Source organism: Aquarana catesbeiana, linkage group LG10, assembly GCF_042186555.1.
Source record: "Aquarana catesbeiana isolate 2022-GZ linkage group LG10, ASM4218655v1, whole genome shotgun sequence".
NCBI lineage: Eukaryota > Metazoa > Chordata > Amphibia > Anura > Ranidae > Aquarana > Aquarana catesbeiana.
This window is the reverse complement of record NC_133333.1, coordinates 251,872,818-251,944,906: the sequence shown is the minus strand read 5'-3', so window position 1 is coordinate 251,944,906 and position 72,089 is coordinate 251,872,818. Positions and strand designations below refer to the sequence as shown.

The following is a 72,089-nucleotide window of genomic DNA, read 5'->3' as shown; positions in this document are numbered from 1 at the left end:
AGGGATGTGCATTGCAGGGAAACAAAATCCAGCACATCCCCCGCTGACAGGGCGGAGCTCTGTCTTGTTTACATAGGCAGAGCTCTGTTCCGTTGCTTTTCCTCAATGATCAGTGGGTGTCCGCGGACATCTATTGGACGGCACCCGCTGATCGGCTTCTGCTGTGACTAATCGCAGCAGAAGCAGCGCACGCCCTCCCCCTACCCGGAAGTGTCAGTACACGTACTTTTCTCAACAAAAGTGGACTTACTCTTTAACCCCTTAGTGCCGACCGGAAGCAGATTTGCGTTTGTGGCTTTAAGGGGTTCTATCGGGTGCAGACATCACCCCGGTACCGTTCGGCTCTTTAGTGATCACAACAGATGCGGCTAAAAGCCGCTCAGCTGTTAAAATAATGGAGCGGGGCGTCCCTTCCGCCGTTCTTCCCTGGCCAATTTTAAAGCGCACCCGACCCCGCGTGCTCGTGCAGCAAAAAACAACATATACGTAAGTCGCACCCGCAAATGTAAACGGTGTTCAAATCACACATGTGAGGTATCACCGCGAGCGTCAGAGTGAGAGCAATAATTCTAGCACTAGACCTCCTCTGTAACTATAACCTGGTAACCGTTACATTTTTTTAAAGCTTCACCTATGGAGATTTTTAGGTACCGTAGTTTGTCACCATTCCATGAGTGTGCGCAATTTCAAAGCATGACATGTTAGGTATCTATTTACTCGGCGTAACATCATCTTTCACAATACAAAAACAATTGAGCCAAATTTAATGTTTAGTTTTTTTTTTTTAATTCATGAAAGTGTCTTTTATTTCACAAAAATTTGTACAGCCAGTCCCCAAAACCTCTTCTCTAATGCCGCGCACACACGGTCGGACTTTCTGACAACAAATTTTGGATGTGAGCTTGTTGTCGGAAGTTCCGACCGTGTGTATGCTCCATTGAACATTTGCTGTCGGACTTTCTGCCAACAAATGTTTGAGAGCAGGTTCTCAAATCTTCCGCCAACAAAACTTGTTTTGTCGGAAATTCCGAGCGTGTGTACACAAGTCCGACGCACAAAATGTCCACGCATGTTTACCAATGTAAGGAAAATTCTCACTAATCACCAATGTAAGGAACATTCTTCTTACTGATCACCAATGTAAGGAGCATTCTTCTCACTGATCACCAATGTAAGGAACATTCTTCCCACTGATCACCAATGTAAGGAACATTCTTCTCACTGATCACCAATGTAAGGAACATTCTTCCCACTGATCACCAATGTAAGGGACATTCTTCTCACTGATCACCAATGTAAGGAACATTCTTCTCACTGATCACCAATGTAAGGAACATTCTTCCCACTGATCACCAATGTAAGGGACATTCTTCTCACTGATCACCAATGTAAGGAACATTCTTCCCACTGATCACCAATGTAAGGAACATTCTTCTCACTGATCACCAATGTAAGGAACATTCTTCTCACTGATCACCAATGTAAGGAACATTCTTCCCACTGATCACCAATGTAAGGGACATTCTTCTCACTGATCACCAATGTAAGGAACATTCTTCTCACTGATCACCAATGTAAGGAACATTCTTCTCACTGATCACCAATGTAAGGAACATTCTTCTTACTGATCACCAATGTAAGGAGCATTCTTCTCACTGATCACCAATGTAAGGAACATTCTTCCCACTGATCACCAATGTAAGGAACATTCTTCTCACTGATCACCAATGTAAGGAACATTCTTCCCACTGATCACCAATGTAAGGAACATTCTTCTCACTGATCACCAATGTAAGGAACATTCTTCTCACTGATCACCAATGTAAGGAGCATTCTTCTCACTGATCACCAATGTAAGGAACATTCTTCTTACTGATCACCAATGTAAGGAACATTCTTCTCACTGATCACCAATGTAAGGAACATTCTTCTCACTGATCACCAATGTAAGGAACATTCTTCTCACTGATCACCAATGTAAGGAACATTCTTCTCACTGACCACCAATGTAAGGAACATTCTTCTCACTGATCACCAATGTAAGGAACATTCTTCTCACTGATCACCAATGTAAGGAACATTCTTCTCACTGATCACCAATGTAAGGGACATTCTTCCCACTGATCACCAATGTAAGGGATATTCTTCTCACTGATCACCAATGTAAGGAACATTCTTCTCACTGATCACCAATGTAAGGAACATTCTTCTCACTGACCACCAATGTAAGGAACATTCTTCTCACTGATCACCAATGTAAGGAACATTCTTCTCACTGATCACCAATGTAAGGAACATTCTTCTCACTGATCACCAATGTAAGGGACATTCTTCCCACTGATCACCAATGTAAGGGATATTCTTCTCACTGATCACCAATGTAAGGAACATTCTTCTCACTGATCACCAATGTAAGGAACATTCTTCTCACTGATCACCAATGTAAGGAACATTCTTCTCACTGATCACCAATGTAAGGAACATTCTTCTCACTGATCACCAATGTAAGGGATATTCTTCCCACTGATCACCAATGTAAGGGATATTCTTCCCACTGATCACCAATGTAAGGAACATTCTTCTCACTGATCACCAATGTAAGGAACATTCTTCTCACCGATCACCAATGTAATGGATATTCTTCCCACTGATCACCAATGTAAGGAACATTCTTCTCACTGATCACCAATGTAAGGAACATTCTTCTCACTGATCACCAATGTAAGGGACATTCTTCTCACTGATCACCAATGTAAGGAACATTCTTCCCACTGATCACCAATGTAAGGAGCATTCTTCCCACTGATCACCAATGTAAGGAACATTCTTCTCACTGATCACCAATGTAAGGAACATTCTTCCCACTGATCACCAATGTAAGGAGCATTCTTCCCACTGATCACCAATGTAAGGAACATTCTTCCCACTGATCACCAATGTAAGGAACATTCTTCTCACTGATCACCAATGTAAGGAACATTCTTCCCACTGATCACCAATGTAAGGAGCATTCTTCCCACTGATCACCAATGTAAGGAACATTCTTCCCACTGATCACCAATGTAAGGAACATTCTTCTCACTGATCACCAATGTAAGGAACATTCTTTTCACTGATCACCAATGTAAGGAACATTCTTCCCACTGATCACCAATGTAAGGAACATTCTTCTCACTGATCACCAATGTAAGGAGCATTCTTCCCACTGATCACCAATGTAAGGAACATTCTTCCCACTGATCACCAATGTAAGGAGCATTCTTCTCACTGATCACCAATGTAAGGAGCATTCTTAGTGTAGAGATGACAGTGTTAGGGAAAAGCACTCAGTGTATACATTTCAGTGATATATATATATAGGGAATAACACTCACTTAGCCCGGGTTCACACTGAAATTCGCACGATTTCATACCCGCATGTCAGAGCAAGTTTGGCAGCAATTTCAGAGTTATCTGTGCGGGTTGCTGCACAGATGTCTATAGAAATCGCACCCAAAAGCCGCCAAATGATGTACTTTTGAGAATCAGCACGGCACCACAAATGCGGCATCGCACCGATTCGGGTAGTGCCATTGCTGCTGATTTGCCGCTGACATGTCAAATCGCATGCCAAATTGCTGCAATGTGAACCAGGGCTAAGTGCTATTCCCTATATATAACACTGATATCTATACACTGAGTGGCTTTCCATGGAGCAGATATCAGTGTGCACTAGTGAATAGCACCTGCCACCTGGTGAATAGGCAGAGCACAGGGCAGGAAGGAACGCTCAGCATGGCTCGTTCTTCTTATAACAACACAGACTCTACAGTGTTGGGCTCTCATTATCACACTGAACTGCTGCTGGGCGTCGTTGGGAAATTGTAAGATGACTCGGCTCCGCTCTGTGCGCTCTGCAGCCTCTTCACCGGCTCTCCTCCGCGGCTGTGACGTATGGCCCCGCCCCTCAGTTGTATTCCTCAGGGCGAGGTGGCCAGAACGTCTGTCTGTGAAATCATCCCCGCACGTCTAAAGGCTCTGATCATCCATCGCGGCCAGCTCGCTCCTCTGAGCCTCTCCAATAGCAGCATCAACCGGGATTTAATGATTCACAGCTTCCTCGGGGGTATAGTTTTCTTTATTCTGCATGATAAGCTGCGGGCACCTCCAGGGGCAGACTGAGCCGGCCCAGGTCCTCCCACCACGGGCCCTCAGGCAGTGCCTGAATGGTCAGTCCGTCCCTGGCCCCGCACCTCCCACGCTACGTCACTGGTTGACAGGCAGAGCTGGTTTTGGCGGGAGATCGCGGCTTGTTCCCGGCTAAGCTGTCCAGATATTCTCATCGCTGGCTGTGCCTGGGCGGGGCTTCCACCGCACTCCGCCCACATATCAGAGACAAGAAGAGCCCAGGTGAGTGGAGGCCGTGTACTGCCATGTACTGCTGTTTACTGCCGTGTACTCCCGTGTATTGCCGTGTACTGCTGTGTGGAACACATTCTCTGCCATGTTGCAATGACATGAGGGAAGAAGTTTATTCTTCTATCACTTCTGGGACACATCCTGGGAGGGGGACACATTCCCACAGACTGGGGAATTCCCAACATCTACCCAGAGCTTCATACATGGGGGGTCAGTGTGTGTGTATATATATATATATATATATATATATATATATATATATATATATATATATAATACATGGGGTGATGGGGGGTCAGTATATATATAATACATGGGGGAGGGGGCAGTGTGTAATATGGGGGGTCAGTGCAGTGCTGTATCTTTGCCTAGGCCAACAAGGCCCAGGCCTAGGGCAGCACTTTGCACGTAAAAAAGCCCTCCTGACTTCCGCCTCCCGCACATATTCAATCCCCAGCTGCCGGCGGCTTGCTGTAGCGCGGCACTTATGGACTATATGGAACGTACTTGGCTGGGTAGGGGGGAGGTACTGGTGCCCCACAGAGCTGCCGGTGACTGGCCCCGCCCTCCTGCACGCTTCTCTAAATACATCTGTCCCGCTCGGCTCTTCGTCCTGTGTCAGCGCCTGATGAATGAACGGCGGCGGGGTGATAACAGCAGTGACTGAAAGTGACTGAAGGGTGGCCCGGGGTGGCAGTGACAGAGAGCGACATCATCCATAGTCGAGCAGAGCGCCGAGCACCCCCCTCTATCCGAGGAGGACTAGCTGGAGATGGTGGAGAGGAGTTTCACTGACCTGGAGGAGAAGCCTGAGGACAGGTATGAATAAAGTGTTCCGTGCCACAAATGTATTAAACAAACTTTGCATTTTCACTGAATATGCACTGTTTAATGAGTTTGCATTGATTTCAGCATGTGCAAAGTGCTCCATGCATGCTAAAATCAATGCAAACTCATTAAACAGTGCATATTCAGTGAAAATGTATGTACTGCAAAGTGCTCAGTGTTATAATCCATACGCAATTAATATACAACTAATAAGCTGTGATGTTGATGAGGCGGCACGCTTAAGGCGGCACTAATAGAGCTGCACTGGTGGCGACTGATGAGGCACTCTTAAGCTGCACTGATGAGGCCTGCACTGGTGGCGACTGGCTAGCAGCTCAGGACTTGAAATTTTGAGGCCTGCATTGTACATTCACATCAGTCCCTGCCCTCAAGGAGCTTACAAGTAGGCACTTGGTACCCACTTTTAATGTACAGAGAGGAAAAGGTGGAGCCTAAAGAGGAAGGGGTGTGGTTTACAGATAGGGCAGGTCTTAAACAGAAAGGGGTTTGGCCTTAGCAGGAAGGGGTGGGTCATATTTAAATTAATGGGTGCACGAGTTTAGTCAGGCCTAGGGCAGCACAAAACCTAAATACACCACTGGGTCAGTGTATATATCAGTGGCGGCCCGTCCATAGGGGGCAGTTAAATTATTTAAACATGTTACTTTAAAAAAAAAAAAAAAAAAAAAAAAATTTAAAAAGGTCCTTATGTGCACTGTGTCCTGGCGCCGGGCGCAGTGCAATATGGGAAGCGCCACGTCTATACAAGCACGAGATTGCAGACGAGGCGCTTCATTTGCTGTCAAAAACTCGCTCTGTGGCGCAGTCGATCGCGCCACAGCTTCCGGCGCGATGGACTGGCCGGGCGGGTGCACACTGCATAGTACTTTCTCTTTTACCTAGGACATGGGCGGCGCCTTCTGTTCTAGTTCCGACGTCACTCAAAGGAAGTGACGTTGACACTCAGCTGCTCCGTCGAACGTTCCTGCGTGAGAGGATCATCACGAGGTAAGCAGAAGCTCTTGGTCGGCGGCAGCGCCCCTTTACTTTACTGATTGTAAACAATCAACTAAACAACTATTTAGCAGCACTGTGTAGTACTATAGCAGCAACTATCTCTTCCTGCAGACTGTGTGATCTCCCCCTAACTACTCCAAGTTTCCAACATACACTGACTGTGCATATTACTGACTGTAAACATAGCACTAATAAGCAGCAACGGTGTAGTAGTATAGCAGCAACTCTCCCTGCAAACATTCAGAGTGATCATTGCCTTTCTACCCAAGTCTCCAATATACACGAAGTCTATCACTGACTGTAAATATAGCGCTGTTCAGCAGCACTGTATAGTAGTAAAGCAGCAACTCCCTCTCCCTGCAAATATTCTGTGATCTCTCCCTATCTACTCCAGGTCACTCCAATACAAGCTGAAGAAAGGCTGCTGGAAACTATGACTGAATGTCATAGGGAGAGGAATAAGAATATCCCCATGATTGGGGATTCTAAGCCACATGACCACATCGCCGAGATTAAAAAGTGCATTATTGGCAATTGACTTCTATAGTGGTGAACAACCCCATTAGTTTGCTATTTTACTGAAATGCAAATTAATTGGGTTTGGGTAGAACTCATAGTAGATCTAAACTCCAAGCCAATGAGTGTAGTAAGCAATCTGTTTTCTTTCACAGCTGATGGCTGTAAGAGGAAACTGTTGAAAGGCTGCAGACATGCAGCCTTCATTTAAAAATGGTAATTGCTGTGATTGGCCACAACAAACCACAATTTAATTGGCCCTGTAGCCTGCTCTGTAATCCACTGTGTCAGTTGTGGCTCTAGGAGCTGCTCACGATTGATGAAGGAGGCCAAATTTATATACACCCACATAGACATTCGTCCCATGCAGCTGTTTTAATAAAGTGGTCAGAGGGGAAGTAAGGACAGATAGAGAGAGAGTGAATCTCCCAAACAGAGGTACAGACAACAGTAACACCTGACAGCTATTCTATTCTACTCTATTCTATCCAAAACTAAACAAAATAAAACAAAAAGTTTAGCCTTGTGCAGCCTGGTATATGATGTGCAGAGCTCTGTGTATAATGTACAGCCTGGTATATGATGTGCAGAGCTCTGTGTATAATGTACAGCCTGGTATATGATGTGCAGAGCCCTGTGTATAATGTACAGCCTGGTATATGATGTGCAGAGCTCTGTGTATAATGTACAGCCTGGTATATGATGTGCAGAGCTCTGTGTATAATGTACAGCCTGGTATATGATGTGCAGAGCCCTGTGTATAATGTACAGCCTGGTATATGATGTGCAGAGCTCTGTGTATAATGTACAGCCTGGTATATGATGTGCAGAGCTCTGTGTATAATGTACAGCCTGGTATATGATGTGCAGAGCTCTGTGTATAATGTACAGCCTGGTATATGATGTGCAGAGCTCTGTGTATAATGTACAGCCTGGTATATGATGTGCAGAGCTCTGTGTATAATGTACAGCCTGGTATATGATGTGCAGAGCTCTGTGTATAATGTACAGCCTGGTATATGATGTGCAGAGCTCTGTGTATAATGTACAGCCTGGTATATGATGTGCAGAGCCCTGTGTATAATGTACAGCCTGGTATATGATGTGCAGAGCTCTGTGTATAATGTACAGCCTGGTATATGATGTGCAGAGCTCTGTGTATAATGTACAGCCTGGTATATGATGTGCAGAGCTCTGTGTATAATGTGAGTCCTTCATTACTAACAGTGTAATTTTTCGGTCTGCGCCGATCTGTAAGGCTGCGCTATATACCATGATTTGTGATGCTGGGGCTATATACTCTGTCCTGTGATGCTGGGGCTGTATACTCCTGACACTATGAGTGGAAGCAAGTGGAATACAGGGGACGGAGTGGGTGGATTCTATAAGGGGTGTGGCTTATGAGAAGTGGGAGGGGCCAGACATGGAGGGGTTGGGTCTTGCACCCCCCATCCTAAAACTTCACCAGCCCCCACTGGTATATGTAATACATGGGGGAAGGAGGCAGTGTGTAATACATGGGGGGTCAGTGTATATATAATACATTGGGGGGATGTATACATAATACATGGAGGGGGCAGTGTGTAATACATGGGGTGATGGGGGGGTCAGTGTATATATAATACATGGGGGGAGGGGGCAGTGTGTAATACATGGGGTGATGGGGGGGTCAGTGTATATATAATACATGGGGGGAGGGGGCAGTGTGTAATACATGGGGTGATGGGGGGTCAGTGTATATATAATACATGGGGGGAGGGGCAGTGTGTAATACATGGGGTGATGGGGGGGTCAGTGTATATATAATACATGGGGGGAGGGGGCAGTGTGTAATACATGGGGTGATGGGGGGTCAGTGTATATATAATACATTGGGGGGGATGTATACATAATACATGGAGGGGCAGTGTGTAATACATGGGGTGATGGGGGGGTCAGTGTATATATAATACATGAGGGGAGGGGGCAGTGTGTAATACATGGGGGGTCAGTGTATACATAATACATTGGGGGGATGTATACATAATACATGGAGGGGCAGTGTGTAATACATGGGGTGATGGGGGGTCAGTGTATATATAATACATGGGGGGAGGGGGCAGTGACACAGATGCATTTTGTGCATTTTTTTAATTACATACATGTGCTTATGGGGTAAGGGGTTTAATACTGTACTAGTGGAAGGAAGTACTAAAAGTACACGAGTTGAGGGGTGCAAATTACTTGACTTGCCCCGGGTGCTGACAACCTGCACTACCCCACTGGTCATGTCACAACCAAAAACATAAATATATTTTTTGGGGATTTTATGTGATAGACCAACAACACAAAGTGGCACATAATTGTGAAGTGGAAGGAAAATGATGATTTTCCATGTTTTTTACAAATATGTGAAAAGTGTGGGGGGATTTGTATTTAGCCCCCCTTTACTCTGATACCCCTAATTAAAATCTAGCGGAACCAATTGTCTTCAAAAGTCACGTAATTAGTAAATAGAGCCCACCTGTGTGTAATTTAATCTCAGTATAAATACAGCTGTTCTGTGAAGCCCTCAGAGGTTTGTTAGAGAACCTTAGTGAACAAACAGCCAACCTTTACATGGGTTGGTGGGAGAGGAGCCGCATTTGTGGACATGATAGCCCCCGACGTACAGACGCCATACTTTTCTGTCACTACATAGACGATCTCCTATTTATCACTTCAGATGAGACGGTTCAATTGGACACATGGCTTGCCTATCTAAATGAGAATGATCTCAACCTGAAATTCACAGGAAATCTCCAGGAAGTTTCCGTAGAATTTTTAGATGTTCAGCTGTCAGGAATAAATAAAATGGTGGTTATCGTTTATTGATTGCTTTGTGCAAAAGTTATAGTGTCTACAAAATAGGGGATAGTTTTATAGCATTTTTATTAATATTTTTTTTTTTTTTTTTACTAGTAATGGTGGTGATCAGCGATTTTTATCATGACTTCGACATTATGGCGGACACATCGGACAATTTTGACACATTTTTGGGACCATTGTCATTTTTTTACAGTGATCAGTGCTATAAAATTGCACTGATTACTGTAAAAATGACACTGGCAGTGAAGGGGTTAACCACTAGGGGGCTAGGAAAGGGTTAAGTGTGCCCTAGGGAGTGATTCTAACTGTTAGGGGGCGTGGCCACGAGTGACACGACTGATCACCGCTCCCGATCACAGGGAGCTATGATCAGTGACACTAGGCAGAACGGGGAGATGCTTGTTTACATTGGCATCTCCTCTCCGTAAGACAATCGCGGGTATCCCATCGGACATCGAGTCCACGAGACCCACAAGCCTACTGACGGAGCTCACGGCGGGGCACACGCGATTGCGCTGCGGCAAATTCAAAGAGACGTACAGATACATCCATTTGCGCAGCCGTGACATTCTGCCAACGTAAATGTAGAGGCGGCGGACGGCAAGTGGTTAAGAAAGGTCAAGGTGTATGTTGGAGTGCTACGGGTAAAACTTTTGACGTCACATCATTTATCAACTGCAATACAAAGTTTCTAATTTATGTGATTAATTGCGATTTGTGACACATTCGATATGTGGGTCGCACCACGCGCCGGTTAAAAGATAAGTTATATGATCACTTGTATGATATTGAAAAAAACAAATCCACCAATGTAGAGAGACACTGGAATCTTGTACACCACGAGGATGTCACCAGCCTTTCCATACAAGGTGATGAAAGGATAGCGACTCCAAGGAGAGGAGGAGGCGGGTCCAGAACACTTTACAAACGTCATGTGATCTGAATATTTACTTTGTATACCAGGATCCCGATAGGGTTAGACTTTGAGTGGGATGTTTCCCACTATTATCACTGATTTCCTTATCTATTCTAAAACACCCGAATTTCTACCTCTGGTTTTCTTGGTGCGTTTTTAGCTTCATAGTTGTTCCTTTTTTTTTCACCTCTTTGGTGCTCATATCCATTTATCCTGTCACCACACATCCATATAGTCGTTTTTTCCATTCTATTTATCGGTGAGGTCACCACTGACACACCAATTTGTTTTTCACATTGACTAAGGGGCTTAGGATTTATTCCTCTCCCCCTTTCCTACATACGGATGTGTGCTGGCTTGATATTGATATACCATTTAGTAAATATGTTCACCTCGTGAACAGCTCTACGATGTACATTTCCGCTTGAACACATGAATGCATGTTTCAGCACATCTTTCACCTGTTCACATGGGGTTTACACGTGTCGATTTATCCCTTCGTTTCTAACTTTGTCTTACTTTCTTTTGGACAAAATGCGGAAAATGGAGATGCTGTTTTTCTTCCTCCCTTTTTCACCTTTTTCCCATCCTTTTGCTGTTTACGATACTTTCATATACAACAGGCTCCTTTACAATTTCCGTTCTCTGTGGGTTGTCCCCATGTAATATGCGTGCAACTTGCATGCCGTTTACATGCAACTTTAGATTATTTATATGCGATTTCCATGCAATTTTTTCTGAGGTAGTTGCTAATATATTTCTTAGTGAGTACACCATCAGGTTCTGCTCCATCTTCTTCCGTGCCCCTCTATAGTTGTCCCCTCTAATATTTATATATATATATATATATATATATATATATATATATATATATACTCATATTATAGTTTTTGAGGTGTAGTGACCCCGGTGCTTTTATGTGAAATTTTTTGAGCAAAAAAACGACACTTAGATAAATGGACACGGATGCACATTCCGATCTTGTACATATAATTGTGATTTTTGATTATAATATCTAATTTTTTAAATTTACGGTTTTAATAATGATATGTTTGTCCATGTATGAAAAAGGTAGATAATCCTACATGTATCAGCCATTTTCTAAATAGTCTATATCTAGAAGCCACATCCATTCCTATATATACATGAGCCATACTCATTTCCAGTAATAGTTTTACTATACATGTATTTCATATTTTTATATACGAAACAGAGACATCAGGATTTCTTACATCGATACTCTCTGCCCGGTGCATTATTTTTGTAGGTTTGTGGTCATTGGCACTTTCATATCTAGTTTTTGACATATATTTACATACACATAGGTCTATACTTACCTAGAGATATACATATCTATATAGATATCTGTTTATCATTATATTATTCCATTCCACATTTTACTTTTATTTTTCCATTCCACATTTTACATTTTACTTTCTTCATATTATTTTCACGTTAGTTCACTTTTTTTTAACACAGTGTATATCTTTATTTACACATTTTATATCATATACGTATATATATATTCCACACTTGTATATATTTAGTCTACACTGACATATTTTACTTTATCACACACGCACCTTGATTCAGCATCAAGTATTCTTTTTCCCCTTTTAACATTTAATGGATGCTCTACCAAATGTTTTTGGTGTTTTTCTAGTAGCATTTTCTTAACATTTTTATTATGTTTCTATGCACATCCATTTTTATTCGTTAGAATACTTATTTGTGCTCTCACATTCAACCACACATGTTAGCCATACACATTAATTAACTCACTTCACCCACCAATTAACTCTAATTAGAGTAATTTATTCACTGGTTTGGTCACATGTCCAATATAGATCAGTGTACATATTGCAGTTAATGTTTGTGGTTCTTTAGCTATGAATAAGCACTTTTGAAAGTGTGAAACGTGTCAGCTCCTGTATTCCGTTGTTTGCTGTGGATTTTTTTGGATTATTACCTTTTTTTAATAAAGGCATTGATTTTGAGTGTGGCTGTCCAGAATTTTTTCCTCACCCAATAGATCGCATAACCACATCTCCAAGGATGGAGAAGAACCGGAGTCACATGACTGAGAGGATACTAGACCTCACCCTGGAGATCATCTATATAATGACCGGAGAGGTGAGGAGGATTCTGGGAGGTCACATGACATCACTTTTATCTCTATTAATAAAACACAGACCTGACCAGAGAGGTGAGGAGGATTCTGGGAGGTCACATGACATCACTATTATCTCTATTAATAAAACAAACCTGACAGGAGAGGTGAGGAGGATTCTGGGAGGTCACATGACATGACTATTATCTCTATTAATAAAACACAAACCTGACAGGAGAGGTGAGGAGGATTCTGGGAGGTCACATGACATCACTCTTATCTCTATTAATAAAACACAGACCTGAGCGGTGAGGAGGATTCTGGGAGGTCACATGACATCACTCTTATCTCTATTAATAAAACACAGTCCTGACCGGACAGGTGAGGAGGATTCTGGGAGGTCACATGACATCACTCTTATCTCTATTAATAAAACACAGACCTGACCGGAGAAGTGAGGAGGATTCTGGGAGGTCACATGACATCACTCTTATCTCTATTAATAAAACACAGACCTGACCGGAGAAGTGAGGAGGATTCTGGGAGGTCACATGACATCACTCTTATCTCTATTAATAAAACACAGACCTGAACGGAGAGGTGAGGAGGATTCTGGGAGGTCACATGACATCACTCTTATCTTTATTAATAAAACACAGACCTGACCGGACAGGTGAGGAGGATTCTGGGAGGTCACATGACATCATTCTTATCTCTATTAACTACTTGACCACTGGGTACTTAAACCCCCTTCCTAACCAGACCAATTTTCAGCTTTCGGTGCTCTCACATTTTGAATGACAATTACTCAGTCATGCAACACTGTACCCATATGAAATGTTTGTCCTTTTTTTTCACACAAATAAAGCTTTCTTTTGGTGGTATTTAATCACCGCTGGGTTTTTAATTTTTTGCACCATGAATGAAAAATGACCGAAAAGTCTGTAAAAAAAAAAAAAAATTCTTTGTTTCTGTTAAAATTTAGCAAATTAGTAATTTTTCTTCAAAAATTTTGGCCAAAATTTATATTGCTACATATCTTTGGTAAAAATAATCGAAATTGGTGTATATTATTTGGTCGATGTGAAAGTTATAGAGTCCACAAGCTATGGTACCAATCATTGGAAATTGATCACACCTGAAGTACTGACGGCCTATCTCATTTCTTAAGACCCTAACAAGCCAGGAAAGTACAAATACCCCCCAAATGACCCCTTTTTGGAAACTAGACATTCCAAGGTGTTTAGAAAGAGGCACGGTGAGGTTTTTGAAGTTGTATTTTTTTGCCACAATTCTTTGCAAAAATCAAGATTTTTTTTCCACAAAATTGTCAAATTATCAGGTTATTTCTCAAACACAGCATATGCATACCACAAATTACACCCTAAAATACATTCTGCTTCTCCTCCTGAGTATGGCGATACCACGTGTGAGACTTTTACACAGCCTGGCCACATAGAGAGGTCCAACATGCAGGGAGCACCAGCAGGCGTTCTAGGAGCATACGTTTCAAGTTTAATTTGACTATCTACTACACTTTGAGGCACTGTAGTGGCATGGATGAGCCGTGGATGGGGATGGCTGAGCATGGTTGAGCCATGAATGTGGATGGCTGGGTATGGATGGGATGGCTGAGTATGGTTGGGATGGCTAAGTGTAGCTGGGGATGGATGAGTATTGCAGAGGTGGATGGATGAGTATTGCAGCGTATGGATGTGGCTGGAATGGGCACTGAGCAGCGCTGTGGGCACTACACATCCAGCCCACAGCGCTGCTGCTAACAATCTCTCCACTCTCACTGTACAGATTGGTACAGAGAGGGGAGAGAGGAACCGGACGTGACGCCGGTTTGTTGTTGTGATCGCTCCGTCATTTGACAGAGTAATCACATGGTAAACGGCCGCTGTTATCGGCCACTTACCGTGATCCGTGATGCGCCGGTTCTTCCGGACCCGGCGGTCACGGATATTTCTGGGTGCGCGCCCGAGCAAGATTCTGGTAGGACCCTCCTAGAATAAGCCGACCGCGCTGCAGCAATCTTTCGGCTATGGCCCGGTCGGCATGTGGTTAAAAAAAAAACAGACCTGACCAGACAGGTGAGGAGGATTCTGGGAGGTCACATGACATCACTCTTATCTCTATTAATAAAACACAGACCTGACCGGACAGGTGAGGAGGATTCTGGGAGGTCACATGACATCATTCTTATCTCTATTAATAAAACACAGACCTGACCGGACAGGTGAGGAGGATTCTGGGAGGTCACATGACATCACTTTTATCTCTATTAATAAAACACAGACCTGACTGGAGAGGTGAGGAGGATTCTGGGAATGTCACATGATTTTATTGTTTTGTTTTTTTTAATACAGAGATTTCCTCTTGTGACATCAGGAGATTTTTTGACAATCACAGTGCCTTCTTGTGACTCCCTAAAATCTGAGAGACACAACATGCAGAAGATTCTAGAAGTCACCAAGAAGATGATGGAACTGCTGACAGGAGAGGTGAGCGGTGCTGGGAATTCTGGGACATGATCCAGTAACAGACAAGGGATGTGTCTGGATGGTGACTGTATCATTGTGTGTGTCAGGTTCCTATAAGGTGTCAGGATGTCACTGTCTATTTCTCCATGGATGAGTGGGAGTATTTAGAAGGACACAAGGATCTCTACAAGGACGTCATGATCGACAATCAGCCGCCCCTCACATCACCGGGTAAGAGGAGACTTTATTGTAAAGGAGAGAGCAGTACGGAGGGTCCACCTAGATCCCCCATCATCTGATAAACACATAGAATGTATTCAGTCAGTGTGTGTGTGTTTCCTACAGATGGATCCAGTAATGCGAACCCCCCAGAGAGATGTCCCCGTCCTCTGTATTCCCGGGATTCCACACAAGAAGGTCACACCATCCTTCACCATGATCAGGTAGATGATTGATAATTATTGGATTGTGATTTATACACAAGTATGTTTGTTATAATTAACGTTTTATTATATCTTTCAGAGTGGAAACCTCGGTGATGATCAGCAGTCTATGGAGGAGGATGGAATAACGGGGACATTTATAGAGGAGGACACTCCTACCGAGATCAGCACAGGTGGGTCAATAACACAAAATACATTCCTCCACCCATACTGCTTACTGATTGGTGCAGAGTAGGGCGGGGACTGTCAGCCTGTAATCCCCTGGTCACTTTCCTGAGCTGTGTTCCCCGTCCTGTATTCCTGTATTTCTCTCGGATAATCTTCCTTCTCTGTGCTGCAGACACAGTTCATGTATCTAGACTGGATTTATGGAGATTCTGGGGTTCAGCTGGCAGCAAAATGTTCATTTTCACCATAGGCATTGCTTGTCTTAGGCATCTGGAGCATGTGCCTTAGATCTTCTGTCCCATACCCGGATCTAGTGAGACGTCTGACAGAGGAATTCTCCCAGGGTTACTAGTTCTGTTTGCTGGCAGTGCCGGGTGGAGGGATATATATGTATAGTCTCAGACCCATGACAAGAAGAACTCTCCACATAGTATAGATCTATAACTTCTCTCACTTTATTACATAGAAATATCTGTCACACACATCGATAGAAATGCACAGTGTATCTCTTCGGCGCTCGGCTGCAATGGGCGTGATTACGTTAGAGTGCCCAAAGCGCTGACATCATCACATCGGGGATTGGATCAGTGATCAAGCCCCTGATGACCTCATCTGTGGGGAGCTTTTTTGTATATGATTTAAAGGGACAGCTCAGCATATATTGGAGGAATTCTGTTATACCTCATATCTGGGTATTATGTGAGCAGCTTCCTGATTACTTATTTCATTTGAGGGTGGAATCAGATTATAGTGTTTTAATTTTATATCTGATGATGGGATTGGAGCACAGACTTTTATATGTTGATAATAATGTGATAACATCCTCAAACTTTGGAACCTTAAACAGAAAGTGATCATGAGGAAGGAGCCAATAACCCAATGATGGTGGTCTTCAGGATCAGTTCAATCTTCATCATGGTTGTTCTCCCCATACTCACTCTCTGACCACCTCTGGTGGGGCTCAGTCCCGCTGTTATTTATGACTGAATCATGGACTAAATCAGGGAGTGCAGTACTTCTTGTGTTGGGAAGATGATAACGAGTAATGGGGACACTCGTCCTATAATCCCCTCATCATTGTCACTCCTATAAAAGACAGTTCTCATTGTGTCCTCACTCTCTGACTAAGGTCCATGAATAAAGAAAATAACTGGTAGGAGATCAGAGGACCCATTAACTAGTTATCTTGAGGGGGTAATTGTAAGATCCTCAGAGACAAAGCTACCTGATGTGGGCGGAGTCCTGGTTTAGGGGAACCAATCTGCTCATGTCTAGTAATAATCTTTGTATTTCTATTTTAGGAGATGGACGGGAGATGAAGAGAACCTCAGTAGAAGATGAGGACATCACACAGTATAGTCCAGGAGAAAACTCGGCTACCTCCAGTGTTCATCCGGCACCACCATCATCTTCCTCCTATCCCGAGGAACCTCAGCCTGCGAGGGACGGTGCAATCCCTCCAACAGAAAAAAGACTGTCCTGTCCTGAGTGCGGGAAGTGTTTTAGATTTAAATCCAAACTAAATATTCATAAAAGATCTCACACAGGAGAGAAGCCGTATTCCTGTCCTGAGTGCGGAAAATGTTTTTCCCATTTTTCCAATCTTTCCAAACATCAGAAGTTTCACACGGGGGAGAAGCCGTATTCCTGTTCTGAGTGCGGGAAATGTTTTTCACAGAAATCCCATCTTTCCACACACCTGAGGTCCCACACAGGAGAGAAGCCGTATTCCTGTCCTGAGTGCGGGAAATGTTTTTCAGATACATCAAGTCTTTCCCAGCATCAGAGGTCTCACACGGGGGAGAAGCCGTATTCCTGTCCTGAGTGCGGGAAATGTTTTTCAGATACATCAAGTCTTTCCCAACATCTGAGGTCTCACACGGGGGAGAAGCCGTATTCCTGTCCTGAGTGTGGGAAATGTTTTTCAGTGATGTCCAGTCTTTCCCAACATCTGAGGTCTCACACGGGGGAGAAGCCGTATTCCTGTCCTGAGTGTGGGAAATGTTTTTCAGTGATGTCCAGTCTTTCCCAACATCAGAGGACTCACACTGGGGAGAAGCCGTATTCCTGTCCTGAGTGCGGGAAATGTTTTTCAGTGATGTCCAGTCTTTCAAAACATCAGAGATCTCACACAGGGGAGAAGCCGTATTCCTGTCCTGAGTGTGGGAAATGTTTTTCAATGAAGTCCCAGCTTTCCGCACATCTGAGATCTCACACAGGGGAGAAGCCACATTAGGGGGATTTTTGGTTAAAAAAAAATCGCAATAAGCTTTTATTGATTGGTTTGCGCAAAAGTTATAGCGTTTACAAAATAGGGGATAGTTTTATGGCATTTTTATTAATTTTTTTTTTTTTTACTAGTAATGGCCGCGATCAGCAATTTTTATCATGACTGCGACATTATGGCGGACACATTGGACCATTTTGGCGCGATTTTGGGACCATTCACATTTATACAGCGATCGGTGCAATTAAAATTGCATTGATTACTGTGTAAATGTGACTGGCAGTGAAGGGGTTAACACTAGGTGGCGCTGTAGGGGTTAAGTATGTCCTAGGTGTTCCTAACTGTAGGGGGGATGGGCTGTGTGTGACAAATCACTGATCACCACTCCCGATCACAGAGAGCTATGATCAGTGACACTGTCACTAGGCAGTACAGGGAGATGCTTGTTTACATTAGCATCTCCCCGTTCTTCCTCTCTGTGAGACGATCGCAGGTATCCCCGCGGACATCGAGTTCGCGGGACCTGCGACCCGACTGAAGGTGCTCCCGGCCGGCGGCGCGCATGTGATGGCACGGCGGCAAATTCAAAGGGACGTACAGGTACGTCCATTTGCCAAGCCGTGCCATTCTGCCGACGTACATCGTCGTGCGCCGGTCGGTTAATTGCAAAATATATGTATAGTTAATACCATAAAAAAATTGCTGTGCGCCGCTAAAGTGTTCAGGTTTAACTTGAAGAAAAAGTGTGACCTAGATAGGAGAAGAGAAGCAGGAACAGAGGGATGACTTTATCAGTCTGCTGCTGCTCTCACTGTTTAAATAAAAAACTATTGTGAAAATGTTGTCTGAAAAATGTATTTTTTTTATATAAAAACTCTAAAATAAAAACCAAGCCAAGTAGGTGTGCAGAGAGCCATGAGCAGAGTCTATGTAGGTCAGTCCACCTCTGGTAACATCAGGCTGTCCATGTGAGGGACTTCTCTCCATAAGATCCAGTGAGAGAGCTGTCCAGTCTTCATGAATCCCAATCTCTCCATCATTCAGCTCCCCTATTAGCCATCTTTGGGCATGCGTGGCACACATGCTCAGATACCGGGTGCCCAGGGGCTGATGTGCTGCAGCGCTCTCCTGGGATCCGAGCCCTGCGGCACTTCTGTACACATGCTGCTCGTGGTGGAGATAAGTCCATTGCTAACAGAGGGAGGGGGGAGGAGGCAGGAGAGGATTTCTTCCTAGTTAGGGTGAAGGTCCGCTTTAGGGAGTTTAAAGTAAATGGGTCGCCCCCCCCAGCATGTACTCACCTTTTGGGACCTGGGAAAGAAAGACCTCTGTAAGCTACAATCTGACCCCTAAGCCGCTAAAGTGACCATCAATAGAAAGTATCTGCACTCCCATCCCCCGTAAAAATGACATTATCATCAACAGACCTCTCCCCCACCAGTGTGCCCAATATGCCCCTCATCACCTATGACCACACCCAGATCATGCATCAATAGTAGTGGTGGGGTCACAGGGGCGTTTCCGGTACTTACACCCGTAGGATGTTGTCTTGGACGCACAGTCGGAGTTGAGGGTTCAGTGTAGTGTGGGCGATCTGATCTTCGAAGGAGGGGGGGAAGGGCACATCGAGCTGATGAATGTAATGACAGGATCATCTGACCTACTTCAGATGTGAACAAAAACTCATCAACACCAAGCATAATAGAGCGCCCCCTACTGGATTGCTGCTCTTGTTCCTTCCAGCTAAGCTGACTCTCATAAAAGGTGCAGGTTAACTCCTGACCACTGGAGTGCCACTAAACCGTTCTATTCCAGTGTGTATTCTTTTCACAGAAATTTCCCTTCTAATCTCCAAATCTCCACATTCCATTCTTTTTTTTTTTCTTTTTTGCTCCTGTAATCCAACTTCCTGTTAGAGAGTGTCTACATTCATTCTGCAATATCCCAATGTATGTAGGAAAGTAGCCACCCTCTCTTCCCCATTTCCAAGAGAACCCATGGGCCTAAGGGATTATGGGCTAAAAGCTATGGTCTATGCACTAGGTTCTATGGACTATGGGCTATGCACTAGTTTCTATGAATCATGGGCTATGCACTAGTTTCTATGAATCATGGGCTATGCACTAGTTTCTATCGATCATAGACTATGCACTAGGTACTATGGGCTAAGCACTAGGTTCTATGGACTATGGGTAAGGATGAGCCGAACACCTCCCTGTTCGGTTCGCACCAGAACTTGCAAACAGGCAAAAAATTTGTTCGAACACGCGGACACCGTTAAAGTCTATGGGACATGAACAATCAAAAGTGCTCATTTTAAAGGCTTATATGCAAGTTATTGTCATAAAAAGGGTTTGGGGACCCGGGTCCTGCCCCAGGGGACATGGATCAATGCAAAAAATAGTTTTAAAAACAGCTATTTTTTCGGGAGCAGTGATTTTAATAATGCTTGAAGTGAAACAAAAAGAGTGAAATATTCCTTTAAATTTCGTGCCTATAATGTGCCTGTAAAGTGGCGCATGTTTCCTGTGTTTAGAACAGTCCCTGCACAAAATGACATTTCTAAAGGAAACAAAGTGATTTAAAAATACTTGCGGCTATAATGAATTGTCGGTCCCGGCAATACAGATAAAAGTCATTGAAAAAAACGGCATGGGTTCCCCCACAGTGTATTACCAAGCCCTTATCCGAGCACGCAACCTGGCAGGCCGCAGGAAAAGGGGGGGGGAGAGAGCGCCCCCCCTCCTGAACTGTACCAGGCCACATGCCCTTAACATGGGGGGATGGGTGCTTTGGGGCGGGGGGGGCTCTGCACCCCCCCCACCCCAAAGCACCTTGTCCACATGTTGATGGGGACAAGGGCCTCATCCCCACAACCCTTGCCCGGTGGTTGTGGGGGTCTGCGGGCGGGGGGCCTATCGGAATTTGTAAGCTCCTTTTAACAAGGGGATGCCCCCCCTATGTGAATTGGTAACGGGGTACATTGTACCCCTACCATTTCATCAAAAATTGTAAAAATGACAAGAGCCAGCTTGGGACAAGTCCTTTTTTTAAAAAAGAAAAAGTTCCAGCGATGAAGATCCATCTCGCGCCGCCAGACTGAGGGAAAAAAAACGCAGCAGCAACGGCTCTGCCTCCATGGGCAGCTACCGCCGAGCGATGCTTGTCCTGTCGTGACAGCTGTTATATAGCTGAAGGCGGCGCCACCCAGTCATGTAACCAGGTAAGGTGGCCCCGCCCCCCTCTGACGACACGGGGGTTTCCTGAAGGGCCTGGTAATGGACTGGGGGGGGACCTATGCTGTTTTTTTCAATTACTTTTATCTGTATTGCCGAGATCCGAAAATTCATTAAAGCCACGGTCAGTTTTAAATTACTTTTTTTCCTTTAGAAATGTAATTTTGGTGCAGGGACTGTTCTAAACACAGGAAACATGCGCCCCTTTACAGGCATACTATAGACACCCCCCAGGTACGAAATTTAAAGGAATGTTTCACTTTTATCGTTTCACTTTAAGCATTATTAAAATCACTGCTCCCGAAAAAACTTCAGTTTTTAAAACTTTTTTTGCATTGATACATGTCCCCTGGGGCAGAACCCGGGTCCCCAAACACTTTTTAGGACAATACCATGCATATAAGCCTTTAAAATGAGCACTTTTAATTTTTCATGCTAATCTCCCATAGACTTTAACTGTGTTCTGTGACTTTCGAGATTGCCACGAACACTGCAAATTGTTCACTATTCGGCAAACATCAGGCTCATCCCCAACTATGGACTATGCTCTAGGTACTATGGATCATGGACTATGCACTGGGTTCTGTGTAAGCAATTCCTTTCCCCATACACTGTGCAATCTGATTGGATAACGTCTAAATCCACTCATCTGTGTGATCAATTCCTTTCCCCATACACTGTGCAATCAGATGAGTAGATTTAGACGTTATCCAATCAGATTGCACAGTGTATGGGAAAATGAACTGATCACACAGATGAGTAGATTTAGACGTTATCCAATCAGTGTGATCAAGTCATTTCCCCATACACTGTGCAATCTGAATGGATAACGTCTAAATCCACTTATCTGTGTGATCAATTCATTTCCCCATACACTGCAATCTGATTGGATAACGTCTAAATCTACTCATCTGTGAGATCAATTCATTTCCCCATACACTGCAATCTGATTGGATAACGTCTAAATCTACTCATCTGTGAGATCAATTCATTTCCCCATACACTGTGCAATCTGATTGGATAACGTCTAAATCAGCTAGGAAGGGTGGGTGGTAGGAAGCTGCCAGGTGGATGAAGACGATACTAAGCTAAGCAGGGCAATAACTTCTCCGCAGGATGTGGAAACCTTGCAAAAAGATCTGAACAAATTAATGGGGTGGGCAACTACATGGCAAATGAGGTTCAATGTAGAAAAATGTAAAATAATGTATTTGGGTGGCAAAAATCTGAATGCAATCTATAGACTGGGGGGAGAACCTCTGGGGGGATCTAGGATGGAAAAGGAACTGGGGGTCCTAGTGGATGATAGGCTCAGCAATGCCAAGCTGCTGCTAGCAAAGCAAACAGAATATTGGCATTAAAAAGGGGGATCAACTCCAGAGATAAAACGATAATTCTCCCGCTCTACAAGACTCTGGTCCGGCCACACCTGGAGTATGCTGTCCAGTTCTGGGCACCAGTCCTCAGGAAGGATGTACTGGAAATGGAGCGAGTACAAAGAAGGACAACAAAACTAAACTTAAAATTAGAAGAGAAGCGATTTAACCTTAAACTACGTAGAGGGTTCTTTACTGTAAGAGCGGCAAGGATGTGGAATGAATTCCCTTCCACAGGCGTGGTCGTCGGTGGTTTCAAAAAACTATTGGATAAGCACCTGAACGACCACAACATACAGGGATATACAATGTAATACTGATATATAATCACACACATGGGTTGGACTTGTGTCTTTTTGCAACCTCACCTACTATGCAACTCTTATGTAAAGCGGGGTTCCGGGGTCAGTAGCAAGTTACCCCCAGAGGGCAGTGGCATAGAAGACACAGGGCAGGGGTCAGTAGTATTGCAGAGTTCATAGGACAGTAGTAGATTACACGGGAGGGAAGTAACCCTGGGGTCAGTAGTATGTGATAAAGAGTTCAGGGGTCAGTAGCAATGCAGAATTCAGGGGTCATTTAGTATATGATGCTGAGGGCAGTGACATGTAATACACAGTGCAGGGGTCAGTAGTATGTGATAAAGAGGGCAGTGGCATAGAAGACACAGGGCAGGGGTCAGTAGTATTGCAGAGTTCACAGGCCAGTAGTAGATTACACAGGAGGTAACTCAGGGGTCAGTAGTATTACACAGGAGGTAAGTAACTCAGGGGTCAGTAGTATTACACAGGAGGTAAGTAACTCAGGGGTCAGTAGTATTACACGGGAGGTAAGTAACTCAGGGGTCAGTAGTATTACACGGGAGGTAAGTAACTCAGGGGTCAGTAGTATTACACGGGAGGTAAGTAACTCAGGGGTCAGTAGTATTACATAGGAGGTAAGTAACTCAGGGGTCAGTAGTATTACACAGGAGGTAAGTAACTCAGGGGTCAGTAGTATTACACGGGAGGTAAGTAACTCAGGGGTCAGTAGTATTACACGGGAGGTAAGTAACTCAGGGGTCAGTAGTATTACATAGGAGGTAAGTAACTCAGGGGTCAGTAGTATTACATAGGAGGTAAGTAACTCAGGGGTCAGTAGTATTACACGGGAGGTAAGTAACTCAGGGGTCAGTAGTATTACACGGGAGGTAAGTAACTCAGGGGTCAGTAGTATTACACGGGAGGTAAGTAACTCAGGGGTCAGTAGTATTACATAGGAGGTAAGTAACTCAGGGGTCAGTAGTATTATATAGGAGGTAAGTAACTCAGGGGTCAGTAGTATTACACGGGAGGTAAGTCACTCAGGGGTCAGTAGTATTACATAGGAGGTAAGTAACTCAGGGGTCAGTAGTATTACACGGGAGGTAAGTAACTCAGGGGTCAGTAGTATTACATAGGAGGTAAGTAACTCAGGGGTCAGTAGTATTACACGGGAGGTAAGTCACTCAGGGGTCAGTAGTATTACACAGGAGGTAAGTAACTCAGGGGTCAGTAGTATTACACGGGAGGTAAGTCACTCAGGGGTCAGTAGTATTACACGGGAGGTAAGTAACTCAGGGGTCAGTAGTATTACATAGGAGGTAAGTAACTCAGGGGTCAGTAGTATTACACGGGAGGTAAGTAACTCAGGGGTCAGTAGTATTACACGGGAGGTAAGTAACTCAGGGGTCAGTAGTAGGTTATGCAGAGGTCAGTAGAATGTAACAGTGCAGCAGTTAGGTGTAGAAGAGTTTTAATAACACTTTTTAGAATGGAGGGATTCCTCTGTACAGGACGGCAGACACTGTTTAGAGTAAAAAAAAAAGGGAATTTTTCAAACCAACTTTATATATAAGAAAACAGGAGCCAATCACAGAGGAGATATTCACGGGACTGAATTTGGTTATTCGGCGGCTAGAAGACAACAGGAAGAAGGAAAATGAGCTCTTCATCCATGAAAAATTCTGTCACTGGATTTCTGAATTCTGTCTGGCCAAGTCATCTCAAGAAACAGATACAAGTCGTCCCTCGACAACGCTTACTACCGGGCAACGGACACGACTTTCCTCTTCCTGGCTTATGGATGGAGTATTTATAGACAAGTTGCGGTATTTTACTACTTCCCATAATAAAGGCCCTATTCACACTCTTTGGATGGAAGTGACTTGTCCCTCTGCAAAGTCTGACCCAATGTTCCATGGAAAACATTCAGGTTGTGACTTTCATGTAACTTTGGGGGAGGGGTTAACATTGAAGTCTATGGCCCTCAAGTTGCATGAAAGTCGGACCAAAGTAGTAGCACGAACGTCTATGATGTTGCTGTGACTGAAGCCTCGTACACACAATCAGATTTTCATCGGACAAAGCGTAGGTTTTTGTCCGAAGGGCGTTGGCCAGGAACTTGTATTGCATACAAACAGCAAAGAATTGTTGGCCAACAAACACGAAAACGATGTGGTTTTTCAGCTCTTTAGCGCCATCCTTTGGACACCTTCTGCTAATGTTGTGTTATGGTGAGCATTGCTTCTGAGCATGGCGTTTTTGTACTTTGGAGTTTTGTCTGACGGACTTGTGTACACACGATCAGAATATTGGACAACACACAATTGTTGGTGGACAATTTTAAAGCACGCTACCCCACATTTGACCGCGGAAAATCTGACAGTTGTCTGATGGAGCGTACAAACGGTCGGATTTTCCGCCAACAGCCTGTCATCACACATTTCCCGTCGGATAACCCGATCGTGTGTACGAGGCTTTAGAGTTTCGGATGACCAAACATCCGTTTTTTTGAGGCATGCTGGTCTCATGTGTAAAGTGAAGAGAATACTCACCATATGAAAATTCTCGTATGACAGAAAGTGATGTCATGTGTTGAATAGTTTTGTATGTATTCTTTCGTTTGAGCATGCGTAGTTTTGCACTTACGATTTTTTTCGTACGAAAAAAAAGCGTACTAATGAAACGAAAATCAGACGTTGTGTTCACATCCGCCAAAAATTTCATAGTCTGCCCATCCAGCTTTTGTCTGACGAAAAAGTGAAATCGGCTGTCGAATTCACCGTACAGTGGAACCTTGGATTCCGAGCATAATCCGTTCCAGGAGAATGCTTGTCATCCAAAGCACTCGCATATCAAAGCGAGTTTCCCCATAGAATTCAATGGAAATGAAAATTTTTTCGTTCCACATTGACTTCTATGGCATGCAATACCACATGTGGCCAGAGGTGGGGGGGGGGGCGCCGGAAATACTCGGGACAGCTCGGCTGAACTCGGAAAGGCTCGGGAATGGAGTATTTCCGAACCGCTTCGCTCAGGTCGGCTCCGATGGCCTCGCACCTCTGGGCAAATGCGGTACTGCGCTGCTGTGGCTTGAATCCTGCTTGTTTTCCGAGACAACACTCGCAAACCGAGTCAGGATTTAAAAAAAAAAAAACAATGCTCGTATTGCGAAACACTCGTTAACTGCGTTACTCGCAATCCGAGGTTTCACTGTATTTCCGAATGGCTCCGAGTGTCACCGGCGCCCCCCTGCACCTCTGGCCAAAAGCGGTACTGCACACCCCATTAGCTTGAATTCTGCTCGTTTTGCGCGACAACACTTGCAAACTGAGTCAGGATTTTTTTTTAAAAGTTGCTCGTCTTTCAAAACGCTCGTTAGCCGCGTTACTCGTAAACCAAGGTTCCACTGTACTAACGGTCCGAAAATCAGCAGACAGCTCGTCGTAGAAATTTTTCCATCCGATTTTCGTATCGTGTGTACAGGGCCTTTAGTCACACATAAATGAATGGTTATCATTGGGAATACAGGGGGTAAGACTTGCGATGCGACTTTGATGTCCAAAGTTTGATGATAAATCGCACAAGTGTGAATGGGGTGAAAAGGGCATTTGTCAGAAAAAGGGAGGAACCTGAAGAACTTTTTTTTTTTTTTTTGCTCAATTCGCACAGTACTAATATGCATGCGGATATGCTGGATGTACATGTGTGTGAGGTCAGGGGGTTGACAGTAACTGCCAGATGACCTCTGAACCCGAAGTGTAAGGCCAAGTCAAAGGAAGGCCCCTTTCACACTTGTGTGACCTGAAAGTCGCACGACTGACATGACTTGAAGATATGCCTGTGTAATCTTGAGGTCTATGGACCTCAAGTCGCATCAAAGTCAGACGCAAAGTCAGTAGTGCAGGGACTACTATGAAGTCGCTGCAACTTGAAGTGGCACAGATATGAACTGTACTCATTGGAAATCATGGGGTACAACTTGTCATGCGACTCTGCAGTCCCAAGTTACACTTGTGTGAAAGAGGTCTGAAGAGGAGGAGCTCATAAGACCAGTTGTGACCGATTCTCCCTCAACCAATGGGAAGCTTATAAAGTGGACAGCCATAGAGGGGAGATTTACTATAACTGGAGGACTCAGAATCTGGTGCATGGGAGCCAATCAGCTTCTAACTTCAGCTTGTTCAATGAAGCTTTGACTATCAAACCTGGAAGCTGATTGGTTTCTATGCAGATCTGCACCAGATTTTGCTCTCTCCAGTATTACTGTCAATTGTAACAAGTTGTTATGAAACAAGTGCAAGATGTCTCATAAGACGACTGTAGATGGGGTCATTGTGAACCCCTTTATGTGTTTAGCCCCTTCCAGGAGGAGAGATTCTGCGTCAGCCTGTAATAATCTTTGCTGATCAGCAGAACGTCATCATTGAGCAGGTCCAACGTTCGGTTGTCAAACTTCAATTCTGGAGGCTTTTCATGCTGATCTTCTGTGCAAGTCGTCACTTCGTTCCTAGAATGAAAATGTCAGGAATTAGATAAGGCAGGGCTCCGAATTTCAAGTCCTGAGCTACTAGCCAGGCCTCAAGGGTTACTCGCCACCAGTTGCCCCACCCAACCCCTCCCCTACCCTGCTCTGCCCCTAAACACACCCTAAATTATCTCATGAAATTACACTTAAATGTTTTATGCAGAATTAAGTTATAAAAATAAATATTAACAACTTTTTCAGTGCCCCTCAGTGCAGCCTCACCTGTGTCCATCAACGTATCCCACCTGTGCCCATCAACGTATCCCACCTGTGTCCATCAACCTATCCCACCTGTGCCCATCAACGTATCCCACCTGTGCCCATCAACCTATCCCACCTGTGCCCATCAACCTATCCCACCTGTGTCCATCAACCTATCCCACCTGTGCCCATCAACCTATCCCACCTGTGTCCATCAACCTATCCCACCTGTGCCCATCAACCAATCCCACCTGTGCCCATCAACCAATCCCACCTGTGTCCATCAACCAATCCCACCTGTGTCCATCAACCAATCCCACCTGTGTCCATCAACCAATCCCACCTGTGCCCATCAACCTATCCCACCTGTGTCCATCAACCTATCCCACCTGTGCCCATCAACCTATCCCACCTGTGCCCATCAACCTATCCCACCTGTGCCCATCAACCTATCCCACCTGTGCCCATCAACCTATCCCACCTGTGTCCATCAACCTATCCCACCTGTGTCCATCAACCTATCCCACCTGTGCCCATCAACCTATCCCACCTGTGCCCATCAACCTATCCCACCTGTGTCCATCAACCTATCCCACCTGTGTCCATCAACCTATCCCACCTGTGCCCATCAACCTATCCCACCTGTGTCCATCAACCTATCCCACCTGTGTCCATCAACCTATCCCACCTGTGCCCATCAACCTATCCCACCTGTGCCCATCAACCTATCCCACCTGTGCCCATCAACGTATCCCACCTGTGTCCATCAACCTATCCCACCTGCGTCCATCAACCTATCCCACCTGTGCCCATCAACCTATCCCACCTGTATCCATCAACCTATCCCACCTGTGTCCATCAACCTATCCCACCTGCGCTCCAACAATGCAGCCTGTCCTCAACAATGCAGCCTTCCTGTGCCCAACCATGGAGCCTTCCTGTGCCCAACCATGGAGCCTTCCTGTGACAAAACAATGCAGCCTACCTGTGCCCAACAATGGAACCTTCCTGTGCCCAACAATGCAGCCTACCTGTGCAGGGGAAGAGAGGAGAGGATTGCTGACCGGATCATCAGAGCGCCGAGGAACATCACTGTAACAGCTTTCATTTCAATTGCCGTGTGTTCCCCGCTCTCGCCGTCACATACAGCCCCGCCTCCTGGCCCAGGAACTTAGACAGATTACCCATCCAATCCCAGGATGTGTATCTAAGTTTATCAAAGTCCCAGGACCAGGAGGCGGGGCCATGTGTGACAGCGAGCAGCGGGAACACTCGGCAATTCAAATGAAAGCTGCTACAGTGATGTTCCTTGGCGCTCTAAAGATCCGGCCGGCTCTCTCTTCCTCTGGGCGATCGCTAGGAGAAGAGCTCCTATAACCCCGCCTGCTGGCGCTGCTCGCCCCCCGACCCCTCCCCCCCCCCCCCCCCCGCTCCCAGGCCTCATTTTCCATACAAAATGCGATCAGGGGTTCCCATCAGAGAGTCTCCCCTTGTATCAGGGTTCCCATCAGAGTCGTCCCCCCTCCTTATGTCAGAAGTGTAGACCAGTGCTTTTCTGTCACCCTTGAATGATGTACAATCCCGATTCACCCCGTTCTAAAATGTAAAAAACAAATCGTTTTACATAATGCAGCGGCATCTACACACACGGAGGACACCCAACAGTAGCGGTGATTTATTTTTACAATGTAAAGACACCTTTGCACATTCCCGCTGACTAGTATTCCAGCATTTCTCTTCTCCTATATTCAATCAATGTGACCCCAGTGCTGACCGAGAGGGGGAAGGACAAACAAGGGTCCTCCAACCTATGACATCATCAGTTGTTAGGACGCTGGCAGCTGGCCCTCATGGTGCCCACGGTGATAATGCTGCACAATATGGTGCAACAAACCACACCCCCCAATGAAAAAAGTGTCAAATAACAAATATATAATCAAAGAGAGGGTTGCAGCATGTAGCGATGTTTAGGCTTCCTTGCCTTTTCTCAAGCCACCACCATGTTGCATACATGGGCATTTAAAGGGTAACTCTACTTTTGTGGGGAAATAAATACTAAATAAAAAAAAATAATATAGAAAATACAATCACTACACAAGTCACATTGAAAGGAAAGATCATTTTTAATAATATTCAATTACAATCTACAGCCGCTGTAATTTTCTGTAAAAAGAAATATGGCCGCCTGGAGGAGTTCTATACACAGATAATATACAGAGCTCCCCCCCTAGAAATGTCATTTCCTGCGTGTGTGATTGGCTCACTGATTTTCCCAGAAGTCTGCACTGATACAAGTCAGATTTTGGGCATCCCCTGCAACAAAAATGTCATTTTTGGTGAGATGCTCACAAAAGGGAAACCACATCTAAAGGGATGCAGACCCTGTCACTTTCCTTATTAGCGCCCTGCAGGTGCAGCAGCTGATTGATAATTATAAAATCACTCCCATTCACATTCACTCTGAACATGGACACAGAGAAACAGCTATTTCTACTGAATAACAAAAGGTGGGAATCTGCTACAAAGTTTGTTACAATCCCTGCAATGTACAGAGATCCCCCAGAAGGGGAGGGGTTTTCACATGACTATAAAGCTGGACCCTAGCACAACTTTGGTACGACTTGTATTGACTTCTGTTAAAGAAGTTGCATGCAAGTTGTGTACCGAAGTCGGAGCAAAAGTAGTGCAGGAACCATTTTCTAAGTCAGAGCGACTCAAGTCGCACCGATTAGAACAGTTCCATTGCACAGAATGCGGTCTGACTTCTAATGCAACAAGTGCTCCAAAGTCAAAGCGCTCCTTGCATCAGTGTGAGCTGGGCCTTACTGTTTAAGCTATATTACTTTGGTGCTGTCTGCACACTGTGTGTGTGTGTGTGTGTGCCACTCTAATTCATCCCAAAGGTGTTCTATCGGGTGGAGGTCAGGACTCTGTGCAGGCCAGTCATGTTCCTCCACCCAAAACTATCATCCATGTCCTTATGGACCTTGCTTTATGCACTGGTGCACATCACTTGGGGGAGGGGGGATTATGATGTGGGGTTGTTTTTCAGGGGTTGGGCTTGGGGGAGGGGGGGATTATGATGTGGGGTTGTTTTTCAGGGGTTGGGTTTGGCCCCTTAGTTCCAGTGAAGGGAACACTTAAGGGGTCAGCATACCAAGACATTTTGGACAATTTCATGCTCCCAACTTTGTGGGAACATTTGGGGCATGGCCCCTTCCTGTTCCAACATGACTGCGCATCAGTGCACAAAGCAAGGTCCATAAAGACATGGATGAGCGAGTTTGGGGTGCAGGAACTTGACTGGTCTGCACAGAGTCCTGACCTCAACCTGATAGAATACCTTTGGGATGAATTAGAGCGGAGACTGCGAGGCCAGGCCTTCTTGTCCAACATCAGCGCCTGACCTCACAAATGCTCCTCTGGAAGAATGGTCAAACATTCCCATAGACACCCTCCTAAACCTTGTGGATGGCCTTCCCAGAAGAGTTGAAGCTGTTATAGCTGCAAAGGGCGGAGCCAACTCAATATTGAACCCTACAGACTAAGACTGGGATGTCATTAAAGTTCATGTGTGTCATATGTGTGCAGGCGTCCCAATACTTTTGGTTATATAGTTAGTGTGTGTCTGTATTATATATATACACACACACAGTATATCCAAAAGGAATAGGCTATGGAGAACCCGTCACAAGTCATTCTTTGCTCCTCTATCGCGGTGCGGCTCTCCAGGCTCATTGATGGACATTTTATCTACATGAAGGGATATGAGGATCTCATTATTTGTGGGAGAGAAGCCAAATACTCAAATATTGAAGTGAGAGCTGCAATGTGTCTCCTCTTATCCGGCTGACACTCGGGGTTGAGACCTTTTAGCGCTTCCATTCCACTCTGCTTTATGAATTGAATAATCGTACGACCTACAAGAGTATTTTTTACATTTCTAATATATATAGAAAAACAAAAAATGTACCCATGCCGGGGTTGATCCCATATCCATATCACTGATTACTAGAAGATTTATACTTCATACTGGACATTACGGCCTTCACCACTTCTCCAGTAATCTGCCCCTCCCCCGCTCTCCACTTATCCATTCACAGAAGGCAGTGTGCTCTGTCATTGGTTCATAGATCACATGGTGTGAATGGACAAAGGAAGAAGTCAATAATCTACAATAGCACTTTCATGTATGAGATCCACGGAAGTAACAATTTTTTTTTTCTTTATTTGCAGAAATTACAAAATGTTGTCAGCCTGGAGTTCCGCTTTAAACACTTTAGGGGGTTTATTTATAAAAAATAAACTTCTTTCACATTGTCATTATGGGGGATTGTAGAATTTTGAGGAAAATAATGGATTTAATCCATTTTGGAATATATCTGTAACATAACAAAATGTGGAAAAAGTGAAGTACTGTGAATACTTTCCGGATGCGCTGTATGGCTGCAGCATCGATCGGACACTCCAGCTGTCCCCCACTGGCTCTGAGCCTAAAAAGTGAGTGATCACATAACCATCGATCCCTCAGTTCTCAGGTCACCATCACCTCTCTCTGCTCTGCCCCGCTAGTGCGTACTGGAGAGCTGGGCTGTGGAGGGGTAAGGGGGACCCGGGCTCTCATTGGCCGAGTCAGCTGCCAGTCAGGGATCTGGGTGGATCCTGACATCATTGTTGGGATACATCCAGAGACTGCAGCGGCTCTGTGACATCAGCTGACAGCGGGCTTTAGACTGATCCTGGGTCACAGGAGAACACATGTAAGTGCACTACTGTGACCCACAAGAGAAGTGTGAATAAAAGAATTTCTCTCGTACTTCTCTTTTAAAGACTTTGACAATTATATTATTATTATTATTATACTGGCCATACCCCAATCCAAAGATCCTGGAGTTCTTTAAATGTGGCAGGATAACCATACAAACGTTTGATGTATACTATATATATACAGCATATTGGACTCTTCATCGGTGTGTGAGTATATATATACATGCACACACACACAGTATCTGACAAAGGTAAGTACACCCCTCACATTTATGTAAATCTTTTCTTCTATCTTTTCATGTGACAACACTGAAGAAATGACACTTGTCTACAATGTAAAGTAGTGAGTGTACAGCTTGTATAACAGTGTAAATTTGCTGTCCCTTCAAAATAACTCAACACACAGCCATTAATGTCTAAACCGCTGGCAACAAAAGTCAGTACACCCCTAAGTGAAAATGTCCAGATTGGGCCCAAAGTGTCAATATTTTGTGTGGTCACCATTATTTTCCAGCACTGCCTTAACCCTCTTGGACATGGAGGTCACCAGAGCTTCACAGGTTGCCACTGGAGTCCTCTTCCCCTCCTCCATGATGACATCACAGAGCTGGTGGATGTTGGAGACCTTGCGCTGCTCCACCTTCTGTTTGAGGATGTCCCACAGATGATCAATAGGGTTTAGGTTTGGAGACATGCTTGACCAGTCCATCACCTTTACCCTCAGCTTCTTTAGCAAGGTAGTGGTCATCTTGGAGGTGTGTTTGGGGTGGTTATCATGTTGGAATACTGCCCTGCGGTCCAGTCTCTGAAGGGAGGGGCTCATGCTCTGCTTCAGTATGTCACAGTACATGTTGGCATTCATGGTTCCCTCAATGAACTGTAGCTCTCCAGTGCCGGCAGCACTCATGCAGCCCCAGACCATGACACTCCCACCACCATGCTTGACTGTAGACAAGACACACTTGTCTTTGTACTCCTCACCTGGTTGCCGCCACACACGCTTTACACCATCTGAACCAAATAAGTTTATCTTGGTCTCATCAGACCACAGGACATGGTTCCAGTAATCCATGTCCTTAGTCTATTTTTCTTCAGCAAACTGTTTGCAGGCTTTCTTGTGCATCATCTTTAGAAGAGGCTTCCTTCTGGGACGACAGCCATGCAGACCAATTTGGTGCAGTGTGCGGTGTATGGTCTGAGCACTGACAGGCTGACCCCCCACCCCTACAACCTCTGCAGCAATGCTGGCAGCACTCATACATCTATTTCCCAAAGACAACCTCTGGATATGACGCTGAGCACATGACCTCAACTTCTCTGGTGGACCATGACGAGGCCTGTTCTGAGTTCTGAGTGGAACCTGTCCTGTTATACCGCTGTATCGTCTTGGCCACCGTGCTGCAGCTCAGTTTCAGGGTCTTGGAAATCTTCTTATAGCCTAGGCCATCTTTATGTAGAGCAACAATTCTTTTTTTCAGATCCTCAGAGAGTTCTTTGCCATGAGGTGCCATGTTGAACTTCCAGTGACCAGTATGAGAGAGTGAGAGCGATAACACCAAATTTAACACACCTGCTCCCCATTCACACCTGAGACCTTGTAACACTAATCAGTCACATGACACCGGGGAGGGAAAATGGCTAATTGGGCCCAATTTGGAGATTTTCACTTAGGGGTGTACTGACTTTTGTTGCCAGCGGTTTAGACATTAATGGCTGTGTGTTGAGTTATTTTGAGGGGACAGCAAATTTACACTGTTATACAAGCTGTACACTCACTACTTTACATTGTAGACAAGTGTCATTTCTTCAGTGTTGTCACATGAAAAGATAGAAGAAAAGATTTACACAAATGGGAGATAAAAATGTGAGATACTGTATATACACATATACACACATATATTTATTTATATATATTTTATGTTACCTGCCATGCAGCTCCAACATTGAGGAATCTTCAGAGGTTTTCTCAGATACATCGTCTTTCAGCTCTTGAGGTTCTTTCAGTCTGTTATATATAATAATAATAATAAATATATATAGTACAGTTGTGTGCAATGCATCTCCTCACTGTTCCTGATTTACTAAAGGAGTGACATGTTGACATGTTTGTTATTGTAAAAAAAACAAAAACAAACCTATACAACCCCTTTAACCCTTTGATCGCCCCTGGGGTTAACCCCTTCCCTGACAGTGTCATTAGTACAGTGACAGTGCAATAGTTTTTAGCACTGATCACTGTATTGGTGTCACTGGTCCCCAAAAAGTGTCAGTGTCAGATGTCAGTGTCAGATTTGTCCACAGCAATGTCTCAGTCCACACCAATGATGGGGCACTATTCCTTCCACTGATACCAATGATGGGGCACTATTCCTCCCACTGATACCAATGATGGGGCACTATTCCTCCCACTGATACCAATGATGGGGCACTATTGTTCCCATTGATACCAATGATGGGACACTATTCCTCCCACTGATACCAATGATGGGACACTATTCCTCCCACTGATACCAATGATGGGACACTATTCCTCCCACTGATACCAATGATGGGGCACTATTCCTCCCACTGATACCAATGATGGGGCACTATTCCTCCCACTGATACCAATGATGGGGCACTATTCCTCCCACTGATACCAATGATGGGGCACTATTCCTCCCACTGATACCAATGATGGGGCACTATTCCTCCCACTGATACTAATGATGGGGCACTATTGTTCCCATTGACACCAATGATGGGACACTATTCCTCCCACAGACACCAACGATGGGGCACTATTCCTCCCACTGAGACCAATGATGGGGCACTATTCCTCCCACTGATACCAATGATGGGACACTATTCCTCCCACTGTTACCAATGATGGGGCACTATTCCTTCCACTGATACCAATGATGGGGCACTATTGTTCCCATTGACACCAATGATGGGACACTATTCCTCCCACTGATACTAATCATGGGACACTATTCCTCCCACTGATACCAATGATTGGGCACTATTCCTCCCACTGATACCAATGATGGGGCACTATTCCTCCCACTGATACTAATGATGGGGCACTATTCCTCCCACTGATACCAATGATGGGACACTATTCCTCCCACTGATACCAATGATGAGGCACTATTCCTCCCACTGATACCAATGATGGGTCACTATTCCTCCCACTGATACCAATGATGAGGCACTATTCCTCCCACTGATACCAATGATGGGTCACTATTCCTCCCACTGATACCAATGATGGGACACTATTCCTCCCACTGATACTAATGATGGGGCACTATTCCTCCCACTACCAATGATTGGGCACAATTCCTCCCACTGATACCAATGATGGGGCACAATTCCTCCCACTGATACTAATGATGGGGCACTATTCCTCCCACTGATACCAATGATGGGGCACTATTCCTCACACTGACACCAATGATGGGGCACTATTCCTCGCACTGACACCAATGATGGGGCACTATTGCTCCCATTGACACCAATGATGTAATTTGTTTTACTCCCATGGACCTCCGAGCCTATGCCATTGTTTTTTCTCACTGGCCACAGTCCGCCCCCCTCTAATTTTTGAAGGACAGTAAACTGGGCCCTTTGTTTTAAAAGTTTGGAGCCCCTGTGTTAGTGTATCAGACGGGAATAGCAGTCGGGATCAGCAGGTTGTGTCCAATGGGGAACAATTGAACAGTTAGCTACACCTAAAAATGTATCAGGATGGAAAGATATTTAGAATTCTTTCTTGGATATAAATAATTGAACCAAAACACAAAAGTATTAACATTCCTACCTGGGCTCCAAGCGCTCTTTGACCTTGGCGATGGATTGTACATATGGCGCAATCTGCTTGGTGATCGTGGTCAGGTAGCCATTTTCTTGTTTCAGTTGCTGGAGGTCGTGTAGCTGAGCTACAGAGAACGAGAGACCAGACCATGGATGGGGCAATTATTATCGGTGAGAGGATTCTCCCTGCTTGTGATGTCATCGACCAAATATGGTCACATGGCCATATTAGGCCAATGATATTGATGCAATACACCAATCAGCCAAATCTGTAAGACCGCCCACCTAATATTGAGTAGGTCCCCCCTTTTACAGCCAAAACAGCCCTGACCCATCCAGGCCTGGACCCCACTAGACCTTTGAAGGTACACTGTGGTATCTGGCACCAAGCCGTCAGTATCAGATCCTTTAAAGTGGTTGTAAACCCTTACAGACCACTTTAACCTTCAGGTATGCCTACACGGTTAAGGAGATATTTGCCTAAAAATGGACACCGATGTCTACGGCGCATGCGCACTGAACATGCCGTTAGTGAAGGCGATAATGCCATCACTGACAGGTCCCGCGCGCATCACAGCACCGGAGCAGCGATACCCGGAAGTCACTTCGGGTATCATGGCGGCGACGGAGGAGGTGAACGAGGGTTGCTTCGGGGGTTTCGATCTCAGGTAAGTAATTCATAATGAGCTAGTATGCTATGCATACTAGCTCATTACGCCTTTGTCCTGCAGGGTGTTTTTTTTATTTTATTTAGAGAGGGTTTACTTCCTCTTTAAGTCCTGTAAGTTAGGGGGGGTGGGGCCTCCATGGATCGGACTTGTTTTTCCAGCACATCCCACAGATGCTCAATTGGATTGAGATCTGGAGAATGCGGAGGCCAAGTCAACACCTCACACCATTCTTGAACCATTCTTGCAGTGTGGCAGGGCACATTATTCACTGCCATTAGGGAATACCATTTCCATGAAGGGGTGTACTTGGCCACCAACAATGTTTAAGTAGGTGATACGTACATGTCAAAGTAACATCCACATGAGTGGGAGGAGCCAAGGTTTCCCAGCAGAACATTGCCTAAAGCATCACACCTCTGCCGGTGTTCTGCCGAGAAAGTTCCCCTCGGCGGATAAGGACCCCCCTCTACTGTGCAGGCGCTGCGCCTGCGCAGTAGGAGCCGGCGGAAATAGCCGAAGCCGAATAGTTGGAAATCAGCTGTACACGGCGCCTGTAAGAGGGCCCCTCGCGGGCTCGCTTCGCTCGCCACGCTTCGGGCACGGCCTCACTTCGCTCGGCACTTTTTTATTTTCCCTCTAGGTCCACTTGGATGGTGGGGCTTGAACCTGGACCCAGGGCGCAGGCGCCGTGTACAGCTGATTGAAGATTTTCAGCTTCGGCTATCTTCGGCGGCTCCTATCAAGCGTTGCGCCTGCGCAGTACAGGGGGGTCCTTATCCGCCGGGGGAACTTTCTCGGCAAGACACCGGCTTGCCTTCTTCCCATACTGCATCCTGGTGCCATCTCATCCCAGGTAAGTGACCCACCCGACCATCCACATGAAGAAAACGTGATTCATCAAACCAGGCCACCTTCTTCCATTGCTGCATGTTCCAGTTCTGATGTACCCGTGCCCATTGTAGGCACTTTTGGCTGTGGACACCGGTCAGCATGGGTACCCTGACCCTCACCCATACACAAATAACTGCGATGCCCATTTTTTTCTTCTTTCAACAAAACAAACTTCAGGGGCAACATGTTCACTTGCTGCCTAATATATCTCATTCTATTTTCAGATGTCATTGAAGAAGAGATAATCAATGTCCTTGACTTAACCTGTCAGTGGTCATAAAGTTGTAGCTGATCGGTTTATAGCGAATTGGCTATACTAAGTCAATAACATTGCCCTATAATGGCCATGTGTTATATTAGGCCCTTGGCCCAGCAGTGACAGCTAACTTCGGGGTTCGATTGACCTTGTAACAAACCCAAGCTCATCACTATCAGTCTCAAAGACAGGAAGGGGGAAAAAAGGGGGGTTCAATAGTCCTACAGGGTGCTAAGGGGGTTAAGCTTTTTTGGCAAGGCCTCTGTATATACACACAAGTACAACCCAACTGTGAATACTGCAGGAACACATCTTATTACCTTCATAAATTTCCTGCTCATTTGCCACCCTTTGGTAGGTTTCTTCCCAAATCTAGAATTAAAAAGTGAAAAGGTTGTAATACAGATTTCTGAATATAATGAAAATAATTAAAATTTATCAAAACCTGAAAAAGGATCAACAGAAAGACTTTTTTGAGGAAACTCCGAAGGCTTTAGAGGCCTCTGACAACACCGGTTGCCCTGCGGCTCATAGCTGTGCCCCCGGTTCTGGATTTTTGTCTTCAGATTTTCCAAAACCATATAATCTGAGGTCAAACCTTAAAAATTTCAATCTGTATACAATCAGGCCGGCCCTCGCACTACTTGGTTTTGGTAAATCTGAAGACAAAAATCTGCAGAAAATCCAACAGTGTGTATGGGGGTCTTAGTCTGGCCATCACAGATGCTGCCAATGGATCTGATAAATAAACTCACCTCCTCAAATGCCGTCCTCTTTATTTCCACCGAGGAATACTCCGAGGCGATCTGCACGTCCACCTGCAGAGACTTCTGGATGATCTCGTTCATGGGGGGGTTATTTACGAAAGGAAAATTCATTTTGCACTACAAGTGCAAAGTGCACTTGAAATTGCACTGAAAGGGGGACCTGGGGACTGTCCACACGATCATCTCCTGTACTATGTCTGCGGTCTCTGACCATCTCCTGTACTATGTCTGCAGTCTCTGACCATCTCCTGTACTATGTCTGCAGTCTCTGATCATCTCCTGTACTATGTCTGCAGTCTCTGATCATCTCCTGTACTATGTCTGCAGTCTCTGACCATCTCCTGTACTATGTCTGCAGTCTCTGATCATCTCCTGTACTATGTCTGCAGTCTCTGACCATCTCCTGTACTATGTCTGCAGTCTCTGACCATCTCCTGTACTATGTCTGCAGTCTCTGACCATCTCCTGTATCATGTCTGGAGTCTCTGACCATCTCCTGTACCATGTCTGCAGTCTCTGATCATCTCCTGTACTATGTCTGCAGTCTCTGATCATCTCCTGTACTATGTCTGCAGTCTCTGACCATCTCCTGTACTATGTCTGCAGTCTCTGATCATCTCCTGTACTATGTCTGCAGTCTCTGACCATCTCTTGTATTATGTCTGCAGTCTCTGACCATCTCCTGTACTATGTCTGCAGTCTCTGACCATCTCCTGTACCATGTCTGCAGTCTCTGACCATCTCCCGTACTATGTCTGCAGTCTCTGATCATCTCCTGTATCATGTCTACAGTCTCTGACCATCTCCTGTATTATGTCTGCAGTCTCTGACCATCTCCTGTACCATGTCTGCAGTCTCTGACCATCTCCTGTACTATGTCTGCAGTCTCTGACCATCTCCTGTATCATGTCTGCAGTCTCTGATCATCTCCTGTACTATGTCTGCAGTCTCTGACCATCTCCTGTATCATGTCTGCAGTCTCTGACCATCTCTTGTATTATGTCTGCAGTCTCTGATCATCTCCTGTACTATGTCTGCAGTCTCTGACCATCTCCTGTACCATGTCTGCAGTCTCTGACCATCTCCCGTACTATGTCTGCAGTCTCTGATCATCTCCTGTACTATGTCTGCAGTCTCTGACCATCTCCTGTATTATGTCTGCAGTCTCTGACCATCTCCTGTATCATGTCTACAGTCTCTGACCATCTCCAGTACTATGTCTGCAGTCTCTGACCATCTCCAGTACTATGTCTGCAGTCTCTGACCATCTCCTGTACTATGTCTGCAGTCTCTGACCATCTCCTGTATCATGTCTGCAGTCTCTGATCATCTCCTGTACTATGTCTGCAGTCTCTGACCATCTCCTGTACTATGTCTGCAGTCTCTGACCATCTCCTGTATCATGTCTGCAGTCTCTGATCATCTCCTGTACTATGTCTGCAGTCTCTGACCATCTCCTGTATCATGTCTGCAGTCTCTGACCATCTCTTGTATTATGTCTGCAGTCTCTGATCATCTCCTGTACTATGTCTGCAGTCTCTGACCATCTCCTGTACCATGTCTGCAGTCTCTGACCATCTCCCGTACCATGTCTGCAGTCTCTGACCATCTCCCGTACTATGTCTGCAGTCTCTGATCATCTCCTGTACTATGTCTGCAGTCTCTGACCATCTCCTGTATTATGTCTGCAGTCTCTGACCATCTCCTGTATCATGTCTACAGTCTCTGACCATCTCCTGTACTATGTCTGCAGTCTCTGACCATCTCCTGTACCATGTCTGCAGTCTCTGACCATCTCCTGTACTATGTCTGCAGTCTCTGACCATCTCCTGTATCATGTCTGCAGTCTCTGATCATCTCCTGTACTATGTCTGCAGTCTCTGACCATCTCCTGTACTATGTCTGCAGTCTCTGACCATCTCCTGTATCATGTCTGCAGTCTCTGACCATCTCTTGTATTATGTCTGCAGTCTCTGATCATCTCCTGTACTATGTCTGCAGTCTCTGACCATCTCCTGTACCATGTCTGCAGTCTCTGACCATCTCCCGTACTATGTCTGCAGTCTCTGATCATCTCCTGTACTATGTCTGCAGTCTCTGACCATCTCCTGTATTATGTCTGCAGTCTCTGATCATCTCCTGTACTATGTCTGCAGTCTCTGACCATCTCCTGTATTATGTCTGCAGTCTCTGACCATCTCCTGTATTATGTCTGCAGTCTCTGACCATCTCCTGTACTATGTCTGCAGTCTCTTACCATCTCCTGTATCATGTATGCAGTCTCTGACCATCTCCTGTATCATGTCTGCAGTCTCTGACCATCTCCTGTACTATGTCTGCAGTCTCTGACCATCTCCTGTATCATGTCTGCAGTCTCTGATCATCTCCTGTACTATGTCTGCAGTCTCTGACCATCTCCTGTACTATGTCTGCAGTCTCTGACCATCTCCTGTATCATGTCTGCAGTCTCTGACCATCTCCTGTACTATGTCTGCAGTCTCTGATCATCTCCTGTACTATGTCTGCAGTCTCTGACCATCTCCTGTACTATGTCTGCAGTCTCTGATCATCTCCTGTACTATGTCTGCAGTCTCTGATCATCTCCTGTACTATGTCTGCAGTCTCTGACCATCTCCTGTATTATGTCTGCAGTCTCTGATTATCTCCTGTACTATGTCTGCAGTCTCTGACCATCTCCTGTATCATGTATGCAGTCTCTGACCATCTCCTGTATTATGTCTGCAGTCTCTGATCATCTCCTGTATCATGTCTGCAGTCTCTGATCATCTCCTGTATCATGTCTGCAGTCTCTGACCATCTCCTGTATCATGTCTGCAGTCTCTGACCATCTCCTGTACTATGTCCTCAGTCTCTGATCATCTCCTGTACTATGTCTGCAGTCTCTGATCATCTCCTGTATTATGTCTGCAGTCTCTGATCATCTCCTGTATTATGTCTGCAGTCTCTGATCATCTCCTGTACTATGTCTGCGGTCTCTGTTCATCTCCTGTACTATGTCTGCAGTCTCTGATCATCTCCTGTATTATGTCTGCAGTCTCTGATCATCTCCTGTATTATGTCTGCAGTCTCTGATCATCTCCTGTACTATGTCTGCGGTCTCTGATCATCTCCTGTATCATGTCTGCAGTCTCTGACCATCTCCTGTATCATGTCTGCAGTCTCTGACCATCTCCTGTACTATGTCCTCAGTCTCTGATCATCTCCTGTACTATGTCTGCAGTCTCTGACCATCTCCTGTATCATGTATGCAGTCTCTGACCATCTCCTGTATTATGTCTGCAGTCTCTGATCATCTCCTGTACTATGTCTGCAGTCTCTGACCATCTCCTGTATTATGTCTGCAGTCTCTGATTATCTCCTGTACTATGTCTGCAGTCTCTGATCATCTCCTGTACTATGTCTGCAGTCTCTGACCATCTCCTGTATTATGTCTGCAGTCTCTGATTATCTCCTGTACTATGTCTGCAGTCTCTGACCATCTCCTGTATCATGTATGCAGTCTCTGACCATCTCCTGTATTATGTCTGCAGTCTCTGATCATCTCCTGTATCATGTCTGCAGTCTCTGACCATCTCCTGTATTATGTCTGCAGTCTCTGATCATCTCCTGTACTATGTCTGCAGTCTCTGACCATCTCCTGTATCATGTCTGCAGTCTCTGACCATCTCCTGTACTATGTCCTCAGTCTCTGATCATCTCCTGTACTATGTCTGCAGTCTCTGATCATCTCCTGTATTATGTCTGCAGTCTCTGATCATCTCCTGTACTATGTCTGCAGTCTCTGATCATCTCCTGTACTATGTCTGCGGTCTCTGATCATCTCCTGTACTATGTCTGCAGTCTCTGATTATCTCCTGTACTATGTCTGCAGTCTCTGATCATCTCCTGTACTATGTCTGCAGTCTCTGACCATCTCCTGTATTATGTCTGCAGTCTCTGATTATCTCCTGTACTATGTCTGCAGTCTCTGACCATCTCCTGTATTATGTCTGCAGTCTCTGATCATCTCCTGTATCATGTCTGCAGTCTCTGACCATCTCCTGTATTATGTCTGCAGTCTCTGATCATCTCCTGTACTATGTCTGCAGTCTCTGACCATCTCCTGTATCATGTCTGCAGTCTCTGACCATCTCCTGTACTATGTCCTCAGTCTCTGATCATCTCCTGTACTATGTCTGCAGTCTCTGACCATCTCCTGTATCATGTATGCAGTCTCTGACCATCTCCTGTATTATGTCTGCAGTCTCTGATCATCTCCTGTACTATGTCTGCAGTCTCTGACCATCTCCTGTATTATGTCTGCAGTCTCTGATTATCTCCTGTACTATGTCTGCAGTCTCTGATCATCTCCTGTACTATGTCTGCAGTCTCTGACCATCTCCTGTATTATGTCTGCAGTCTCTGATTATCTCCTGTACTATGTCTGCAGTCTCTGACCATCTCCTGTATCATGTATGCAGTCTCTGACCATCTCCTGTATTATGTCTGCAGTCTCTGATCATCTCCTGTATCATGTCTGCAGTCTCTGACCATCTCCTGTATTATGTCTGCAGTCTCTGATCATCTCCTGTACTATGTCTGCAGTCTCTGACCATCTCCTGTATCATGTCTGCAGTCTCTGACCATCTCCTGTACTATGTCCTCAGTCTCTGATCATCTCCTGTACTATGTCTGCAGTCTCTGATCATCTCCTGTATTATGTCTGCAGTCTCTGATCATCTCCTGTACTATGTCTGCAGTCTCTGATCATCTCCTGTACTATGTCTGCGGTCTCTGATCATCTCCTGTACTATGTCTGCAGTCTCTGACAATTTCATCTTTTATCATGTCTGCAGTCTCTGAGGGGGAGTCTGGAGAGGAGTCAAGAGTGGGAGCACCGCCAGATTAGGGATCACGAGAGAAGTCAGACATGTGTGGACTGTGTAGCGGAGACTATCGGATAAAACCAGAGCCGCCAAGCTGGAGTTGCCTGACTGAGCCTTGTTGCCCTGCACGGTGCACCTGAGAGGTCAGTCTAAGGAGGGGTCACTGATGTAAGGGAGGGGAGTGAGCACAATAATGTAAGGGGGCACTGAAATAAAGGTTAACCCTTATATCAGTAACCCCCCCTTACCTTAGTGTATTCACTCTGCGGAAGGTAACCTCTGGTCACCAGAGCCTCCCCCCCCTCTCTCATTAGAGTTCCCAATGTTCCCCTTTACATCAGAGTCTGCAGGATTTCCTCTTATAGTGCAAGGGAGAACTCTGCAGACCCTGATGTAAAGGACAATGCTGCAGACCCTGATGTAAGTGGGAATTCTGATGTAAAGGGGAGCGCAGAGCCCCCCCCCGTACATCAGATTTCCCCCTTAGATCCTTGATCTGTGGCATCGTCCTTTACATCAAGGTTCGCAGAGTTCTCCCTTGCACTGTAATGGGGAACTCTGTGCTGGCTGTGTTATATTAACATGACCTTCATGTAAATAGAGAAATTCGGTTTTTGACTTTTGTTTAACTTAAACACATTGCTAATAGCACTAGCTACCCGTTTATAGTTTAACTACTAAAAGCTGCACAGTTTAGCAATGAAAACAGCCATTTTAGGTACTTTTTTGAAATGCCAGTAAAAAATTGGTGTCGTTTGTAATTTTTAGGCATCTTGCCAGTAAATTTCACTTGGGGGGGGGGGTTGGCAACACTGGATTGTACAGTTGAGATCTATGTCTAGCTTGGCACCCTTGGAATCTGTTTTGTACTTGCACAATGCAATAACTAAAAATAAATAATAATTTTAACTACTTTTACTAAGGGATGCACCTGCTGTCAGCTCTATATGTACTTCATGTAACGTTGGCTACGTTCAGTATACAGTGCTGTGTTCCGGCAGCAACATGGGAACTCCCCAGAATCAAGTTGAGTGCTTCTCAGCCTTTCATGGAAGCCTTGTATTTTTATCAGTGAATACAAAAGTCTTCCTCTGTTTGGCAGAGGTGGAGATATTGATGTGATCTGCCCACTACTCCAATCACAGAAAGCCTTGTATTGATTCTTAAAAATACAAGGAAATTCCTATACTGCTCCCGGATCACGACAATGTATTCTGTAGCTGATACTACATACAGTTTATACATAGCTGACAGTGGCCACGTTATGTAGTAAAGACATTTTTTTTTTGGGGGGGAGAAGTGGTTGATCAGATTGGCCCTAAACCTGGAGTTAAGCTTTTATTCTGATTCTTATATCATAAACAGCCAACGTGCTTTGGGGGGTTTGATCTCTTTTTGCTAGGGCTCAGTATAGTTAAACACAGCAGACACTGGACTGCTGCAGATGCAATGTCTACATGATGGGAAGTTGAGAGAAATCTCCCCAATGGGGCACAAATGACCTGCATTATCTGTGAAGGTTCTCCTTTATTCACGGTATATCTAGTGGTAGTTGGTCACATTCAACTGGATTTAGTGCCTTGCAAAAGTATCCCCCCTTTTCGTGTTCTGTTGCCTCACCACCTGGAATTAACATGGATTGTTTGAGGATTTGCATCATTTAATTTACAGAACACGCCCACAACTTTAATGCCGCGTACACACGATCGGACTTTACGGCAGACTTGGTCCGGCGGACTTTTCGACGGACTTTCCGAATAAACGGACTTGCCTACACATGATCAACCAAAGTCCGACGGATTCATACGTGATGACGTACGACCGGACTAAAACAAGGAAGTTCATAGCCAATAGCTGCCCTAGCGTCGGTCTTTGTCCGTTGAACTAGCATACAGACGAGCAGACTTTTCGACCGGACTCGAGTCGGACCATCCAACTTGAGTCCGTCAGATAGATTTGAAACATGTTTCATTTCTAGGTCCGTCAAACTTTTGAGAAAAAAAAGTCCGCTAGAGCCCACACACGATCGAATTGTCCGACGGACTCCGGTACGCCGGACCAAGTATGCCGTAAAGTCCGGTCGTGTGTACGCGGCATTAGGATATTTTTTTTTATTGTGAAGCAAACAACAAATAGGACAGAAAAAGTCAATGTGCATAACTATTCACCCCCCTAAAGTCAATACTTTGTAGAGCCACCTTTTGCGGCTATCACAGCTCCAAGTCTCTTTGGATAAGTCTCTATGAGCTTGCCAGATCTTACCACTGGGATTTTTGCCCATTCCTCCTTGCAAAACTGCTCCAGCTCCTTCAAGTTGGATGGTTTGCGCTTGTGAACAGCAATCTTTAAGTCTGACCACAGATTTCCTATTGGATTGAGGTCTGGGCTTTGACTAGGCCATTCCAACACATTTATATGTTTCCCCTTAAACCACTCAAGTGTTGCTTTAGCAGTGTGTTTGGGGTCATTGTCCTGCTGGAAGGTGAACCTCCGTCCTAGCCTCAAATCACACACAGAGTGCTACAGGTTTTGCTCAAGAATATCCCTGTATTTAGCACCATCCATCTTTCCCTGAACTCTGACCAGTTTTACAGTCCCGACTGCTGAAAAACATCCCCACAGCATGATGCTGCCACCACCATGTTTCACAGTGGGGTAGGTGTTCTTTGGGTGATGTAATGTGTTGGGTTTGCGCCAGTCATAGTATTTTCTTTGATGGCCAAAAAGTTACATTTTAGTCTCATCAGACCAGAGCACCTTCCTCCATACATTTTGGGAGTCTCCCACATGCCTTTTCGCAAACTCAAAACGTCCCATTTTGTTTTTTGCTGAAAGTAATGTCTTTCTTCTGGCCACTCTGCCATAAAGCCCAACTCTATGGAGCGTACGGCTTATTGTTGTCCTATGTACAGATACTCCAGTCTCTGCTGTGGAACTCTGCAGCTCCTCCAGGGTTACCTTAGGTCTCTGTTCCGCCTCTCTGATTAATGCCCTCCTTGCCCGGTCCGTGAGTTTTGGTGTGCGGCCGTCTCTTGGCAGGTTTGCTGTTGTGCCATGTTCTTTCCATTTGGTTATGATAGATTTGATGGTGCTCCTAGCGATCATCAAAGATTTGGATATTTGTTTTATAACCTAACCCTGACTTGTACTTCTCAACAACATTGTCCCTCACTTGTGTGGAGAGTTCCTTGGTCTTCATGGCCGTGTTTGGTTAGTGGTGCCTCTTGCTTAGGTGTTGTGGGGGGGGCAGTCTGGATGTCGCGGGGGGGGCAGTCTGGATGTCGCGGGGGGGCAGTCTGGATGTCGCGGGGGGGGGCAGTCTGGATGTCGCGGGGGGGGGCAGTCTGGATGTCGCGGGGGGGGGCAGTCTGGATGTCGCGGGGGGGGGGCAGTCTGGATGTCGCGGGGGGGGCAGTCTGGATGTCGCGGGGGGGGGGCAGTCTGGATGTCGCGGGGGGGGGCAGTCTGGATGTCGCGGGGGGGGGCAGTCTGGATGTCGCGGGGGGGGCAGTCTGGATGTCACGGGGGGGAAGTCTGGATGTCGTGGGGGGGGAAGTCTGGATGTCACGGGGGGCCACAGGCTGGATTTCACAGGAGAGGCTGCATGTCACAGGGGGCACACGATGGTTGCCACAGGCTGGCTGGATGTCACAGGCGGCCTGTATTACTAGAGGGGTGATACCTATTTTCACAGCCTGCATTATAAGAGGGGTGATACCTATTTTCACGGCCTGCATTATTAGAAGAGAGTATACACAATTTCACAGTCTGCATTATTACTATTGTGGGAGGACACAATTTTAACCCACCAACTGCCATAGAGGTGGAAAAGCAAGCCGCTAGCAAGCAGTTATCATTGTCTTTATTTTGGGGATGACATGTATTAGTGGCGGTGGCTCAGTCTGGTCTTTCAGTTGGTCGGGGGTCAATCTGAGCTGTTAGTATTTTGTTTTGTGGGTTGTCAGTCTGGGGGGTGGTGATCTATCCATGTTAGGGTTGTCACCTTTTCTTCGAGCCAAACCCGAACACTTCAGCGGGGCTTGGCATTTTTTTTTTACATTATAAGATGGTAAAATAACCGGGACACCTCTGTGTGCCCTAGGGGAGTAGTAATGTGGCACGCGCAGCAGTGAACAGTGGGTGTAGACATAGTACAGGAGATGGTCAGAGACTGCAGACATGATACAGGAGATGGTCAGAGACTGCAGACATGATACAGGAGATGGTCAGAGACTGCAGACATGATACATGAGATGGTCAGAGACTGCAGACATAGTACAGGAGATGGTAAGAAACTGCAGACATAGTACAGGAGAAAGAAACTGCATACATGATACAGGAGATGGTCAGAGACTGCAGACATGATACAGGAGATGGTCAGAGACTGCAGACATGATACAGGAGATGGTCAGAGACTGCAGACATGATACAGGAGATGGTCAGAGACTGCATACATGATAAAGGAGAAGGTCAGAGACTGCAGACATAATACAGGAGATGATCAGAGACTACAGACATGGTACAAAAGATGGTCAGAGACTGCAGACATAGTACAGGAGATGGTCAGAGACTGCCGACATAGTACAGGAGATGGTCAGAGACTGCAGACATGATACAGGAGATGGTCAGAGACTGCAGACCTAGCACAGGAGATGGTCACAGACTGCAGACATAGTACAGGAGATGGTCAGAGACTGCAAAGTACAGGAGATGATCAGAGACTGCAGACATGATACAGGAGATGATCAGAGACTGCAGACATAATACAGGAGATGGTCAGAGACTGTATACATGATACAGGAGATGGTCATAGACTGCAGACATAGTACAGGAGATGGTCAGAGACTGCAGACATAATACAGGAGATGGTCAGAGACTGCAGACATGATACAGGAGATGGTCAGAGACTGCAGACATAATACAGGAGATGGTAAGAAACTGCAGATATAGTACAGGAGATGGTAAGAAACTGCATACATGATACAGGAGATGGTAAGAGACTGCAGACATAGTACAGGAGATGGTCAGAGACTGCAGACATAATACAGGAGATGATCAGAGACTGCAGACATAGTACAGGAGATGGTCAGAGACTGCAGACATGATACAGGAGATGGTCAGAGACTGCAGACATAATACAGGAGATGGTAAGAAACTGCAGATATAGTACAGGATATGGTAAGAAACTGCATACATGATACAGGAGATGGTAAGAGACTGCAGACATAGTACAGGAGATGGTCAGAGACTGCAGACATAATACAGGAGATGGTCAGAGACTGCAGACATAATACAGGAGATGGTCAGAGACTGCAGACATAATACAGGAGATGGTCAGAGACTGCAGACATAGTACAGGAGATGATCAGAGACTGCAGACATAGTACAGGAGATGGTCAGAGAGTGCAGACATAGTACAGGAGATGGTCAGAGACTGCAGACATAATACAGGAGATGGTAAGAAACTGCAGATATAGTACAGGAGATGGTAAGAAACTGCATACATGATACAGGAGATGGTAAGAGACTGCAGACATAGTACAGGAGATGGTCAGAGACTGCAGACATAATACAGGAGATGATCAGAGACTGCAGACATAGTACGGGAGATGATCAGAGACTGCAGACATGATACAGGAGATGGTCAGAGACTGCAGACTTAGCACAGGAGATGGTCACAGACTGCAGACATGATACAGGAGATGATCAGAGACTGCAGACGTAATACAGGAGATGGTCAGAGACTGCATACATGATACAGGAGATGGTAAGAAACTGCATACATGATACAGGAGATGGTAAGAGACTGCAGACATAGTACAGGAGATGGTCACAGACTGCAGACATAGTACAGGAGATGGTCAGAGACTGCAGACATAATACAGGAGATGGTCAGGGACTGCAGACATAATACAGGAGATGGTCAGAGACTGCAGACATAGTACAGGAGATGATCAGAGACTGCAGACATAGTACAGGAGATGGGCAGAGACTGCAGACATGATACAGGAGATGGTCAGAGACTGCAGACATAATACAGGAGATGGTAAGAAACTGCAGATATAGTACAGGAGATGGTAAGAAACTGCATACATGATACAGGAGATGGTAAGAGACTGCAGACATAGTACAGGAGATGGTCAGAGACTGCAGACATAATACAGGAGATGGTCAGAGACTGCAGACATAATACAGGAGATGGTCAGAGACTGCAGACATAGTACAGGAGATGATCAGAGACTGCAGACATAGTACAGGAGATGGTCAGAGACTGCAGACATGATACAGGAGATGGTCAGAGACTGCAGACATAATACAGGAGATGGTAAGAAACTGCAGATATAGTACAGGAGATGGTCAGAGACTGCAGACATGATACAGGAGATGGTCAGAGACTGCAGACATAATACAGGAGATGGTAAGAAACTGCAGATATAGTACAGGAGATGGTAAGAAACTGCATACATGATACAGGAGATGGTAAGAGACTGCAGACATAGTACAGGAGATGGTCAGAGACTGCAGACATAATACAGGAGATGGTCAGAGACTGCAGACATAATACAGGAGATGGTCAGAGACTGCAGACATAGTACAGGAGATGATCAGAGACTGCAGACATAGTACAGGAGATGGTCAGAGACTGCAGACATAGCACAGGAGATGGTCAGAGAGTGCAGACATAGTACAGGAGATGGTCAGAGACTGCAGACATGATACAGGAGATGGTCAGAGACTGCAGACATGATACAGGAGATGGTCAGAGACTGCAGACATGATACAGGAGATGGTCAGAGACTGCATACATGATAAAGGAGAAGGTCAGAGACTGCAGACATAATACAGGAGATGATCAGAGACTGCAGACATGGTACAAAAGATGGTCAGAGACTGCAGACATAGTACAGGAGATGGTCAGAGACTGCCGACATAGTACAGGAGATGGTCAGAGACTGCAGACATGATACAGGAGATGGTCAGAGACTGCAGACCTAGCACAGGAGATGGTCACAGACTGCAGACATAGTACAGGAGATGGTCAGAGACTGCATAGTACAGGAGATGATCAGAGACTGCAGACATGATACAGGAGATGATCAGAGACTGCAGACATAATACAGGAGATGATCAGAGACTGCAGACATGATACAGGAGATGGTCAGAGACTGCAGACATAGTACAGGAGATGGTCAGAGACTGCAGATATAGTACAGGAGATGGTAAGAGACTGCAGACATGATACAGGAGATGGTCAGAGACTGCAGACATAATACAGGAGATGGTAAGAAACTGCAGATATAGTACAGGAGATGGTAAGAAACTGCATACATGATACAGGAGATGGTAAGAGACTGCAGACATAGTACAGGAGATGGTCAGAGACTGCAGACATAATACAGGAGATGGTCAGAGACTGCAGACATAATACAGGAGATGGTCAGAGACTGCAGACATAATACAGGAGATGGTCAGAGACTGCAGACATAGTACAGGAGATGATTAGAGACGGCAGACATAGTACAGGAGATGGTCAGAGACTGCAGACATGATACAGGAGATGGTCAGAGACTGCAGACATAATACAGGAGATGGTAAGAAACTGCAGATATAGTACAGGAGATGGTAAGAAACTGCATACATGATACAGGAGATGGTAACAGACTGCAGACATAGTACAGGAGATGGTAAGAAACTGCAGATATAGTACAGGAGATGGTAAGAAACTGCATACATGATACAGGAGATGGTAACAGACTGCAGACATAGTACAGGAGATGGTCAGAGACTGCAGACATAATACAGGAGATGGTCAGAGACTGCAGACATAATACAGGAGATGGTCAGAGACTGCAGACATAGTACAGGAGATGGTCAGAGATTGCAGACATGATACAGGAGATGGTCAGAGACTGCAGACATAATACAGGAGATGGTAAGAAACTGCAGATATAGTACAGGAGATGGTAAGAAACTGCATACATGATACAGGAGATGGTAAGAGACTGCAGACATAGTACAGGAGATGGTCAGAGACTGCAGACATAATACAGGAGATGGTCAGAGACTGCAGACATAGTACAGGAGATGATCAGAGACTGCAGACATAGTACAGGAGATGGTCAGAGACTGCAGACATAGCACAGGAGATGGTCAGAGAGTGCAGACATAGTACAGGAGATGGTCAGAGACTGCAGACATGATACAGGAGATGATCAGAGACTGCAGACATAATACAGGAGATGGTCAGAGACTGCAGACATGATACAGGAGATGATCAGAGACTGCAGATATAATACAGGAGATGGTCAGAGACTGCATACATGATACAGGAGATGGTAAGAGACTGCAGACATAGTACAGGAGATGGTCAGAGACTGCAGACATAATACAGGAGATGGTCAGAGACTGCAGACATAGTACAGGAGATGATCAGAGACTGCAGACATAGTACAGGAGATGGTCAGAGACTGCAGACATAGCACAGGAGATGGTCAGAGAGTGCAGACATAGTACAGGAGATGGTCAGAGACTGCAGACATGATACAGGAGATGATCAGAGACTGCAGACATAATACAGGAGATGGTCAGAGACTGCAGACATGATACAGGAGATGATCAGAGACTGCAGATATAATACAGGAGATGGTCAGAGACTGCATACATGATACAGGAGATGGTCAGAGACTGCAGACATAGTACAGGAGATAATCAGAGACTGCAGACATAATACAGGAGATGGTCAGAGACTGCAGACATAGTACAGGAGATGATCAGAGACTGCAGACATAGTACAGGAGATGATCAGAGACTGCAGACATAGTACAGGAGATGATCAGAGACTGCAGACATAATACAGGAGATGATCAGAGACTGCAGACATAGTACAGGAGATGATCAGAGACTGCAGACATAATACAGGAGATGATCAGAGACTGCAGACATAGTACAGGAGATGATCAGAGACTGCAGACATGATACAGGAGATGGTCAGAGACTGCAGACCTGATACAGGAGATGATCAGAGACTGCAGACGTAATACAGGAGATGGTCAGAGACTGCATACATGATACAGGAGATGGTCAGAGACTGCAGACATAGTACAGGAGATGGTCAGAGACTGCAGACATAGTACAGGAGATGGTCAGAGACTGCAGACATAATACAGGAGATGGTCAGAGACTGCAGACATAATACAGGAGATGGTCAGAGACTGCAGACATAATACAGGAGATGGTCAGAGACTGCAGACATAGTACAGGAGATGGTCAGAGACTGCAGACATAGTACAGGAGATGGTCAGAGACTGCAAAGTACAGGAGATGATCAGAGACTGCAGACATGATACAGGAGATGATCAGAGACTGCAGACATAATACAGGAGATGGTAAGAAACTGCAGATATAGTACAGGAGATGGTAAGAAACTGCATACATGATACAGGAGATGGTAAGAGACTGCAGACATAGTACAGGAGATGGTCAGAGACTGCAGACATAATACAGGAGATGGTCAGAGACCGCAGACATAATACAGGAGATGGTCAGAGACTGCAGACATAGTACAGGAGATGATCAGAGACTGCAGACATAGTACAGGAGATGGTCAGAGACTGCAGACATGATACAGGAGATGGTCAGAGACTGCAGACATAATACAGGAGATGGTAAGAAACTGCAGATATAGTACAGGAGATGGTAAGAAACTGCATATATGATACAGGAGATGGTAAGAGACTGCAGACATAGTACAGGAGATGGTAAGAAACTGCAGATATAGTACAGGAGATGGTCAGAGACTGCAGACATAATACAGGAGATGATCAGAGACTGCAGACATAGTACAGGAGATGATCAGAGACTGCAGACATAGTACAGGAGATGGTCAGAGACTGCAGACATAGCACAGGAGATGGTCAGAGAGTGCAGACATAGTACAGGAGATGGTCAGAGACTGCAGACATGATACAGGAGATGATCAGAGACTGCAGACATAATACAGGAGATGGTCAGAGACTGCAGACATGATACAGGAGACGATCAGAGACTGCAGATATAATACAGGAGATGGTCAGAGACTGCATACATGATACAGGAGATGGTCAGAGACTGCAGACATAGTACAGGAGATAATCAGAGACTGCAGACATAATACAGGAGATGGTCAGAGACTGCAGACATAGTACAGGAGATGGTAAGAAACTGCAGACATAGTACAGGAGAAAGAAACTGCATACATGATACAGGGGATGGTCAGAGACTGCAGACATAGTACAGGAGATGGTCAGAGACTGCAGACATGATACAGGAGATGGTCAGAGACTGCAGACATGATACAGGAGATGGTCAGAGACTGCATACATGATAAAGGAGAAGGTCAGAGACTGCAGACATAATACAGGAGATGATCAGAGACTGCAGACATGGTACAAAAGATGGTCAGAGACTGCAGACATAGTACAGGAGATGGTCAGAGACTGCCGACATAGTACAGGAGATGGTCAGAGACTACAGACATGATACAGGAGATGGTCAGAGACTGCAGACATAGTACAGGAGATGGTCAGAGACTGCAGACATAGTACAGGAGATGGTCAGAGACTGCAGACATAGTACAGGAGATGGTCAGAGACTGCAGACATGATACAGGAGATGGTCAGAGACTGCAGACATAATACAGGAGATGGTAAGAAACTGCAGATATAGTACAGAAGATGGTAAGAAACTGCATACATGATACAGGAGATGGTAAGAGACTGCAGACATAGTACAGGAGATGGTAAGAGACTGCAGACATAGTACAGGAGATGGTCAGAGACTGCAGACATGATACAGGAGATGGTCAGAGACTGCAGACATGATACAGGAGATGGTAAGAAACTGCAGATATAGTACAGAAGATGGTAAGAAACTGCATACATGATACAGGAGATGGTAAGAGACTGCAGACATAGTACAGGAGATGGTCAGAGACTGCAGACATAATACAGGAGATGGTCAGAGACTGCAGACATAGTACAGGAGATGGTCAGAGACTGCAGACATAGTACAGGAGATGATCAGAGACGGCAGACATAGTACAGGAGATGGTCAGAGACTGCAGACATAGTACAGGAGATGGTCAGAGACTGCAGACATGATACAGGAGATGGTCAGAGACTGCAGACATAATACAGGAGATGGTAAGAAATTGCAGATATAGTACAGGAGATGGTAAGAAACTGCATACATGATACAGGAGATGGTAAGAGACTGCAGACATAGTGCAGGAGATGGTAAGAAACTGCAGATATAGTACAGGAGATGGTAAGAAACTGCATACATGATACAGGAGATGGTAAGAGACTGCAGACATAGTACAGGAGATGGTCAGAGACTGCAGACATAATACAGGAGATGGTCAGAGACTGCAGACATAATACAGGAGATGATCAGAGACTGCAGACATAGTAAAGGAGATGGTCAGAGACTGCAGACATGATACAGGAGATGGTCAGAGACTGCAGACATAATACAGGAGATGGTAAGAAACTGCAGATATAGTACAGGAGATGGTAAGAAACTGCATACATGATACAGGAGATGGTAAGAGACTGCAGACATAGTACAGGAGATGGTCAGAGACTGCAGACATAATACAGGAGATGGTCAGAGACTGCAGACATAATACAGGAGATGGTCAGAGACTGCAGACATAGTACAGGAGATGATCAGAGACTGCAGACATAGTACAGGAGATGGTCAGAGACTGCAGACATAGCACAGGAGATGGTCAGAGAGTGCAGACAATCACATAGTACAGGAGATGGTCAGAGACTGCAGACATGATACAGGAGATGATCAGAGACTGCAGACATAATACAGGAGATGGTCAGAGACTGCAGACATGATACAGGAGATGATCAGAGACTGCAGATATAATACAGGAGATGGTCAGAGACTGCATACATGATACAGGAGATGGTCAGAGACTGCAGACATAGTACAGGAGATAATCAGAGACTGCAGACATAATACAGGAGATGGTCAGAGACTGCAGACATAGTACAGGAGATGGTAAGAAACTGCAGACATAATACAGGAGAAAGAAACTGCATACATGATACAGGGGATGGTTAGAGACTGCAGACATAGTACAGGAGATGATCAGAGACTGAGGACATAGTACAGGAGATGATCAGAGACTGCGGACATTGTACAGGAGATGATCAGAGACTGCAGACATTGTACAGGAGATGATCAGAGACTGCAGACATAGTACAGGAGATGATCAGAGACTGCAGACATAGTACAGGAGATGATCAGAGACTGCAGACATAGTACAGGAGATGATCAGAGACTGAGGACATAGTACAGGAGATGATCAGAGACTGCGGACATAATACAGGAGATGATCAGAGACTGCAGACATTGTACAGGAGATGATCAGAGACTGCAGACATAGTACAGGAGATGATCAGAGACTGCAGACATAGTACAGGAGATGATCAGAGACTGCAGACATAGTACAGGAGATGATCAGAGACTGCGGACATAATACAGGAGATGATCAGAGACTGCAGACATTGTACAGGAGATGATCAGAGACTGCAGACATTGTACAGGAGATGATCAGAGACTGCAGACATAGTACAGGAGATGATCAGAGACTGCGGACATAGTACAGGAGATGATCAGAGACTGCAGACATAGTACAGGAGATGATCAGAGACTGAGGACATAGTACAGGAGATGATCAGAGACTGCGGACATAATACAGGAGATGATCAGAGACTGCAGACATTGTACAGGAGATGATCAGAGACTGCAGACATAGTACAGGAGATGATCAGAGACTGCAGACATAGTACAGGAGATAATCAGAGACTGCAGACATTGTACAGGAGATGATCAGAGACTGCAGACATTGTACAGGAGATGATCAGAGACTGCAGACATAGTACAGGAGATAATCAGAGACTGCAGACATAGTTGGGCTGAAATTGCAACCGGGTCACATATGAATCGTACAGAACGTTCCTGTGTTTTCATAGTGTGAACATGTCCTGTTACCTGGAATCCACACTTTGCTCCACTTGCTTGGAAGGGGGGCTCTAGTATGGGCACCTGGAGCAATTTTTCACATCTCTTGTGGGGTACCATGGTAGACATCTCTTTAATATTGGGGGGAGATGATATGTGCTAAGGGGTCTGGATTTCATATCCAAGCCCCCTTGTAGCACAGGTATTAAAGTGCCCCCTAGAAGATATCCCCCCCCATTACTCAAAGTGAACTGTGGGCTAGTTCCACCCTCACCCTCTTGTTCATGCCCCCCATCCTCTGGAAGACTCACTGTGGATTTGTTGATAAATGATCTCAGTCCGGCAGCGTTGTCGGCAGCATGGTGAGCCTTCTCCCCACCTCCTCCTCCTCTGTGTACACAGGAAAACAACACAGCAGCAGGAGGAGGAGGGGCGGGTTCACTCCACAGCACTCTCTCTGCACCGTGTCTGTGTCCTGCAGCTGGGGACAGCGGGAGAGATGTCGGGTCTGTCATGAAAAGTGGAGCTCATGGGCGGCGTGCGGGAACAAAGATACCCCGCACAACTGCGGCATTCCATTACTATGATTCGTCAGGGAAGTTAATTAGAGGTCCACCTGTGTAGGCAAGGCACGCCGCACAGAGCCACCGGCGGGTCTGAATAATGTGCCCGGGTCTCAGACGGCCAGAGACCTGGACACATGTTTCAAAACCCGTACTGTCCGGGTGAATCCCGGACAGGTGGCAACCCTAATATAATATTATATATATATATATATATATATATATATATATATATATAAAGATATAGTGTGTGTGTGTATATAGAGAGAGAGAGATACTGTGTGTGTGGGTATACACACACACACACACACATATATATATATATATATATATATAGATATATATATATATATCTATATATATATATATATCTATATATATATATCTATCTATATCTATATCAATATATCTATATATCTATATCTATCTATCTATCTACATACACACACACAGGTAATATGCATTTGTGGAACACACTGCACAGTTTTTTACATTTATAAGCAATTTTGTAATATTTATTTCCACAGGGTGTTGTACATAAGGGAAGAGATGGTGCACAACCAATTATTAATCTTGATCATTACACAGAAAACGTTCCCGCCTTTTTCTCCCCCATTACAGCTATATGAGGTGATAGTGTCCTCTGTATCATGGCGGCCTCCGGCCGGAGCCTCAGCAAGGACGATTTTGTTCTCTAGCGTCTGCGAAATCTCTCCCATTAAAGCGGAGTTCCACACAAAAATGGAACTTCCGCTTTTCGGAACCCTCCCCCCTCTGGTGTCACATTTGGCACCTTTCAGGGGGGAGGGGGGTGCAGATACCTGTCAAAGACAGGTATTTGCACCCACTTCCGGCATAGACTCCCATGGGGGTCTATGCCTCTTCCCGTCCCAACCACGCTGTCTGCTGGGAACACACAGCTCCCAGCAGAGAGCGGGGACCACTTGGGACGCGCAGCGCGACTCGCGCATGCGCAGTAGGGAACCGGGAAGTGAAGCCGCAACGCTTCACTTCCTGATTCCCTCACCTAGGATGTCGGCGGCAGCTGCCGAGAACCGAGCGGGTTCTCGGCGTCCCCTGCCGACATCGCTGGACCCCGGGACAGGTAAGTGGCCATGTATTAAAAGTCAGCAGCTGCAGTATTTGTAGCTGCTGGCTTTTAATATTTTTTTTTTTTTGGCGGTGTGGGTGAACCCCCCGCTTTAAATACAAGGGATTCAGTCATAGACAAAATGGCCACCGGCCGGAGCCCGGATATGAGGAAAATTGTCCTCTAGTGTTTCAGGGGGAAAACGTGGAGGTTGCTGAGAAGAAGTAGTTTGTACGGAGACGTAGCGAAGAGCAGATGTAGGGGAGAGAGCGATCAGATTATCTATAGTATATGAGAGAGGAGACAGGGAATATACAGTGTGGAAGATGGAGGAGAGTGAGGGAGATATATTGCGACCTTCTATACCAGTCTATTATACAGAATGGCGGAGATACAGAGCGGATAGATGAGGATTACCATAGAGATTTATAGGAGGAGAACTAAGATAGGAATCTATTATAGATGACGGAGGAGGATTACCATAGAGACAGTGCGATTTTCTATAAGAATCTATTATAAATGATGGAGGAGGATTACCATAGAGAGTGCGATTTTCTATAAGAATCTATTATAAAATGATGGAGGAGGATTACCATAGAGAGACAGTGTGATTTTCTATAAGAATCTATTATAAATGACGGAGGAGGATTACCATAGAGAGTGCGATTTTCTATAAGAATCTATTATAGATGATGGAGGAGGATTACCATAGAGACAGTGCGATTTTCTATAAGAATCTATTATAAAATGATGGAGGAGGATTACCATAGAGACAGTGCGATTTTCTATAAGAATCTATTATAGATGACGGAGGAGGACTACCATAGAGAGACAGTGCGATTTTCTATAAGAATCTATTATAGATGATGGAGGAGGATTACCATAGAGACAGTGCGATTTTCTATAAGAATCTATTATAGATGACGGAGGAGGATTACCATAGAGAGTGCAATTTTCTATAACAATCTATTATAGATGACGGAGGAGGATTACCATAGAGAGACAGTGCGATTTTCTATAGGAATCTATTATAGATGACGGAGGAGGATTACCATAGAGACAGTGCGATTTTCTATAAGAATCTATTATAGATGATGGAGGATTACCATAGAGAGACAGTGCGATTTCCTATAAGAATCTATTATAGATGACGGAGGAGGATTACCATAGAGACAGTGCGATTTTCTATAAGAATCTATTATAGATGACGGAGGAGGATTACCATAGAGAGACAGTGCGATTTTCTATAGGATTCTATTATAGATGACGGAGGAGGATTACCATAGAGACAGTGCGATTTTCTATAGGATTCTATTATAGATGATGGAGGAGGATTACCATAGAGAAATATCTGTATGAAGGCCAGGCTGTGTAAAAGTCTCACACGTGTGGTATTATTCAGGAGGAGTAGCAGAATGTATTTTGGGGTGCAATTTTTAATATGTACATGCTATGTGTTAGAAATATCTTATGAATTGACAAATTTGTGTAAAAAAAAAATATATATATACATTTTGATTTTATTTCTACATTTTCCAAATACTTGTAGAGAAAATGACATGTTCAAAAGACTCATAATGCCTCATAGAATATAATTTGGGGTGTTTGCTTTCCAAAATGGGGTCATTTTGTGGATAAATCCACTGTCCTGGTGCTCTAGGGCCTTCAAAATTGTGACATGTAGTCAGGAAATTAGATATGTAATTTATGCTCCTGGAATGTCTGTAGGTGCTACTTGGATGTCAGGCCTCTGTAAGTGGCCAGGCTGTGTAAAAGTCTCACCCATGTGGTATTGCCATACTCAGAAGGTGTAGCAGAATGTATTTTGGGGTATCATTTTTGCCATTTACATGCTGTGTTTTAGAAATATCTTATACAGTGCTTTGCAAAAGTATTCACCCCCTTGGCTTTTTACCTATTTTGTTACATTACAGACTTTAGTTTACTGTTTTTTTTTTAATCTGAATTATATTTGATGGATCAGAACACAATAGTCTACGTTGGTGAAGTAAAATTAGAAAAATACATACAGTACATAAAACTATTTTTTAGAAATAAAAAACTGATAATTGGCATGTGCGTATGTATTCACCCCTGTTGTTATAAAGCCCATAAAAAGCTCTGGTGCAACCAATTACCTTCAGACGTCACATAATTAGTGAAATGATGTCCACCTGTGTGCAATCTAAGTGTCACATGATCTGTCATTACATAGACACACCTTTTTGAAAGGCTCCAGTGGCTTCAACACCTAAGCAAGAGGCACCACTAACTAAACACTGCCACGTTGGGGTGTTTGCTTTGCAAAATGGGGTCATTTTGTGGGCGTTTCTATTGTCCTGGTGCTCTAGGGCCTTCTACTTAAAAGTAGCAGCAGAATGTATTTTGGGGTTTAACTTTTGCTATGTACATGCTGCGTGTTAGAAATATCTTACAAATGAACAATTTTGTGCAAAGAAAAAAAATAAGTTTATTTTCTTTTCACGTTTTCCAAAAACTTGTGGAAAAAATGACATGTTAAAAGACGCATAATGCCTCATAGAATGTACATTGGGGTGTTTGCTTTCCAAAATGGGGTAATTTTGTGGGCATTTCTATTGTCCTGGTGCTCCAGGGCTTTCAAATGTGTAATAGGTAGTCAAGACATTAGATGTGTAATTTATGCACCTAGAACGCCTGAAGGTGCTACTTGGATGTTGGGGCTCTGTATATGACCAGGCTAGGCAAAAATCTGACACATTATTGCCATACTCAGGAGGAGCAGCATAATGTATTTTTAGGTGTAATTTTTTGCTTTGTACATGCTATGTGTTAGAAGTATCTTATAAATTGACAACTGTAAAAATATATTTTTATTTTGTTTTCATTTTATTTCCACAATTACCAAAAATTTTTGGAAAAAATGACATGTTCAAAAGACTCATAATGCCCTATAGAATATAAGTTGAGGTGTTTGCTTTCTAAAATGGGGTCATTTTGTGGGCAAATCTATTATGCTGGTGCCCCAGGGCCTTCAAAAGTGTGATAGGTAGTCAGGAAATATGTAATTTATGCTCCTAAAGCGCCGAAGGTGCAATGATGTTGGGCCTCTGTATGGAGACCAAGCTGTGTAAAAGTCTCACACATGTGGTATTATTCGGGAGGAGTAGCAGAATGTATTTTGGGGTATAAAAATACATGCTATGTGTAATAAATATATTATGAATTGACAAATTTGTGTAAAAAATATACATATATACATTTTCATTTTATTTCTACATTTTCCAAAAACTTGTGGAAAAAAAATTGACAGTTACTTACCGGTAACTGTTTTTCTAGGATATCTTCCAGGACGGCACACCTGAGAGATGAGAGGCTCCTCCCTACAGGAAACACAATCAATCGACAGCTGTTTTAAGTCCCCACCCTTCCCCTTGATCCTCAGTTTGTAGAGAAGTAACTCCTGAACCTGGTTCACAAGGGAAATCATTCCTCATAGGTACTCGCCTTCTAGTGTTCTACCATTTTCCCTCCTCCAACGGGCGGGAAGTAGGCCTGCCGTCCTGGAAGATATCCTAGAAAAACAGTTACCGGTAAGTAACTGTCAATTTTCTCTTAGTCATCTTCCAGGACGGCACACCTGAGAGGATAATCAAGTACCTCAGGCCTACCTTAGGGTGGGACCACTGCAAGACCCTCTTGGCAGACCTTGGTTCTGCAGTGAGTTTTACCTCCACTCCATATGCTTGATGAAGGTATTATAGCTGGATCATGCGGCTGGTCTGCAGGTCTACTCTGATGTCCCTGCCTTCTCCGCTTCGGATGCAGGACCTAGGTGGAATGGGCTCTTTAAGATGGAATCAGAAAACATGTTAAACTTGTAGGTTAGCAATGTTGCCTGTCACACATCTAACAACCATGGCCTATTGTGCCTGTAGGTGCTACTTAGAACCCCTAAAGATTAATCAGAGACCTGTGTTGTAAGACGAGGACACTCATTGATCACTAAGAGGGCCTGTCTTAACACCACCCTGTTCAGGGAATTAAAACTGCAACAAAAGGTGGGCCCCTAACAGACAACCTTTTTTGTTCATTTTTATCTTTACATCAGCAAAGACTAAAGGGAAGCCTACTTAAGGGTAATAGATTTAACCGAGGCTTGATCCCTGGGTTTAAGGCATGCCCACTCTGTGGCTTTACTTACGCCTGAGTGCCTACTTCAGGAGAATAAAGTTCATAGCAGGAGTATAACACTTATACTGCTACATCTAGTTCTGCTAGAAGGGTGAGATGAAGGCCATGCACCGAGCCGTAACCTATTCGGTCGGGTATACATCTTTATACTTCATCTTCAGGTCATAATACTCCTCTGAACAGAACTTCCCAAGTTCTTACTAAGCAGGGTGATTCTTTATCGCCTTCCTCCAGTGTCCTATAACCCTACTGGGCTTCAACCCTAGGAAATGGTTCCAGCATTCCTGAATGTAAGGGGCTGAGGCTTTCTGACATGTGACGTCTGCAGCCAGAACTCCAGGCCCCTCCACGGAAAAGAGGGCTGAAATACAAAAGGTGATACATGCATTATTAATATCACAAATTAAAAAAAAGATCATAGATTGTGGACCCAGCACAATAGATTTAGACAGAAAGGACACAAGCATAGACAATAATGTGTATCCGGGTGTGGCTAGCTAAACCAACATATCAAATATGGGAGAGACCCAAATCTGAACTTCAATGTAGACAAACAGTCCTCACAGTCTGGTTTTCTGATGTGCAGCCAATATGTAAAAACATTAAGACACACGCAAACCCTCAGCCTTGGTTCACACTGGGACGACTTGTCAGGCAACCTAGTCACCTGACAAGTAGCGTCCTCTTCTGTGCAATGGAACCGTTCTAATCGGCGCGATGCAAGTCGCTCCGACTTAGAAAAAGGTTCCTGTACGACTTTGGGGGCGACTTGCATTGACTTCTATACAGAAGTCGTTTCGCAAGTCGCCGCTGAGTCGTGTCCTGGGTCGCCTGAGGCAGTCGCGCTGTAAGTCGTGCTGCCTCAGTGTGAACCGACCCTAAATGCTGCGTGTTTCTGAAGTGCAGCTAGCTAGGTCATAACTGATATATATACATAAAGGACGGGAGTCCTGTTTACGGTGGAGTTTTACTGATGTACAGCAAAACAGGGCCATAAATATAAGACAGAAAGACCCAAACTTCTATGTTGCGTATTTCTGACGAACCACCAAATACAGTTATAAGATCAATATGGCACACAAGACAATATCTTTTCTGTTATGCAGTTCTGTAGTGCAGTCACATAGAACCAACACAGAAAGGACACAAGCAACCTGCAGCATTGTGTTTTTCTGAAGTGCAGTAAGGTAAGGGAATCTGAAACAGAAAGCACCAACAAGCTTCAATGTTGAGTATTTCTGCTGTGCAGCCACATAAAAACAGAGAAAAAACAGACAGCCTTCCTAGCTGCGATCTTTTTGGTGTATTGCAAAGTAAGGCAATAACTCCATGATGTCTATTCTTGTTGTGTAGCAAAACCTCAACCAGAAGGGACAGATAAAACTTACGGCTCCCACACCTGTGCGACACAACCTGCAACCGCAAAAAACGCAAGAGAAAAGTCATACACTATGGCTTCCAATGGGAACCATTCGTGTCTGTGCAACTCCAGGTCGCAGCGCCACCAAGCAGACCCTGCTTTCTGGATCCACAGACCTCAAGATTACACAGGTCGCAGGTAACTTGCAATTTTCAGGTGGAACAAGCGAGGGGTCCCCAATGCTGTATCTCCCTGGAGGCGTGCAGCCAACAACCCCCTGCTGTGTATCCTTAAGAAGCAGTAAGGTAGAACAATGAGAAACAGAAAAGACACCCCTCACTTCTGTGCCTTTCTGATATGCAGCCGATAAGGCAGTAAATATAGGACATACAGGACACAAACAATCTTCAATCTTGTGCATGTCTGATGTGTAGTAATATACCAATACTGAGCAGAGACGCCACCACCCTCAATGTGTCTCCCTGCTGAGGCAGCAAAAACAAATCAGAAAAGGACAATCAACCTCACTGCTGTGTCCCTTCTGATATGCAGCCAATAAGGCAGTAAATGTAAGACATAAAAGGACAGACAACCTTCAATCTTGTATATATCTGATGTGCAACAATATAACAATCTGAATAGAGATAGCACATCCATATTGAAGAGATTTGGCATGCGACTCAACATGTCAAATCGCATGCCTAAAATCGGCAGCCTTTGCCGTTAATAGCACTGTCAGCCCGACACCACTTTGGGGGGCTGCACCGATTACCAAAGGCAGTACAAGTACTACCCCTGGCACAGGTTCAACTTGTATTTTCCAACAATTCAGGACCATCAATCTTCACTACTGCCTTTCTAATATGCAACCAATAAGGCAGTAATACAGGACACAAAAAAACCCCAGACAGAACTCAATTTTGAGTATGTCTGATGTGCAGCAATATAACAAATATGAGCAGAGATGTCACAAGACTCAATGATCTGCATTTCCGCCATGCGTCACAAGACCAGAAAGTACAGACCACCTTCCCTGTTGTATTTTTCTGATCTGTAGCCAATTAAAAGCAGTACCTTTAGGATATAACAGACAACAACCAAGCTTCAGTGCAGTGCATTTCTGATGTACAGCAATATACCCCTTATGAGCAGAGATGTCACAAATCTCAATGTGCATTTCTGCTGTGCCACAAAACATCCCAGCAAGGACAAACCTTCACTACTGAGGTCTACTGGTGTGCAACCAAGAAGGAGTCATGGTGTATCCCTTTATGAAATAACCAAACAGAGCAATTTGATCCCTAGGCATAGCCTGGGCTGTAGATACTAACACTTCACCCCCAGTGAAGCAACAAATCCTAAAATGGTTGGACACCTTACTATATAGTAGCTGTTGTCCTACCTTACCTCCGTAGACTGAGCAAACGCTGGCCAGCTCACACACAGGTGGGGCTGATCAGAAACTAAAGTCTCAATGAGCCCAGCCCTAGAGACCAATTTAGGACAGCCTCTAGAAAAGGTGATCACCAATTTAGCCTGGAGGAAAATAGCCACCTGCAGGCCTTAAGCAGTCATGTATCTATCTAGCTCTTGCATATGTTTGCACAAAAAATCCTTAATTAAAAGGATATAGGAAGCGATTTATGGTAAATCGCCTTTAGATCTGTCACTGAGTTGACTGTAGCCCAAACCAACAAAAAGGTTTTTCTTACCTCCTGCACTATAACATAACCACAATGTAAAGGTGGAGTGGGAGGTTGGAGCTTATGACTTCAGATTCCTAGCAGCTGGGCTAATAGGGCCATATAACCTAGTGCACCTGCTGGAGAGCTTACTCCTGAATCCTTCAACCATTGCACAATCCTTCAACCATTGCACAAGCCATAAATTGTTCAGTGGTATACCTGGCCTATAAGGAACTCTTTGTATCTACCGGGTCCCCCCTCCCCTCTATTCATCCCTACTAATGTCCCACAACCGGACATGTAGGGAGAGTCTGGAAACCTACTGTTATGATAACCACAGTGTCTCTGCTGTAAGAGTGAGCTGTGGCTGGTGGTTTTAGCAGTAGCTTCTGGGCTATTTTGTTATGCAGACCCCAGGTCCTGCACTGCACCACTCAGTAAATACAGGGGGAAGGGGAAGAAATGCCTTACCTACCTCTTTCCCATCTGAGGTGGTTTAGGCACACTCGCTCCTCTGCACCACTTGTCCACCATACAGCATCTCTGATGTAAGAGGGAGCTGTAGCTGGTGTTTTTAGCAGAAGCTTCTGGGCTATTTGAATCTAGACCCCAGGGGAGATTATCTCAAATGCCCAGAAACCATCTGGCTGGGATTGGGGATTTTGCAGCTAAATTCCCAAGGTAAAGGAAAGCACTCACCGTTGTCGTCTTCCCCTTTTGCCACAGCCACCGGGCTTGCTTTTCCATCCTTATGGTCCACACGCAAGGAGGATAGCCGCCAAAGTGCCCCCCCAACTGCTGTCCCCGTAGGGAGCTGCAAGGTTAGGCTGTGTCCTGCCAGTCAGTATATACACCTGGGGGGGCAATGCCGAATGTTCCTCATTCCATTCTGAGGTGGTTTAGGCAGACATCCACCGTAGTGAACTGGTGCCTCCTCGAAAGGAGGATGTGGGCGCCTGCTCCTGCTGACTCTCAGCCTTCCCTCCTGGGTAAGAACACGGGTCGTTCAGGCGGCGCCCTCCCCAGCAGCCCGCGCGAGCTACAAGGGGCCCAGGAGTCGGGGGCCCTGGAAAGAACTGACAGACAGCACCCCTGTCTGAACGGACAGGTAAGGGGGGGAGACAGGAAAAAGGCCCCTGAAGTTCTGGGGACACCACTGTACCCAGGGGCCTTCAGCTCTCAGGGGGGCTCTTCCAGTTTCTGCTGCCCCCCCTGAGGAAAGGATAGGGGAACCCCCCCAGGAAGGATAAATATATCCAGCCAGACCCAGAGGCCTATCAGGTACTAACCAGGCCCACCCTGCTTAGCCTCCGAGATCATACGAGATCGGGCAGGCGGCGCCCTCTTTCACTTTCAGGGTGATGTGGCCGTAGGCCTTCCCAGGCATTTGGTCCGGCTCCCAGGGGGGGACCACCAGCCCCAGGCTTCGGGTCATTTGGAAAAAAACAAACAGTTTCGCTGTGTAGGGAGAAACACAATCAAAAACTGAGGATCAAGGGGAAGGGTGGGGACTTAAAACAGCTGTCGATTGATTGTGTTTCCTGTAGGGAGGAGCCTCTCATCTCTCAGGTGTGCCGTCCTGGAAGATGACTAAGAGAAAATGACATGTTCAAAAGACTCATAATGCCTCATAGAATATAATTTGGGGTGTTTGCTTTCCGAAATGGGGCCATTTTGTGGATAAATCTACTCTGTCCTGGTGCTCTAGGGCCTTCAAAAATGTGATAGGTAGTCAGGAAATTAGATGTGTAATTTATGTCCCTAGAACGCCTGGAGGTGCTACTTTCATGTTGGGGCTCTGTATGTGGCTAGGTTGCGAAAAACTCCTACACATGTGGTATCGCCATACTCAGGACAAGTAGCAAAATGTGTTTTGGGGTGACATTGCAAGTATGCTTATGCTGTCTGTGAGAAATAGCTTGTTAATATGACAATTTTGTGTAAAAAAATATATTAATTTCTTAATTTTCCCAAGAAATGTGGGAAAAGATTACAACTTCAAAAAACTCACCATGCCTCTTACTAAATACCTTGGACTGTCTACTTTCCTAAAAGGGGTCATATGTACTGTCAGAGCTTGTAGGCTCTATAACTGCCACATAAACTGAATAATATACATAATATTTGGGTTGTTTTCTTTTTTTGTAAAATTTTTATTGGATTATTATGATAAGGAGTATATTCCAGCTGGCAATGAAAATATCCAGTTAGGTAGTTCTAACACAAAGTAGTAGTTTAATTTGGGTTATTTTTTACCAAAGATATGTAGCAGAATACATTTGGTCCAAATTTATGAAGAATACTTAATTGCAAAATTTTATAATGGAAACTAAAAAAAATTTTTTTTTTCATCATTTTTGCTTTTTTTTGCTTATATCACAAAAAGTAAAAATTAAATACCACCAAAAGAAAGCTCTATTTTGATAAATTGTTGCATGATTGAGCAAGTCATTGAAAGTACGACAGCACTGAAAGTTGGCCTGGGCAGGAAGAGGGTAAAAATATCCTGTATTGAAGTGGTTAAACCAGGTTCACATCTGTGCGGGTTTGCGGCCCACATGTGCATGGGTACGGCAGCCCATTTATTTAGATGCCAAAAAAAAGCCCCTTGCACCTTTTTCAAAAGCGCCTGAAAATCTCTTCAAAAGTGCCCAAAAATCGCTGCAAAGGCGCTCAGTGTTTTACTGGCAGTTTAAAAGCACCTCAGTGTGAAAGGGGCCATACAGTGAAGGTCTTACACTAGAATTATTGCTCTCGCTCTAACAATCGTGGCAATACCTCACATGTGTGGTTTGAACACCGCTTACATATGCTTGTGCGACATACATCAATGCAGCTCAGTGCTCGGGTGTTTTTTTTAACCACTTGTAGACCAGGCATTTTCTGGAACTTTGTGTTTACAAGTTAAATTTTGTATTTTTTTCTAGAAAATTACTTAGAACACACAAATATTATATATATATATATTTTTTAGCAGAGACCCGAGAGAATAAGATGGCGATTGTTGCAATATTTTATGTCACAAAGTATTTGCGCAGCGTTCTTTCAAACGCATTTTTTGGGGGGGGAAAAATAAAATGTAATGAATTTAAAAAAAAAAAAACACAATAGTTACCCCAATTTTTTTTGTATAATGTGAAAGATGATGCTACGCCAAGTAAATAGATACCTAACATGTGATGCTTTAAAATTGCGCACGCTCGTGGAATGATAATAAACTACGGTACTTAAAAATCTCCATTTTTAAAAGTTTTTACAGGTTACCAGTTTAGACAGAGGAGATCTTGCGTTAGAATTATTGCTCTCACTCTTAACGATCGTGGCGATACCTCACATGTGTGGTTTGAACGCTGTTTACATATGCTTGCGCAACTTACGTATGCGTTCGGTGCGAGCACAGATTGTTTGGGGCGCTTTGAATTAATTTTTTTCTTATTTACTGTATGTTAGCCCCGTCCACATCAGCGCATGTTCTCCTGCGTTTGCTGTCGCTCTAGTGTACACGACAATGGAAATCACATTGTTTTCTATGGTGCCCAAATACATCAATGCAGCTCAGTGCAGGGCGTTTTTTGTTTTTTTTTTACCGCTGGAAGACCAGGCCTTATCTGGAATTCTTTGTTTACAAGTTTAAATTAGTATTTTTTGCCAGAGATTTACTTAGAACCCCCAATTATATATTTTTTTTTAGCAGAGAGCAGAGAATAAAATGGCATTTGTTTACAATATTTTATGTCACACGGTATTTGCGCACGCAAACGCAATTTTTTTTGTAAAAAAAAATACACTTTAATGAAATTTAAAAGAAAAAAGTTCCCCCAATTTTTTTGCATAATGTGAAAGATGATGTTACGACAAGTAAATAGATACCTAACATGTCACGCTTTAAAGTTGCTAGTGGAATGGCGATAAACGACAGTACTTAAAGTGGAGTTCCACCCACTTTTACAACTCTTCAGCATCCCTCACTAAACTGCGCACTGTAAACAAATTGGATATTTTTTAATTTTTTTTCTCAGCGCCTACTGTATATCTGCTGTATTCATTTTTCACTTCCTCCTCCCTGGCCGCGGCCCATCGCATAATTTCCTGTTTGCAATGCCTTCTGGGAAGGGGCAGCAACTTTCTCTGAAACTGCCGTTGCTATGGAAACCTGACCTGAAACCTATTACACTGCTTGTGCTGCACTGAGCATGTGGGGCGGCAACCCTCTGAAACTGCCGTTGCTATGGAAACCTGGCCTGAAACCTATTACACTGCTTGTGCTGCACTGAGCATGTGTGAGATCTGCAAGGATGAGATCCAGGAAGAAATACAGTCTGGCTTCAGATGCCCACACTTAAGATGGCCACGGCCTGCTGTAAGTTTATAAAATAACAAACTACTGCTATAAACTAACAAAACTGACCTTAGTTTACAGACTAACTTTACTAGAATACATTAAGCTTGTGTATTATAGGGGTATTTTTATTTAAAAAGTATAATTTCGGCCGGAACACCACTTTAAAAATCTTCATAAGTGAAATTTTTCTACAGGATACCCGTTTAAGGCACTTGCACCTTTTTCAAAAAGCAGCCGTAGGGAAACCACATGGCGCTTCTGCACAATGCGATTTCCCAGCGGTCTCCACACCAGCGCTGCAGTATGAGATGCATGGGGGTGCCATTAAAGATGAACGCTCGTCCGTTTTTTGTTGCATCCTAGTCTCATATAGAAAATTAAGAAGTTACAAAAATTCTTGTACGACAATAAAAATTCAGAAGTGATGTAATGTGTTGTATTTTCGGATGAAGACTGTGCTGATTTAACAAAAATTGCAGAGCGAGGAACAGCTGCGATTCCCGCCAATAGTGTGAAGCAGGCCAGACATAGTATATAAATGAACAGAGGTTCCAGCATGACGCTGCGCTCACACCAGGCATGGTTGGTTGCAGGAATCGCAGCAGCTTCCACATCCGCCGCCAAATCACACCGGTGTATGAGATATGCGGGGGGGGGGGGGCGTTCATTCTTCATGGCACCCCCAACACACCTCAAACTGCACTGAGTTTGCAGGGAAATCACATGGTGAAAAAGCACCAAATTCATTTCAAACTGGTGCATGGATCTTTTCTATGCAGGAAGCACAGGCACATGAAAGGAGAGCCGTGCCCACACAGAGCTGCACCCAAAATAAACTAGATATGAAGAATAAAGCTTTCCCTATCACTGCCTGACACTGAAAACTGGAAAAACTGCAAACTGTCCCTGCTCTGCCTTCTGCAAAACCCCCTCCTCCCCCACACACGTCTTTCCCTGAGCTCAGCCTTCAACTAAAATGGCCCCTGCAGCCCATCCTTCTCCTCCTCTCCTGAGAGGAAATACCACCGCCCGAAAGAAGGGGGGGGACACAAACTACATTCCCCGATATCTCCCTCGCTCTATCCTTTATTTACTTCCCAGCCGCACGGGGATATAATCCCAATGTGATGTGCAGGACTTGGGAGTGTAAAATGTGTTGTTCGGCACGGAGCAGGGAAAGGGGAAGTGAGGAGGATCCACCCCTCAGAACGGCGGAAAATGGTACAGTCTGCTGCCAAGAGGGCTGATTGGTCACACAGAAAACGAGCTAAACTGAGGGCAGTGAAGCCGATGCGGGCGCCGCCATTGTGTATACATAATGGAGATAGCTGCTTAAAGGGGAGTTCCACACAAAAATGGAACTTCCGCTTTTCGGAACCCTCCCCCCCCCTCCGGTGTCACATTTGGCACCTTTCAGGGGGGAGGGGGGTGCAGATACCTGTCTAAGACAGGTATTTGCACCCACTTCCGGCATAGACTCCCGCGGGTCGGGAGTCTACGCCTCTTCCTGTCCCTCCGTGCTGTCTCCTGGGAAACACACAGGTCCCAGGAGAGAGCGGGGACCAGTTACGATGCGCAGCGCGACTCGCGCATGCGCAGTAGGGAACCGGGAAGTGAAGCCGCAACGCTTCACTTCCTGATTCCCTCACCTAGGATGGCGGCGCCAGCTGCCGAGAGTTGAGCGATTCATCGGCGTCGCCTGCCGACATCGCTGGACCCTGGGACAGGTAAGTGGCCATGTATTAAAAGTCAGCAGCTGCAGTATTTGTAGCTGCTGGCTTTTAATATTTTTTTTTTGGTGGACTCCCTCTTTAAATATATAAAAAATAAATAAGAAATAATATAAATAATAAAATAAAAACGTTTATTAAAGTTATAATAAAGTTTATGAGGTGTGCCATTTATTTACATTTCAATCTACATTTCACTTAGGACTCCTTGACACTAGTGCTGCGCATTGCGCTCCGTAAAAGCGATGGGTTGTAGATTGCTTTTTCGGAGGGCGTTTTTACAGGAGAAAAGAAGGTGTCATGACGCCTCTGCACCGCCTGATTTAACCCCGCGCCGCCGCCCCGCGACCGCATGCAGTGCCGTGCAGCCCCATTCACTTAAATAGGTCCAGTTTGAAACGCAATGGAGGGAATTGATTTTTGCCTTTGCAGCTTGAGGGGAGCTGTTAAAATGCGGCATAACCGCCTATGTTTATCGCCCACCCCCCCCAACC

General features: G+C 44.9%; 1 protein-coding gene across 1 annotated transcript; it reads right to left on the bottom strand.

Moving 5' to 3' along the window:
* Positions 1–24,679: 24,679 nt before the first annotated feature.
* On the bottom strand, positions 24,680–57,215 carry LOC141110179 (RING finger protein 207-like). The gene is made up of 5 exons (XM_073601387.1): positions 56,964–57,215; positions 38,300–38,351; positions 36,169–36,286; positions 34,288–34,368; positions 24,680–27,377 (listed from the first exon to the last, which is right to left on the bottom strand). Exons 1-5 carry the CDS (start codon positions 57,165–57,167, stop codon positions 27,215–27,217), a joined length of 618 nt encoding a protein of 205 aa, XP_073457488.1. The 5' UTR covers positions 57,168–57,215; the 3' UTR covers positions 24,680–27,214.
* Between the last annotated feature and the right edge of the window lie 14,874 nt (positions 57,216–72,089).

What these genes read in the sequence shown, in the direction of transcription:
- LOC141110179 (XM_073601387.1), bottom strand. Translation starts at nt 57,167, where the DNA reads ATGACAGACCCGACATCTCTCCCGCTGTCCCCAGCTGCAGGACACAGA. An exon ending in CATTTATCAACAAATCCACA is followed by an intron (nt 38,352 to 56,963) that starts GTGAGTCTTCCA and finishes TTTTAATTCTAG; the next exon opens with ATTTGGGAAGAAACCTACCA. An exon ending in AAAGAGCGCTTGGAGCCCAG is followed by an intron (nt 34,369 to 36,168) that starts GTAGGAATGTTA and finishes TATATATAACAG; the next exon opens with ACTGAAAGAACCTCAAGAGC.